At 34.0% G+C, this 52,118-nt stretch overlaps 7 protein-coding genes across 11 annotated transcripts; all 7 read right to left on the bottom strand.

Moving 5' to 3' along the window:
* Positions 1 to 9,739: 9,739 nt before the first annotated feature.
* Positions 9,740 to 11,256, bottom strand: LOC102620560 (ethylene-responsive transcription factor ERF038). Of its 2 annotated transcripts, none has more exons than XM_006477085.4 (2): positions 10,408 to 11,256; positions 9,740 to 10,165 (listed from the first exon to the last, which is right to left on the bottom strand). In XM_006477085.4, the coding sequence occupies exons 1-2, from the start codon at positions 11,118 to 11,120 to the stop codon at positions 10,018 to 10,020; spliced, it is 861 nt and encodes a 286-aa protein (XP_006477148.2). In that variant the 5' UTR covers positions 11,121 to 11,256; the 3' UTR covers positions 9,740 to 10,017. The 2 variants fall into 2 exon arrangements, with proteins under 2 accessions (XP_006477148.2, XP_015385178.2); XM_015529692.3 differs by having other exon boundaries at positions 9,740 to 10,162; positions 10,408 to 11,255.
* Positions 11,257 to 16,944: 5,688 nt separating this feature from the next.
* LOC102620272 (uncharacterized) lies at positions 16,945 to 18,644 on the bottom strand. The gene is made up of 2 exons (XM_006477084.4): positions 17,516 to 18,644; positions 16,945 to 17,418 (listed from the first exon to the last, which is right to left on the bottom strand). The coding sequence occupies exons 1-2, from the start codon at positions 18,106 to 18,108 to the stop codon at positions 17,199 to 17,201; spliced, it is 813 nt and encodes a 270-aa protein (XP_006477147.2). The 5' UTR covers positions 18,109 to 18,644; the 3' UTR covers positions 16,945 to 17,198.
* A 172-nt stretch (positions 18,645 to 18,816) lies between these two features.
* Positions 18,817 to 25,040, bottom strand: LOC102619982 (peroxisomal acyl-coenzyme A oxidase 1). Its single transcript, XM_006477083.4, has 14 exons — positions 24,708 to 25,040; positions 24,218 to 24,326; positions 24,047 to 24,108; positions 23,650 to 23,859; positions 23,262 to 23,349; positions 23,019 to 23,181; positions 22,480 to 22,678; positions 21,787 to 21,984; positions 20,755 to 20,886; positions 20,462 to 20,582; positions 20,051 to 20,161; positions 19,898 to 19,967; positions 19,415 to 19,598; positions 18,817 to 19,311 (listed from the first exon to the last, which is right to left on the bottom strand). The coding sequence occupies exons 1-14, from the start codon at positions 24,843 to 24,845 to the stop codon at positions 19,102 to 19,104; spliced, it is 1,995 nt and encodes a 664-aa protein (XP_006477146.2). The 5' UTR covers positions 24,846 to 25,040; the 3' UTR covers positions 18,817 to 19,101.
* A 2,926-nt stretch (positions 25,041 to 27,966) lies between these two features.
* Positions 27,967 to 30,580, bottom strand: LOC102619700 (O-fucosyltransferase 30). Its single transcript, XM_006477082.4, has 2 exons — positions 29,575 to 30,580; positions 27,967 to 29,459 (listed from the first exon to the last, which is right to left on the bottom strand). Exons 1-2 carry the CDS (start codon positions 30,021 to 30,023, stop codon positions 28,418 to 28,420), a joined length of 1,491 nt encoding a protein of 496 aa, XP_006477145.2. The 5' UTR covers positions 30,024 to 30,580; the 3' UTR covers positions 27,967 to 28,417.
* Positions 30,581 to 30,947: 367 nt separating this feature from the next.
* LOC102619396 (transcription factor KUA1) lies at positions 30,948 to 33,686 on the bottom strand. Its single transcript, XM_006477081.4, has 3 exons — positions 32,991 to 33,686; positions 32,075 to 32,283; positions 30,948 to 31,725 (listed from the first exon to the last, which is right to left on the bottom strand). The coding sequence occupies exons 1-3, from the start codon at positions 33,271 to 33,273 to the stop codon at positions 31,216 to 31,218; spliced, it is 1,002 nt and encodes a 333-aa protein (XP_006477144.2). The 5' UTR covers positions 33,274 to 33,686; the 3' UTR covers positions 30,948 to 31,215.
* Positions 33,687 to 37,667: 3,981 nt separating this feature from the next.
* LOC102618800 (2-oxoglutarate-Fe(II) type oxidoreductase hxnY) lies at positions 37,668 to 42,424 on the bottom strand. 4 transcript variants are annotated; one of them, XR_370513.4, is made up of 12 exons: positions 42,210 to 42,424; positions 41,946 to 42,138; positions 41,767 to 41,841; positions 41,553 to 41,604; positions 41,046 to 41,167; positions 40,277 to 40,377; positions 40,140 to 40,198; positions 39,762 to 39,818; positions 39,552 to 39,597; positions 38,813 to 38,892; positions 38,429 to 38,555; positions 37,668 to 38,253 (listed from the first exon to the last, which is right to left on the bottom strand). XR_370513.4 is itself a non-coding variant. In XM_006477080.4 (11 exons), exons 1-10 carry the CDS (start codon positions 42,285 to 42,287, stop codon positions 38,803 to 38,805), a joined length of 873 nt encoding a protein of 290 aa, XP_006477143.2. In that variant the 5' UTR covers positions 42,288 to 42,424; the 3' UTR covers positions 38,272 to 38,555; positions 38,758 to 38,802. The 4 variants fall into 4 exon arrangements, 3 of the variants coding, with proteins under 3 accessions (XP_006477143.2, XP_006477142.2, XP_052293032.1); XM_006477080.4 differs by lacking the exon at positions 37,668 to 38,253 and having other exon boundaries at positions 38,272 to 38,555; positions 38,758 to 38,892; XM_006477079.4 differs by lacking the exon at positions 37,668 to 38,253 and having other exon boundaries at positions 38,272 to 38,555.
* A 177-nt stretch (positions 42,425 to 42,601) lies between these two features.
* LOC102618523 (E3 ubiquitin-protein ligase HOS1) lies at positions 42,602 to 48,659 on the bottom strand. Its single transcript, XM_006477078.4, has 10 exons — positions 48,362 to 48,659; positions 47,739 to 48,129; positions 47,267 to 47,401; positions 46,971 to 47,146; positions 46,393 to 46,800; positions 46,128 to 46,286; positions 45,359 to 45,856; positions 44,622 to 44,759; positions 43,357 to 44,084; positions 42,602 to 43,225 (listed from the first exon to the last, which is right to left on the bottom strand). The coding sequence occupies exons 1-10, from the start codon at positions 48,467 to 48,469 to the stop codon at positions 43,045 to 43,047; spliced, it is 2,922 nt and encodes a 973-aa protein (XP_006477141.2). The 5' UTR covers positions 48,470 to 48,659; the 3' UTR covers positions 42,602 to 43,044.
* Positions 48,660 to 52,118: the final 3,459 nt, after the last annotated feature.

The raw sequence follows: 52,118 nt of genomic DNA, 5'->3' as shown, positions 1-52,118 counted from the left end.
GATCTTGCCACGTAAATTTGAATACAAAATGTGTGGCTCTCAAAACGTGTATTATATATATTATTAGATTATTATAATTATGTGGCAAGATGAACGAATTACGTAGTTAAAATTTATCCTATGTTGATGGTCACATTGTTTATGTGAATGAAACAACTGAAGACTTTTGAAATTCTGATACGTTCAAAAAAATTTTTTTTTTTCAAGGAATGATGGATACAATTTGAAAATTATAGGTTGGTGTTACTTTCATGGGATAGGATTTTAAATTAACCTCTAGAATTAACATAAACGACATCTTTAAAAAAAAAAAGGGGTACCACGACTGCAATTAAACAAAATAAATAAACAAGTAAATGCCAAAACCTATTCTACAAAAAAAGATTTCTACTTTGAAGGACAAAACATCATAGAAAAATGACACAATTATATATATATATATATATATTTAAATTGCATTACAAATTTGACTAACATTTATAATTAAAAAATGTTAAAACTTGCTAAAATCAACTTTGGTATAATATAGTGTAATTATTTAGACTCGTTTTATATTTTCTATAAAATATTGGTGCCTCCATTAATCGGTAATTGGAATTGAATGAATCGTAATGGAGATTAGAAATCAAAATAAATTATTTACTTTGTCTTTAGAATCACAATAGATTATTGCAAGTTACTAAAATGATCTTAATTGATTATTGTCATTATTTATTATAGTAATTGTGATTATATTTATTATTATTATTCAAAATAATTAATTGTTGTTGTTGTTCCTGCTGCTGTTGTTAAATACCGAAGGACCTATTTGTAAATATTCTAAAATTTTTGGGGACTAAAATATAAAAGTGACAAAACTTATTGAGAGCAATTTGAAAATTATGAAAATTTTACGAGGTAAAATGGAGAGTTCAAGGAATGAGAATTTGATTTCCAACTCCTCCATAGGAATTAAGTTTCCATTCTTTAATCTCAAAAATATGTAGGCTCCATATATATTATTCTCATTTCTCTTTCTACTTTAACAAGTAAACATTATCAACCATTTTCATTCCGGATTCTGATTCCCTAATCCTACAAGTAAACACACCCCAAAAGTACTTGGAAGAAAATTTTCTCTATTGCCATAATTTGAACTTGAGAAAATGAACAATAAAATATTCGGTTTTTTTTTATAGTCAATATTTTATTTAAAGTTATCTTAATCATTACAGGAGTAATGATATCCCACATTTTATCCCAAATGATGCATAATTTATTGAGTAGTTAGTAATTCTTTACAAAATCTAAGTGAAATTAATCGTATCATCTCACCAATCAACCGATGAGTGCCACATCATCTGAGATTATTTTTTAGATAAAAAATTAGAATGTATAACATTACTCTTAAAGGAAGTGTTATAAGAAACATATATTATTTTTTTAAGTATTTTAATGGGATATAAAAGAAAAGGAGTCATAAGAGGTTCTTAGAAAGATGCCGAGATAACATCACTCCAGTTTCAGCCCGACATATTTCAAATCCAAACTGGTTCCAGATGGTTCTTAAGGCCCACAAAATTGAGCCAGTTTGTTGACGGATTGGTAAACGTTGGGCCAGTCTCATTCAGCTTACATGATCCACGCCAATGAAATTTTGAACTTCAAAAAAAAAAAAAGGCAAAGCAAATTGGAGGAAGAAAGACAAAAAATATTTTAATTTTTGTCTCGTGTTACGCCACAAGGCTGCTGAAAAAGAGATACCCTTCAAAAGAAGAAGAGAATCCTCAATGTCTTATTCGACTGTCGCCCCCCAAATTTGATGAAACGTGAAAGGCAATGTGCTACTGCAACTTCACTTAAAAGTCATGCATAATAATAAGAAGATGCCAAGATTGTGCCAATTCATGCGCAGTTGATGCCCCCACTGAGCCTGTACCGTCTGTCACTTGTTTCCAACGTCACAGGACCGCAACGTCAACAAATTAAACACCACGCCCGATTTATTTTTATTTTCACTCATGAGTCATGCCATGCACGCTCAAATTATCTCTCCCGTATACTTTTGTGCGGTCCAAAGTAGAGTAGTAGTCGATTGTAAGAAAAAAATGGTCCTATTTTTCTTCTCCAATTGTTTAGTAGCGTAGTAGTAGTCGATTATAAGAAAAATGTGGTCCCATTTTTTCTCCAATTGTTGATCTCTTACTAATTTAATTGAGAGTGACCGTACAGCTCGATGAATTTGATGTGATACTCTTATTATTTGTTTTCATAGAGAAAGATGTTGCAACTATAAAGACGGAGATATAAATTTTATTTAAAGGGGATGATAACTTTGAACAATGATAGATACAAATTTCTTCAAATAATAATAATAATAATAATAATTTTAGGGTGGAGAGTTTTGACCCTTGAAAAAAAAAAGGCTGGAAACCATAGGATCTATTTTATAACTTTTCAAAGGAGGCATAAGGCAAAGGCTTTGACCGGACAGGAAAGAAGCTTTTTTTAATTTATAGGGACATTAGCCCCCGCTTGTCCGTCCCGGCAACACTGAAATGTTCCTTTCGACTTGTAGATTGAATGTAATTGGCGACTATTCAGGACACTAACTAGGGGGCAGAAGAATTAATCAGGGTCTGAATGTTGTTTGCTTTGAACTTTCACTTGTTAGTGATCCTCATGAGGAGATGTTTCCAAAATCTAAAATGCACGTTTGGTCTTACACAATGCTAAATAACTGCTAATCAAACGACACTGTATACGTAAATTAGGTGCTAGTCAACCGGGTATAATCGAACATGTATTAATATAGAATTAATACGTTTGAAGTTGCTTGTTCGAGTAAATATTTGTTTATTCCCTATATTTTAGCCTAAGTGTCCGTTTAATCCCGGTATTTTAAAAAATATCTCAAAAAACTCTTGTTGTTAGTATGTAACACTTGTGTCCTTACTTTTTCTTTGCTTTTATAGTAATACCCTTACAACAATATTCTTGAAAATATTAATCAATTTATCTACAGAATAATTAGTTAACAAATTAACCTTAAAAGTAAAGTAAAAATAAATGTAATTTTTTTGGTTATTTTACTTATAGGATTATTTTTTTTATAAATAATTATTAGCAAGATTATAATTGCAAGGTATTAAACATTGCCAGAATTATTTTATTTTAAACAATTAAAAGATTGTCGTAAGGGTATAAAAAGCACTAGTTCATTCATACCAATAATTATTGATTAATTTGCTAATAAATAATTATGGTTGATTTATTAATTAACTTTTACCATGGATTAGATAATTAATATTTCTAAAATTGTAAAAAAGGTATAATTGTAAAAGACAAGAAAAATAAGGGCAATAGTGTCACATAATTCAATAACAAGAGTATTTTGAGATATTTTTCAAAGGGTAAGGCTATTTGAACCACCAAAATACTCACAAAACCTACCTTTTAATGATTTTTTTATTACTAAAATATCTCAAAAGCAAATTACAAATATAGACAAGATAATATGTTTATTTTATTTTTTTTAAAAAGGCTCTTTCCATCTTCATCTCCTTTGCATTGTTCTCTCTCTTTGTTCAATGGGGTATTGATTGGATCATATTCAATGGTATTGAATTAATTGGAATCGTAGAGGATAATTGCTTAAGAGATATTCTTTGTCAATGAAAGAAGGAAAGTGCAGGAGGAATGAAAGTTAGTTGCTTGCTTGATCTGGCCTTACTCCAAAGTTTAAAGATGATAGAATTTGAATTTTGTTTCTCACATGCTACGGAAATAAAGATTAAAGGAAGTTGGATTTAGGTAATAAGTTCTTTCTAACGCAATTTCTTATTACTCGGGTGTGTTTTTAGTCAAGATTTCTATATTTGTGTGCGAGAATATAGTGCAAATAAATAGTGGAGAAATTTTTTTTTTTTTTTGGTGTGATTTATGATTTTGTTATTTGGTGTAATAACGAAAATACATTCAAAGGTTAATGGGACAAAAAACAATGGATGGAAAAATGAATATGAGAGTAAAACCTTAACATTTAATGGTGGAGAAAAATCTATAAATACTTGTAGAGATAGAGAAAGGACAGAGAAGCTGTGAAAATTTTTTTGCACAAATTATAATAGTTTTGTTCAGTAAAGATATAATTGGTATTGAGATGGATTTGGAAAGTAAAACATAAAATTTTAAATTATGATGATGGGTTTGTTAAGTAGTTGGGTTTAATAAGTATTTTAATAGGTTCAAATAATCCTATAATTTTTCAAAATATAAAAACTAAACAGATATTTAACCTATAATATAGGGACATTCATACTTGTTTAATAATAATTAGTCATGTGGAGTTCAAATAATAATAATAAAAAAGTATTCATGTCATTATTATTATTTTTTAGTTATCAGATTTGTGTGCCTTTTGACTTTCGCATCTTGTGAAACCCACCGTAATAGCCAAAAGTAAGAACTATCTCTTATTCGGATGAACAATCGAATGATGTTGTTTTAGACTTCTCTCTTTTAGTGGCTTTTGTTCACTGAAATATTTATAGTTTAAATTGTATTAAATATAAAAAAATTTAGTATTGTTTAGCAAGAAAAGATTTTGTTTGAGAGAGAAAAAAGAATTAGAAACATACTAGCTATTTGAATAGGATGATTTTTTTTTCATAAACTTTTGCAAATAAATGCTAAAACAAGTTCTGAATAAAATTTTAGGATCTTGCTACGTTACGTTAATCGTAACGTACATCCACAAACAACAATAATTTTTATAGCAAAACCTACAAATATTATTGTACGCACGTTACGATTAACGTAACGTAGCACCAGCCAAAATTTTAATTCATTAAGGGAAAGTGTAAAAGGTTAGGATAATCTTGACAGAACTTCGGTCAATCGAGAAAAAATTGCATTTTAACAGAAAATGGGACACATGTAATGATGTGACTTTTTGCCATTTTTGAGAGGAAGGGACACATGTAACTTAGTTAGAGGAGAGGAGCTAACACTTGCAAGCTGGACGTGCCTGAAATTATAAGCACATTAATTTCATTGAAAACGACGATCTGTCTGGTAATTTCCTGAAAATGGAATGTAGTGTGTAGTGATAGCATATTCTATCTTGTCTTGCAAGTTTAGGGTTTGTGCTTTCGTTGGGCCATCATCTTCTTTCTCTCTGATTCGTCACTCTTTACTCCTTTATCTCCTCATTAATTATTTCACTTTTTCTTTTTCTTTTTCTTTGTAAAAGAAAATATTGAATTACTATAAAGTATAGTGCGTGTGATGTTTTGTCGTGCGAGTACGTTTCGTGCTCTTTCTCAGGTTCCCATGTAAATACATTTTCGGTCTATTCGTAGTGGCGCACGGTGAATTCCTTGTCGGTAATATTATATTATCAAATTTAATTTTACTATACATGATTTTATTTGTCAAGAAAAAAAAAACATTTGAGATTAATTAAGTTAAGGTTCTATTTCTCTAGAATGCATGATGTCACTCAATGGTACTATGGTAGCATCATTTAATATATATCTACGAGTTCTTAGGAGTTATATTATATATATGGGTTCAGCTTTTCCGTTATTAGCTGGATTTAATGATTGAGTGCAACTGTGGTACCAATCATTTGTTTTCATAATAATTAATTATAATATTTAAAAATAATTATAATATAATATCACAGTTACACCATAATTAAATTCATATATTAATGAGCCCATGTGTTAGAATTTTAATAATTCATCAATTAGTTTAAAGTACAAAAAAAGGGCGTATCTGCGGTACGCATAAAATCCCAATAATTGATTAGATAGTGATCCCAGCTGGACGATGCGTCAAATTCTCTTAATTGTCTATCAATAATTACATCCTAATGTTTGCGATAAGTAAATGATCCAAGTGGACATGACAGAAGAATTTAGATTGGGACATGTAACAAAATAAAGGCACTTAGCCCACTCCAAAATAAAGATCTTATGCGGTGGCATGCTCCGTTCAATCCGTACGCGGCCTGGACTGTGGTCATTCCACGCACGCACAGGCCAGCGCGGTTTGTCGACATGCCATCAGATTCATAATGACCGGCGAGTGACTTCCTAACTTCTCAGCGCATGTTCGTATTGTTTTTAAATTAGTTTTTTTTTAATAAAAATAAAAATAATATTTTATAATTATTATATTTTAAATTTAAATATGTGTTTAATATTATTTTTTATATCTTATATTTTAAAAATGAAAATAGTAATATATATTTAGTAGATATAATTTAGAAGGATAAAAATAATAAATATGTGCTTGATAGTACTATTTTTAAAAATAATTTTTACTAAATAATTAAATGATATTTACAATCAAATAATTATTGAACTAATACATACACAAACATATCATAAATAATTTAGTATTAACATTAATATAAAAAAGTTTTATATTGTTATTATTTTTACACTATAATTAATATATATATTATAACACATAATTTAAACAAAATAATTGTTTTTCAGGCTCATTTCTTAGAACAATCAACTTGGTCCCATCATTCAGAGCTAACAACCTAACAACCTGTGTGACATCATTGATATGAAATGAAATGCTCACAAGCATCTATACAATTTAGATCCGGCAACTGCTTCAAGGAAACCAAATTGGTTCGTATTAGTAGGCACACATGCAATGAAAATGTCAGCAGTGTATTGAGAATATGACATTATCAACTAGAGCTGGCGAAGTTATGTTCGTATCATGTCAGTTTCATGTCATGTTAAATTTAAGTCGACTCAAACACGACCCATTTAATAATCGTGTTAAAATATTAAGACTCAAACCTGACACGAAAAATAAACCGATTATCTAATAATCCGTTTAATATCTATATATTTAACAAATGTCACACGCCCCCTCAAACTATTACACATTTACACTATTTAAAGTTTAAATTGTATATATGTAAATAATACTATATGTCGATATCATAAAATATATATGTGTATCAATATTTTACATATTTACACTATTAAAGTTTTAAATTTATATAAAATTTTATAAATAAAACATTGTGTATATGTCCGTCTTCCAAATAAAATTAAAAAGAGATAATTATGTCCAATATTTGAGTTTTGATAACAAGAACCTCAAAATTAATTTAAAATAGAAAATATAATCGTGATATTATTCAGATAAATGAGTCAAGAACTTTAATTATAACCTGACACAAAAAAAAAAAAAATCATGTCAACATGATCCAACCCATATAATAATCGTGTCAATTTTAACTATTTATACCTATTTATTTATGTCGTGTTCGTGTCGCCTAATCGACTCATGTTAAATTTTAACAACTCTATCATCTACCCTTCACAACAAAGTTAATTAATCTACTTTTATTGAGTTAAAACAAATTCAAATTTCCTACTGTTGACCGATCTTGACCAGGTGCCCATGGTTTCAAAGCCCGCCGGTGGTGGTGCTTTGCCACCATCGGCACCACCCCCACACACCGACAACCTTCCTTCAGACCAGCAGCTACCATCACAGCCCGTTCACGGCCAAAACGGAAGCGAAACCTGCGACCAAGATCTCAAATCCCGCCCATCACCGCCGCCACACTTGCCACCGTCGATGATGACCCCCTTCTGTCATCGATCATCTCTTCAACCCATCCCCATGTTGCCTCGTTGTCTTTAACCTCTCAACAGATTGCAAAGAAGGACATAGATTCGTGTCGCATGTTTTTAATTTCTTTAAAGGGATTTTTATAATTTGTTTTACAAAATGCGGAGAGCGCCTAAAAGTTGTTTCCTGTTACATGGCTAATTTGTGCCACTTGTATTTTGCATTTTTCGAGTGTGCTTTCATAATACAATTGCCGAACTCGTACTTCACTCAAATTTTTGAAACAAAAATGAAAATGGACTCCATAAAACGCTACTGAACAGGCCCTTAGATTTTATGAAGCACTAAAAATAAGGTAATGTTCCGACCCTTTTGCTCAAATCACGGTAGAGCCTCCTCACTCTATATATTGAGTGATATTTGCATATTTTACAATAAGAAATCCATTAAATTTTATTTAGATTAAAGACTGGCTTCAAGTAAAGCTCATGAAGAAGAAGCAAAGTAGCCAAACTTATACCAAATGGCAATTTTTTGTAGGTTTTTTTGTTGTTGGGGGGGGGGGGGGGGGATGGGGGGCAATTAATTAGAATGGTTAGAAGTTTCAAGTCTTAAAACTGTAGTCATAACACAAAATCAAGAGAGAATTGACTCGAAGTCTCTTTTTAAATTTAAAAAAATGCTAAGTAGAGAGAAAGTTGAAAAAGCATTGAGAGAAAATATGAAGAAAATAATAGAGAGAGAGAAAACTAATTTCTCTCAGCTTTCTCACCACCTAGCACTGATGTTAAAGGATGCTCGTCGACATGTCTTGGGATAAAGATAAATCATACCCACGGTTACCCTTACAGTAACTTACAAGCTGCATTTTTGTCAAATTAAGAATCTCTCTCATGCATCAAAAGTATAAAAAGGATACTATTAATCATTTGAGTAAAAAGCCTTTTCCGACGCAAAAGAAAGAAAAAGAGAGCTAGGACCTTCCATAGCCACTTATCTTCTATTTATTGGGTAACTCTCTTTTCATTCTTTATGCGGGCCATTTTGTTGTCCCTCACATAGACATCAATAAGGATAATATTCCAATTCAATACTGAAAATAAAAAAATAGAAAAATAAATCAGACCACTGAAAATAACCTATATATTTTACGCTAATTATTTCATTAAGGTCTTAATTAGAGGTATTATCTTCTTCTTCACCTCCAGGACAAAAATATCCTTATCAAGTGGTTTAATTCGTGCAATAACTTACACGTTTTAATACGCTTTTGCAGCATTGGATGCTTGAGTCACACTCCGAGCTGGTCATTTTCTCTTGAACATTTCGTGTTTTAACTTTAATAATTAGCGTAATTAGAAACTCTTTAATTGAAGGCGTTCTTTTTTTTATTTTTTATAAAATGTATGTAAATTAAAAGTCGGGACTATAATAAATGTCTCTGCACCAGATTCATCTTATTAAAAATAATTTTATATTTATTTGATTGAGATACTTAAATTTATATTTCAATTACTATAACAAATTAGATCAAATTATGTGATATTATTTAACTCACCCAAGTGGTAATTAGTTATTATACCAATCGATTTACGTTCATAATTTAAAACAGCGACATTCACATCGAAGGCTCGCTTCCTTTAATAATTGCCCATAAGAAGACAATCAATATTACAAATCGGTCTATGGAATTGAAGATTGGAGACTTTAAATCGAAAGATGTATCCGCTGTATACAGACAGCCTTACAGCCTGGAATTAATGATTCTTTTTGTGCTGTGATTTTTCTAATTCGTCCTCAACATTTTTATTCGGTCAAAAATTCAAAATCGACGTTAAAATTTATTGTGAGCATTTTCATTTTCTCGTCCAGTCAACAACATGTGGTCCACCAACTTTGATATCTAGCGAAGGCAAAAATTTACTACGCTAATGGATCTTAATCCCTTCGCTTTCACTCAACAAATGGAAAATGAAAATGAAATTTTGAAAAAGAGTGAGTAAGATATTTTCTTCTCCTTAGCTTGTGAGCCAGACTGGGAGCTTTCTTTTTCTTTTTTCTTTTTTTTTTCTTTTTTAATAAATCATACGCTGCCGTGTGTAACTAAATATATATTTTAAAATGTGCGGACATCGATCGGGAGTGAAGGAAACTTTTTCTTTATTATAATTTTCAAAAGATGTAACCGTGGCACCACTAAATTTATGATCAGATTCCTATTGCAATGTCGTCTTAGATCAATTTATATGTTGACATAGTCCAAATGTTTACAGTACGAATTAAGCAATCAAATCAAATCTAGTCCAATATTTGGATAAGAATTAAAGCGCATCACTCAAAATATTAACGACTTTAATGAGTTGAATGCAGTGACATTAATTCTTGATTCTACCCAGATGCTTCCTCACACGAAACGGTACTTTAATTTGTTCTGCAATCCGAAATATTCTTGCAAGTGTAATAATGAGATAATGAAACCCAGAAGAGAATTGTCATGCTGTCATCATCACAACCTGATGAGTGATATGGTAGCATTTCCTTGCAAGTATATAGCACGCAGGAATTACTGCTGAATTTAACAAACTGAGTATTAAATTAATGCTCGAAAAGATAAACAGAAACAGCATAAAGTTTAAAGGCCATGAGATCTTATCAGAAGCATGAAATTAAACTTTCACATTTGTTCTCTTATATACAATGACTTGCACTTGATGGGTTGTTATTTATGATGTAATTAATTAATTTATAACTTGACGGGTTGTTATTTACGATATAATTCATGAATTATAGTGACAAGGCTCCTGATCATACCAGAATCCAAAACCAACAGGCTCTGAGACAGGTTCAGTCAGCTGCTGCCATGAAAATGAGTCCCATAACTCATCCATTTGGTGCCTACCATCGAGTAAAAGATCAGGCAGGTCAAAAAATGCATCGTCGTCGTCGTTGTTTAATAATGGCGAGCTCGCAGATTCTTGAGTGTCATGAGAAGTCACAGTGCTAGCCGGAGAGGGAGGATTTGTCAGTTCTTGGCCTTTCGGGAGGCTTACTATGGCGGCTGCCTTGGCGGCGGCGGCTTGAATGTCCTTAGGGGACGAGGTGGCCGGCCGGGGAAGTTCGTGGGCAAGCTCAGGGAAGTTGAGGTAAGCAGAGTGGCCTTTGATGGCAAGAGCAGCAACGTCGTGGGCTCGAGCTGCCATTTCAGGAGTAGCAAAAGTGCCGAGCCAGATTCTTGATTTTTTCCTTGGCTCTCTTATTTCCGATACCCATTTCCCCCATTGGCGCATTCTTACTCCTCTATAAGTTGGATGCTTCAGATCACTCACCTTTCTCGTCTTGCTTTCATGGTGATCGTTATCGCTAGCAGTTTTAGTTTTTTCTTCTTGAATAATAATTCTTTTAAAGCTCTTTACAGTCTTTGTCGGTGAAGAAGATGATGATGAAGTTGATTCTCTGGCAGAACATGGATGAGAGGAACTTGTGGTGGCTTGAGCTTCATTCTCTGTATTGAGTGATACTTCCATTTGGGCAATTAAGGGCTTTGTGGTTGTGGAGCAGGACAAAATGTGGGAAGCATAGCTTTTGATGCGGGTACATGAGCTTCTTATAAAGGGAGAAGTGTTCAATTTCCCTGGAAATTGGGGCCTAAACCGAAAAGAAAACAAAGTTTGTTTGTTCTTTTATTTTTGGCAACTATTATATCAAAATTCACTCTAATATTGGAGCTGTAAATCTCTCTCTCTGGATTTGATTACACTCATCTTAACTCCTCTAGAGTAGTACTGCACACAATTTGAATTTATCATGTGAAAAATGAGATAATAAGATAAATAACCACTTAATATTTTATATTTTGTGATAATATCTTGTCGGATATCACATTTGTATTTCAGCTTTGCAAGATTATTATTACTATTTTACCTCAAATCGGTTTTGAACAATGAATGAACTGCGAAGTGATTATCTAATTACATGGTAGATTGTCATTTTATTTCTTGGCCTCTTCTTGTGATTGAATCAGTTAGCGTTTCTCCGATTAATCAATTGAAGCATTTTCAATATCTCATGTGCACGGTTGATGATAAGTCATAAAAGTACCAAAAGTTTTGTGCTATGTTTTAAAATTGTAGGCCAACAAACAATAGACATTATTCAAATTGCTAGTTCAAACCAATGCCGACGTGTCCTAATTCAAGCCATATTATAATAATGAAAGCTGTCTTTGGATCCTTCTTTTTTAATGTCCATGTGGTCAATTTCCTGTCATTATTTTTTAATTAATATGATTAATTATTGGATTGATTTCTAACGATATGGTGTTTAATTAGATGTGCCCTTATTACTCTAGTTTTTCTTTGAGTGTTAAAAATATCAACATCTTCCAATAAAAAAGAACCCAGCCTCGACTGAGAAATCCCAAAGACTTCTTTTAATATCCTTATTTTTTAATAATATACATGATTGGAATATTTCATAAAACCTTGTTTGTTAAGCAAACATCTATGGAAGGAATTTGACAATAAATTAATGTTATGATTAATTTCTCGTTCCCATGGTTACAAAACTTTACCGGCGCGTTGTCATCAAGATTTGTTAACCATCAAATCATAATTGGCATAATTATATTTCTTGACAAAATTTAGATGAGGAAAGGATAAATGTTCCATCTACTAGATCAAGTTGCACCTCAAAACCTTCTATTGATCCATGGTTTATGATCTATCAGCTTTATATATACTGTATTTGAATAAAATATGACAAATTGACCAAATGCAATATTCAATATTTAGTATACGACGTACAACTAACTTTTGTCTGCATAAATTATACACACTCATTGTTCATTACACACACACACACACATATATATATACACCAAAATTTAAACGTGCCATGAAACTTCCTTTGGGTCATAGTCATCAACGACAAAACTTTTTCTTTTTTCTTTTTCTTTTTTGGATAAAAATATTAAATGAGTGTAGGTCGTGCATGATACTTAGTGTAAAATGCAAGATCATGTAAAGAAAAAGTTTATGCACATAATGTGTTTCTCTTTGTTCGTGGAAATTTCTTCTCATTTCACGTTCATTAATTAAATAACATTTTTTTTTTCTATTATATGTAGATTCTCATGGCACACATTTTTGGATATTTTATGGTCAAATACATTAAGACTTCATCATTTCAAATTAATGTATATTCATTCAACGAAGAAAAGCTTGACTTTGCACCACAAACTAGAAGAGGAGAAAACATACATGAATCTTATGAAAATGGTTTTCTAAGAATTTCTACTCATCAATGATCACTCTTTTTGAAAAAAAAAAATAACAGTTAAAAAACTAGAGTCATCTCTTCCATAATTGTTCACATTTTCTTAAAATTTTAGCAACAATTTTTTTTTTTTTTGGACCTAGAATTGTTAAAAATAATAAAAAAATTTCTTAGTGATTTGTAAGTAATTTTCTTTATTTGGTCACTTGAGTTTGAATATTGAAAAAATAGGAACTAAAAAAAAATGATTTTATTTTATCCACCCTTACCTTAAAATAATAATAATTAAATAGAGTTCGTTATTTTTTCTCCATTACGTACCAATATAGATAGAGAATTCTACACTAGTTATTGGTTATGCTTTCTCTCTCATTGGAGAAAATTTTCAAGCAATTCTCATATCCACCCATGGCAAATCAACAATGATCCCCCGTAAAAATAAGACAACCAGTCTTTTTCGAAAATGATTAGTAAAAAATCATATTTAGGTTCTAAGCAGCCACAATTTAGAGGAAGCCTTCGATGAAATATATTAAATTAATTCTTTGAGTGAGAATGTTCGAACCTCATACTTCCCCAACGCCGCCGACCAACTCCTGGTTACAACAACCGAAAGATCTTTACTGAATTTGTTTACATTAATTAATAACCAGGGTTTCCATAATCACTTTTTGTGTGCACGTGTAGAAGCAACTCCTCTTAAATGCATTACTTACACGCATGTTTGGTTGGAAAAAACATAGGATGAGAGTAGATGAATGATAAAAAGAGAGCGAAAAACGAAATGAGCAAAAAGAAAAATCAATTTCAATTTCATTACTTAGTTTGGTATGGAACCATCTCTGACGATGCCTACGTATTATATATATTTATAATTTTAAGATAATATATTTTTTATTTGCATAATAATAGGTTAGTGAAGAAACACTTTAATTTGTCCCAACAACCTCATTGATTGTAAAATATTTTTATACGAAATATTTTTTTAAAAATGTTTTTTAACATTATACTTTCTTGAGATTCGATTCCGGATGCGCAATTAAATAAAATTACTTGAAAGCTATTCGACTACGTACTTGAGAACACCTTGGAAACCTCTTAAATAAGGACTTGCCTGTGGCATTAATTCAATTAAAGTTGCAAATCTTCATCTGAAATTAATTCATGTGGCCACCTTATTGTCCTTTTTGTTCTTGGACAAGATCACTTTTGACAAATCCGAAATGTCTCTTGGCATTGCTGAAATTGTACTATACGGTTGTAGCATGTAACACCCACTCATCTTGAGGGCCCACCGTTTGTTTGTGTAGGAAAAAAGTTGAATCAGAAGCGACTACCTCTTCTACCTCTGCGGGTGATATCACGTGGTGGTGACCAGTGATTAGTGAATGAGTGTTGTGGAATCTTCTTTATAAGTGGTGAGACAAGGACTGATTGATAATTTGATATATTCATATTTTTCATGAACACATGAACCATGCATGGAGTTTTAATGTCCACACGCTACATAGCAAAGAATATTTGGTAATTGGTAGGGTAACCATTTAGTTGATAAAATATTAAATGCAACATTTCTTATTAATATCAATATTACGTACGTCGACCACTTTTTTTTTTTTTTTGTCATGAGTAACGCAGTCTCATCAAATTCAAACTCCTTCCGGACGTCCGCATGAAAGTAAGTCCGGATTCGGCGTTTCATAGTATTGTAAAATTATTTTTGCCATCATAAAAAAATATATTAAATTCACATTTTATTTTGTGCAAATCTTGGGAGAAAGCATGCGTGTGTATGTCTCTCTGTTTGTGTATATATATGGGAAAATTTTTCAATACAGAATTTTAAAGTGTGAAAAAGTTTAAAAAACTTTAAACCGAATTTTCCCACCCTTTAAAATTTCGAACTAGAGAACTAATATACACAGAGAGAGAGAGAGAGAGAGAGAGAGAGAGAGAGAGAGATATATATATATATATATATATATATATATATATATATATATATATATATTCTATTCCAGGATTCTAATTATTTTGTTAAAGTTCAGAAAACCTATTAAACTTGTGGTTTACTAGAGTAATAACCGTGAAAGCTATTAAACTACATGGTTTAATAGCCCTTAGACTTTAATAAAATTTAGAATTTAGTAGAGATCATGTCAAAAGGAATACGACTACTATGTAGATTAGAAGACAAAAGTTATGGTAACCTTAGACTTCTGACAAAACCGCTAAACAAGAATTTAGTAGAGATAATGTCAAAGGGGATGGGACTACTATGTAGATCAGAACACAAAAGTTATGGTAACCCTACCTATGTGATTGAAGATCCCATGAAATATATTCGTAAGGGTACATAATAGGTTACTTGTTGTCTTATAGCATTATCACTATTTTGTAATCTTCATTTTATTTAATAGAGATTTTCTTTATTTATGAGTCCTCCCTATGACGAGGTAGTGATTATTGCAATGATTTAGGTTGAAAAATTAAACTCTTAATGAACTCTATAGCCTATATTTTTTTGCATGGTGGTATGCTGAAATTGCATGACACACTTCATGGAGGTTCACTTATGTAAGTGTGGAATTGGGTCAGTTCCTAGGAGAGTTAAACAGGCTTCTTTAGAGTACTCATAAATCCAGAGACACAGGGCCATTAAAATGTCAAATCGTAGAACAACAAAACATTGTGAGAGTTTAATGTAAGCTTGTAGTCCTCTGCCTTACACAGAAAGAATATTAGTTCATAAAAACTATAAGTTTCACCAAGTTCATATAAGACAGAGTTAGTTGTTTAGTGGCTGGTTCATAGCCCAAAAGTCACTGCTTCATATGCATTAAAACTCTATAGACAAGTTGAAGATAAATGAAATTGGGTATTTTGAAATACGTAGGGGGATTGTTAGAGATTGAGTTGGTATTTCAAAATACTAATATCCCACCTTACTTAGATAAGAGAGAATAACTTGGTTTATATATAAAAACCAAATATGATGTAATAATAAGCCCATAAAGAGAAGGCCCACACGCAAGAAAGCAAGCCCAAGAGAGGAGCTTGGTTGAGGAATATATTAATTGGGTGCTCGCGCCCAATAACCCACGCATAGGGGGAACCCCCTTCTTTCCCCACGGGAATGTCGTGTATGTGCACGGGCTAGACCAGCTTTTATGTTTTTGCCCTTTGTTTTAATTTTATTTATTTTTAGTTCGAATTATATTGATAATTCGATTCCTAATCGAATTAGAATTTATTTTAAATCATTGTATAATTATAATTCAAAGTTACAGAGGAAAACGAGCTAGGACATATCTATTTAAAGAGCCAATCATATCACACTATGATTATATAGAAAATGCTCTCTGTTCTACCTTGATTTCTTTGCCTTTATCATTACACTTTTGTTGTTCTAAACTATCGCGTTAAAGTGTAACATTGCGATAATGCTCATTGTATCTTTGAGATCAAACCGCCTTTTAGTCATTTTTGCACCACGATATTATATCTTGAGACGCGGAATTTGGTCTTAAGGACAGTGTTGTTGCACGCCTTGACTTTTTTTTTGGGTTTTAGTCTGGTTTTCCCACCAAACTTCCCCTATTTTTTGTCTTAATTTTCCAACAATAAGCACTATGTATTGAGTGAGTTTTTAATCAAGAGTCTCTAACTTTATTAAAGCAAGAGATAAGTTAAAAGATTAAAAAATATATAAATTTCAAAATAGTATAGGACAAGATAGAGTGCATTGGAGTTTTTTTTTTTTTTTTTTTCCTTTCAATTTACCTCTAACTTTAATATAGTGTGATCATACACACACACACACATATATATATATATAGAGCCGGCCCGTACAATATATATATATATATTGAGAGCTGGCCCGTACAATATGATGGATATTTTAACATTGTTGCCCCCATTTAACTCCAAATTAAACACTCAGATATTTGTTAATTTTTTTATCTCAAGCTTAACTCGTAAAACCTCTTGGAATGATTGAAGAGGTTTAAGGTTGGAATCCACTTAGTAGTGAAGACAAACTTAGATTGCCATCATATTATCATTAAAAAATATATATAAAACGCGTTGGGGGAAGCAAGTATATTTGATTATGTATTATCGAGTGTCCGCGTCCCAGCACCAGGGGCTGTAATTAGAAGGCCAGAAAATACCAATATGTTTGATCGAATTGGTCAAAAAATGACAGAGGAAAATGACACTGTAGTATCTACAGAATATGGCATACATCGACCATTTATGTAGTTACGTTTGCGATATATATGCCTCACTCAAACATTACTGTTGCTAGCCGGCTAGCTACTTGCAACTCAAAACTTCATTGATTGACTCTTTCTCTTTTCTCCATGGCGGTTCATGTATATACGAGCCCACAAATGCTTACGATTAACCAAGAACTTTGCTCTGGATTGACCATTTAGAACCCGAGGTATCACGGTTGATGTAGTAAAAACAATACGTCCGAACTGAGGATCTTGCCCCGGACGAGTGCGCTCAATGAAAACATCTTGCACCACGTCGCCCCATTTGCTGCAAAACAATACAATGCAACAATCGCCGGCGCAAAAGCAGGCAACAAAATCCAAGTGAGAGAATAAATTGAGCAAATTAAAGCAGTTTTTCTTACGAGATGAAGAAGTTGATAATTTCTTCGCGGGTTAGAGGATGGCCTCTCGAAAACGTCAAGAACATGGTCCTGACATCTTCGGGATAAAATTTGGAAGCTTCAGGATTTAAATTTGATTCTCTTGCTGCTTCAGGTATGTGTGCATAACAACCCTTGCCAAAGGGTCTATCTCTACTAAGCACAGGCCTGGTCCCTGACTCATCAACTTCAATAGCCCCGCTTTCACCAAATATTTTGTCACAGACAGTTTCCATAATGTGCATGTATCGCTTGCACATGAAGTCCCGGCTGTAGTTCTTTGTCTCTTCAAAAACAGGGGTGTGATGCAACACTGCTGGTTCTGTTTTGTCGGGCTGAATGTATTCCAGGCAAAGCAATGCCTCGTTAAAGAGGGCTTCGATGGTTTTGTTATTTTGGTAATTTATCGTTCGTATCAAGTCGTGGTAACCAATCTCCTCTAGCAAGAGCCAAAGTGCTATTGTCGTCTTCACTTGTTGGGGATTTTTGCCCAATGTGCCGACCATTCTGTTGAAGAGTGCTCTCTCTACTGTGTAGAATAGCAACAGGTCTACGAGGCTTCCTATTTCGGCCATGCTTCAGCAACTAATTTGAACTAGATCACAAGTGCACTGATGCATGATGATAAAGGTTTTTTACTTTTTAGGGGTTTGAATTTTGTTTTATTTTTTCAATTGCTATAAATAAGCAAACGAAGGGTTACAAAAAAGCGACTCTTTGGGACACGGGCTTGGTTTTATGACTCTTTGGGAAAGAAAAATGCATGTTCGTCTTCTACAGAGAGTAATGCTGTTGTGTTTAAATGTGACCTTCCCATACCCCTATTAATGGAAATTTGTCTATGTTATATATTGACGTAAAGAAAATGGTTGCTAATTGATTAAGAGAGCGTCCCTGCCTACTTTTTTCAGCACATAGGATATTAGGAAATGGAGTTAAGACTTTATTATATAGAATGTAACATACAATAAATTTATGAATTGTCAGCCATGACAATTAAATTATTTCACATGCTGTAATTTTTAATTTTAGGTGATAAACTCAGGAATTAGTATACGTTACATATAATATAACATAACATATGATCTGGGGAAACGAACATGACTGTGGATCTTCGTCCCCCCCCCCCCCCCCCCCCCCCACTATGCTCTTTTTCGAGACGATTCTTATTAACATTCAACTTGAGGAATTGTTGTTCCCCCGCAAATCAAAATTGACGGGCAGTGGAAGAGGATAACACAGCATCATTGGTTAATTTGAGCTTCATCAATGAAGAATAAAAATATTGCGAAAAATAGTGCACATAAATAAGAAAATCGTAAGCAAATCGTATTACAAACATTTTATCCATCTACAAATGAAGAATCTTCTTCCATAACGTGAAGTCTAACAAATAACCCCGAATTCGTCAACGATCTGATGGATCAACTTGATAGTATCCACAGACCCATATTATTCTATTGTGGGTGGTCAATATGTTAATTTTATTGGCAAAAATTATTGATAGGATAAAAAGTGTATACGATTTGAATTACTTGGGTATGCACCACACCCTTTCATCATATTCTTTAGAGTCTTGCATTTCGAAGCTGTTGTTTCAGAAGAGGCCTGATGTATTCATGGTAGCCATCAGGCACAACTGAGTCATTTAGAGGATCCTTCCATGCTTCCTCGTAGAGTTTCGGGTACACATTTCCATCATACCGTCCAAGGACCGAGCCAAGATAGTGGTCGGTGTAATTAAACGCATCGACGAGTGCAATAGCATTAGGTCGGACCTAATATCATGATCAATTGAAAATTGTAATTTTATCTAGTAACAATCATTTATAACCAGGCAAGCAAGCAAATATAATTGAATTATTTGACACGAGTAAATACCTGGGAATATAAAGATCTTAGCTGTTCATTAGCTAGGGAAGCTTGCTTGGCAGTAATGCAGCCAGTGGAGACGAAATCACCTAGATGTTTGTGAACAAGATGCAAAGCATAGATGTTGCATAAGATCTCCAAAATTGGTTTCACCCCCTTTCCTGGTATGTCCTGCTGCAATTTCTCAATAAACCTGAAAACAGAAGTGTGCACTTTTTAAGACAAAGTTCACAAATTAAAAGGAGGTATAGAAGTCACAAGAGATTATTTGGCATTCAACTTCATTTATGAGCAGCATCAACATATAGAATCATTGCAGATGTTGCCAATTCACTTATAAGTGCAAGGCATTGAACATAAAATCGATGTTGGGATTTAACTCATTTAGTGTCCAGTCAACAACAAATAACTTTGCAGCATATCACCGTCATGTCCAGAAAAAAGCCCTTCAAGTTTTTAAGGATTTTTCAATTGGATAAAGAGGGAACTCACTTGGAAACAACAATTAGCTGGCAATGAGCAACAGCTGCCTCAACTAAATCAGCTGCCAGTTCCGCAAAACCTGAATATAGAAAGAACATTTACTTCATGAGACCCTGAGCCTAAAAAGTTTTAAAGAACCTATATCAAGGATGAAAAGATTACCCTCTTCTTGATTTGTAAACTTGCTCAGGTTTTGAGCACAGGCCACAGACATCCTAATAGCCCTTGCTTCAAAGGCCTCCAGTATGGCAGAAGGATTTAACCAATCCTCAGCTGCAAGACATCAAATAAACACGGTTAAAAAAGCAAGTATTAGCATGTGTAGGAGTCAGGGATGAGTACCTGTCCGAGTGTTAAGACACCAGAAATTGGATAATTAATCCTAAGTTAATCTAAAAGCTGATGGTGCGATGGTTTTATATTTTTAGTGATAAAGGTGAGTTCTCATGTTCAAATGGTGTCATGTTGTGCCAACTCAGGTACAAAGGGATGATGAAACATAAACGATAGACTGAAAAAAGGCAACAATAGTGCTTTGGAAGGGCTGAGAGGAGAGGGAGAGAGAAATATTACCTTTTTGGACGCCACAATGACATTGCATCAATTGTTCTGCCCGTCCCATATAAGTTGTTGTCCCAACAGGCATATTTCCGGATCCCAGCTGAGATACGGTCTTCATGAGAAACCTTGCAACCTAAGAGAAGAATTTTGTTGATATTAGTAGCAGTTTAAAAGAACAAGATCCCAGCACTAAGATAGTTCGGGTCAAAGAGTAGACCAAACCAAGCATCAATATGTTATGACAGCATAGACATGATATATCTTAATTTAAAAAGGGAAAGATATTAAAACAATAATTCCGATACCTGTAAGAGCAGCACAATATTGTCTCCTTCATATGTACAGGCAGGCACATAAACTGCAAATAACTCTGGCAAGCCGCTACTACATAAGTAACCGTGGCCACCACATAATTTTCGACATTCTTCAATCCCATCCTGCAACCAAAGAAATTCCAAAGAATCAAAAGCATCCCAAAGAAATTCCAAAGACTCAAAAGCATCCCAAAAAGTTTGATATCTAAAAATAAGTGCTGGTGAACAGATATCTCGAAAATATAAAATGCTATGGCCATAAAAACAAAGCCAGCCAACTGACAGTCATCTAGCCAACAACTAATGGAAACATTATTGCACAAATACTAGATTCAGCAGTGCAGATAGGATCAAAAGCCCTGAATCGAGTGGTGTATATCAGTAATGAATGAACCTAAACTCAAAAAATTCTCCCAAAATAAGCCACACCAGGAACATCCCAACTTCATCCATAATCGTGCTTTAAAAAAATTGGGAGCAGATTATGTAACTGTCTCAAATCTTCAGTGTACATGAAACGATCTGCCCACTTGTAACATATTGTCCGCTTTGGGTTTCACAAATATGTCCTTCACTCTCATGGTTTTGTCCTCAGTATGGCCCATGTCCACCCAGAAGGCCTCTTTCCAGGTTAGTGGGGGCGGCCGTTTTTAAGCTCATTACTCACATCATTCCCAAGAGATGTAGGATGTCACGGTACTACTACATAATCTAGTTCAGCACTCTTATTCAACATTCATAATGAGTAGTTTAAGGAAGCCATATGGATCCTTCAGTATGTTGTTATTAACAAATACAGTGAAACCAGTAGACATTAAGAAACTTGACAATTACACTCAACTGTGTTTGGCTTAGTATACATGTAAGTGTAAATTCAACGTAAGCTGAAACCTATTGTAAGAACATACAAAGAGCAAGTGAGAGAAAACCAAATCATAGAAACTAATAATAATAAATTCAATTAAAAAATTACTAAAAGATTTAAGATTTAAAAGGGGGTCAAGATCAGTTTCAGTAACATACAGCAGTGGCAGTAGTAGTCAGAGACTTCAATCCTGCAGTACATGCATGAGCCTCAGGCAACGTCGAGAAATCATTGGCTTGCAATCTTTGGGTCACATCCGTATAAAGCCATTTCAACCACTCACCAACAAACCTGAAAGCATAGGCGGACGCCAGCAATGGGAAGAGTCTATTTTGCTGAGTTTTGTAATCAATCACCTAGAACATGGAAGCAGAAATATTAATAAAAGTACTTTGTAACAAATTGGAAAAACAGAGAAAAGGTCACCGACAGCAAGGTGAAAACAGTTGAAAGCAGTTTTCTCTGTGTTGTATGCTACATTCGTAAACAAGAAGACTTTCACTATGAAGGCCATCTAAAGAAATATTTCAACATATTACTGCAATGCCACATATCGAAGTTGAAGAAAAAGGAATTGGATGCTCCCAAAGCTGTGAATTTTTCTTTTGGGATTTTCCTCCTATTAGTATTATCTAAAAGTTTAATACTAAGACGAATTAGAGTCACTAGGATCTTCTTCATAGACATCTTCTGGCTTAGAATTCCTATAGTATTGGGAAACAAAATATAAACTAAATCACACATGCCCAATCACCAGAAATTTTTTTTATCGCAAGCATATAAAAGGTTGCTGCCCAAACATTAAAATATTTCTCAATAATATTAAAAAGGAATGGGTTCTGTAGCAATACCTGGGTCTCGGGGCCACCATTCTTTGAACCAAATTGTCTACGGACAGCACTATACCTTGTAGCAATGCAAACAGCCCGTGATAAGGCACAGGAAGCATCAGCTACTATTGTTTGTCGTACATACACCATTGTGCCATAAAGCAACTGCCTCGGTACATTAGATTGCACATACTTCCCTTCCCTTGTTACCTGTGAAACCCTGAGATGATTGAAACAAACTTCAAATTGCTATTTCTAAATAAAAATTATGATGACAATCAGAATAGACTTTCTATGCCATGGAGAAATAAACTCAACTTATGGACTTTCATACTATTATTTGTGTGTATGCTTGGAAGCAGGGTACTAACACAACTCTTGTTCTCTGGCAGTCAATATATCAAGGTTTTTTGCAACAATGAAGATGAAGATGCTGATGATGCTCATTGGACAAATTAGCACAGATAATGACAATTTTTTTAAAGCAATTTGCTCGTTCTGCAGTCTATGCAGATTAATAGCTTCTAAACATAGGGAAGGAGAGGAGACAGAGAACCAACCGCATCAACATTTGATTCCTAGGGATGCGCACATGTTCAAATCTCAAAACACCATTGTCCATGGTGTTATACGCTCCATTTCCAAACTTCATTCCAATATCACCAATGGTTATGCCGGGAAGAGGTGAGTGATCTTCCAAGCTTCGGAGCTGTACAATGAAACCTGAAAATCATAACCTTAGCACAATTAATATGAAAATAGGCCATTTTCCATGTAATTCAGAACAATGATGTTGTACTTACCATTTACTCCATGGTCCTGACCATCAGTAATAAGACGTGCATAAACAACAGCATGCGTAGAAACTTTACCCAATCCACCGGGCCACCACTAATAACAACAACGAAGTAAAGTGAGAATGATAAGAACCTTATCAGAGAATGATCAATCAATGGAAGACAAAAACGTACCAGCATAAAAATTGATGCAGTTGTTAAGAAGTCAAATTACTTTTCTTAACCAATTTCATATAGTATTTGCACGTACAAGGAGAAGTCAAAACGAAAACAGAAAACTTTTTTTTTTAAAAGTAAAAGAGCTACTGAAGTAGCAGAAGATAATAGTGTAAGTATCATATAAATAGAATCAATCTCTCACCAACCGTATGGTAAATGCTATACATTTACTCACCTTGCTCGAAGTAAGCGTAGGACTATGAACGACAAATTCATCTGTCTGGGGATCAAAAGTTGCAGTGGTTTCAAGCCCCTGAACATTGGAGCCGTGACCAAGCTCAGTTTGCGCATAGCAGCCAATTATTTCCATCTTATATGCTAATGGTAACCACTTCTGATGCTGCTCATCGGTGCCCTGTCCTTTAATAGCTGGTACAAACATTCCCTGTCAAGAAAATGGGAATATCGGAGACAAATAGGAATTAAACCTTGAAGGATTAACAATTAAAATTGCAATGAAGGCAACAAAAGAAACTCAGAATTTTATCATCCAACAAATATGTTAATGTTACTTAGCCCCGTGTACATGACTGCGTGTAATTACAATGCCACAATAAGAAGGATTAATATACCCAATGGAGATCCGTAAAAGCAGGTTCATCCACAGAAGACCTTAACATAGATGCTTCTTCTTCTGTAATAATAAAGTATTTGAAGTTAATTTACACTATTATCCATCACAGGCCAATATTAACATACAATTGAAAGGAACAGCACTAATGTGTGAAGTTCATTAAACCCACCACTAAGACGAAGCTCAATGATCCGTTTCCATGCATAAGCTGCCTTTCTCAGTGTGTTTTTAAACAACTCCTTCCTACTTAGCATAGCCCTGTTATCCTTGCGAAAGGCCTAACAACAACAAAAGCACAACAAGCACAACAACAAACATCAGAAACCACAAAAAGGAATGCATCCTCAGCATGAAATTTCTCAAGCAGCATGAAAAAGCATTAAAATTTCAGATTTTTTAACAATATGAGCAGCCTACCATCAATGATTAATTTCTTAACGGTGAACATTCCAAAATAAATTACAAATATGACACTAAACAAAAGAAAATTAAAAATTAAAAGCTAGATTCAATTCAATTCAACTGAGCGGATCTCAATGCCATAATTTCCAAGGCAGTAACGATAACAGAAAATTAATATCATTAACAGAAACTAAAAGGGTATATAGAAGAAACTAGAATAGAGTTTTTATTTTTATATTTTTTATAGAAATATATACAGGATCGGAGGCGACGAGGCGAGCAATCCGATCGGAGACTTGGAAGGCGTGGCGGGAGCCGGCCCACACGATCTTCATCTCGTCGACATCGAACTGTGCCTTCTTCCTCTCAGGAGCAAGCTGATCAACCCCGTCCATGATCGATCGATTTGATTCAGATAAAAAATAAATATATATAATTATTGATCGATTACAACTTGCAAAAGGAAAGCTCCTCTTCTGTTATAGCTTATTTGTTCCGAATGGCGTTTAACTAACCACCCAGAGCTTATTTATAGGAAAGGGACCACCAGTTAATTATGAATTGATAAGGTTGCTGACTTGCTGCCGTTGCTCATACACGTTTTCATTTCCTTTTCCCCTTTTTCGATGCGATATTCACATTTCACAGCACGTGCTTATTTGGGCTTCTTTTGACATTGAATGTTTATTTTTCTGTGTCTTTTTGTCCTTGTTCCGTGGTCGGAAAAGTTATATATGTGTAATGTACGGCTATGGGCTAGATACTACTGGATGGCCGATGCCATGTAGACGTAGTACTGTGAGGGAAGGGGGACAAGAACCTTCATCGGAGAGTGAAATAAAACATGAAACCGTAAACTCACAATCAGTGTGAGAAATCGGAGCTCTAACTGTGTGCCTATTCAAGAATGTGCCGATGACTCATAGGCAGTGACTTGGTTAAAGGAACCATCTCAGCCGTAGCAAAAGTTAGTCTATACATACATATATTAATCTTTCGGCGAGGACATGTTTGTTTTAATAAAATAAAAATATTACTGACAGATTAAAAAATGTAAATTTTAATATATTAACAGATAAAAAGAATATAGTATTTAATATATTAAAATCTATAATATATATATATATATATAGTCTATATATACATATATTAATCTTTCCGGAGAGGACATTTTTTATTTTAATAAAGTAAAAATACTACTAACAAATAAAAAATATAATATTTAATATATTAAAATCTATGATATTTTCGTATTTTTATATACACCATCATTTTATTAAAGTGAAGATACCTCTATATATGTATATATATATATATATATATATGGGTAAGGGTTTATATGTAAATTTATAAAATTAAAATTTAGAAGGGAGTTAAGTATAACAATGATTCAGACAAAAATTAAGTTAGGATAAGAATCATTATTATTATTTTTTTTATTCAGAAAGCTTTTAAATTATGGAAATTATAATTTTCCTTTCCTTTCCTTTTTTTTTTTTTTTAAGTATAATTTTCCTTTCCTAATAAGATACATCTGTTATCGCTATTGCTCTTGCTTTGTTTTGTCGGTAAACCCGAATTTTGACTTCCAAAATAATTAAGGAAATTTGGCTCGGGCCTTGTCTTGATGAAATCGCATGCTTGCGTCGGCTCCAATTCCCTCTGATCAATCGCTCTGTTCGTTGGCAATCTCCATAATGTATGCTAGGGCTCAATTAAAGCAATTATTTACGGATTTTTTTATTTTTTATTTCCTTTGTGTTTGAGAAAAGAACGTGACTTGAATGCTTTTATTTTATATTATAAAAAATTTGAATGTAAATCTATCTATATAAATGCTCGAGCAATGATGTGTCCCCATACCCGTATGAGCGGACCACGCTCCTCGCTCTATTCCGGAATCCGGATATGCTGTCGTGGATCAACAACTTCTCTTAAATAGAATGGCAAATTGAAATTCTCATGCATTTATCCTGTATCCATAAAATACTAAATGAATGAATTCGACTTCTCTTTAATTCTAAAGCAAACGAACAACCATGGTTTGTTTTTGGTGGACCTCGAACACTTGTTTTCTCCCAGCATGTCAGCAAGATCTTAATGATTTATCAAATTGTCTATGGTAATAGATTGAATAATTACTATAGATTGATCTCATTACTATTATTTCTTTTCTTTTCTTGTCAATTGTTAGCCTACAGCTGAGTCGACAAAATTTGACACGACCAATTTACTTAACATAAACATAATATGAATAAATAAATATAAATCGTGAAAATTAACAAAATTATTAAATAAATAGTGTCTAAATCAACACATAAATTTTCTCATGCTGAATTAGAGTTTAATTTTTTGACCTATGAGTCTATGATGTGATTAAATAGTTTACCAAAACTAATTCATATTTCTATTAAAATATGCTTAAATTAATTTAAAATTAGCACGATTCAATCACCCGTTTTGCCAGTTGTAGCCTTAAGCATCCCAAAGGATGCAAGTTTGGACTGCTTTCAAATGTTTATTATCTATCGGGCAATATTTGGCTAGATCAAAACTTCTAAATTTAATTGTTTATTTTACTCTTTTGGATTCTACTTTCTACAACTGAAAATTTGAATAGGTTAAAAACTTTGAAATTTAACACATTCTAATCAAATGACAAATCAAATCAACAAGGAGCAAGGAAACACAAATGGAAAATGGTATTTCACCTATTTTACCAGATTGTTTAAAAATTTAAAAGGTAGAAAATGGGGGAGGGGGGAGGAATAGCCCAATTAGGGGTGGGCATATTTTAACCGAACCGATCCAAACCGACCATTTGGATCGGTTTCATTAGTAAAAAAACTGGTTTCGATTTATTGGATTGCAAACCGACATCACTCGATTTGGATTTCGGTTTGGAAGGATTCCAAACCGATTCAAACCGATCCAATCCAGAAATATTATATAATTACATTATATTCTAAGTTAAGCAATCTAACTAATTATATTTATCATTTTATGCAGATTTTGACAAATTAAAAATAATTGAGCCATAAGTTTTGACGGACAAGATGCACAATATTTTAATTGTCAAATATTGTTCAAGTTTATTTTTATTTTGTGAGTTTGTTTTGAATGAACAGGTTAAGAACTTGTTTATTATGATGTATTATGATGTAAACTTGTATGGATGTATCTTTAAATTATTATGTAGATATCAAAGTAGATATGAATAATATAAAAGAGGTATCAATTTGGATTACGGACACAAAAAAATAACAAATAATTTAGGTAAAATAATATAAAAGAAATGGGGTTTTAGCTAATAAGTTCAAACCGGATCCAAACCGGTTCGGTTTGAAAAAATTTTAGGTTGATATCGGTTTGAAAATAGTTCAAACCGATAAGTTTGGATCGGTTTGAGAATATGTCCCAAACCGATCCAAACCGAATTTGCCCACCCCTAAGCCCAATGGGATAGGGATCAACTTTGTTTTGTTTAAGACCGCAAACTGAAGTTAACACAGATCATTGTAAATCAGCAGTATAACTTGGTTTATATTGCAATTTAAAGAGTGTAATAGTGTATTAAAACAATTGGATTATATAACATTACAAATTTACAATCTACAGAGAATCAGAAGAGTGCTTTCTCACCAAGGTAAAACTTGAGCGCCAAGGAATCAAGCTGGCCCTTCACCGTTAGACCTAAACATGATATTTCCCTAAACAAGACACCAGCCAAAATATTTTCCTTCAATCTGGCAAGATCAGCTGGATCATTCAGAACCATGGAAAAAGGATGATCGAAGAAAATTGCAATGCCCAACTTGCTTCAAAGGCAGAGAAAATCAACCAAGGCACATATTTGTTCAATGCTTGCATGGTGGGAAGAAAATCCCATTCAGGAGTCCAATTTTGATCTCCTAAACACAATGCTTTCAAAGAACTAAAATCAACAAAGATCCCGAGCCAGGGGCAGTCAATTTTGAGTGGAACATACATCAAATTTTCTCATCAGTTCTATACTCTCTGCAAGAGTTGAGCCAGCAGTCCCAACAAAACCAACTGTAGCACAGCTGCAAACAGTTTGCTCTATGAACAAAAGAACATCAGAAAATCTCTGAGGGCAAGGCTTCTCCATCCCAGTTACTCCATACCTCAAGCCATGTCCTGCAGTTGCAAGTTTCTGAGCTGTTTGTGCAAGCAACTCATCTTCTTTTCTCAGAAAATACAACTTAAAAGAATCTGTATCCTTCGCTAAATCCCCCAGGTAATTTCCAGTCCAGTTAGTTACAGGAAGATCAGTCATCACAAAAATATTAATAGGTTGAGGACCCTTTTGCCTTAAGGAATCTAATTTTTCCTTCAAGCGCAAAAAAGTAGCTTTCCAGTGGTTCTTGAATTGCCCATCTAACAATCTGAGCTGTGCACAAAGAAAAGGAGCCTTAATGGTCTCGAAAGCATACTTCTTTCCGGCACTCAATATTTCTGGGACAAATGGAATAAATTCAATGTTTTCAATTAAAGATTGTATCCTTTGATCTCTTGGAGCCGCATTGATATCAATATAGAGCTGGGAGCCTTTGTATGGGGCCGTAAAAAGGGTTCCAAATGCCAGAATAGTGGCCGAGTCAGCTTTAGAACCTGATCCCAAAGCCTTGTATACATCTCGACGCCTCCTAACATAAGAAACTTTCTTCTTTTTCTTGAGTTGTTCATCAGGTTGGAATGGATCTAATACACCATCTTCATCACCACTTTGATATGTCCAAACGGTGGTTCTACAATCATCATCAACAGCAAAAAAACACCCATCTACATTGCCATTAAGCCCAGATAACATAGATACACATTGCCTAAGCCTATCCAACAAAGATGGTTGCGTGTTTAAGCTAATCAAGCAAGCCAAATCTACATCCAAACCACACCATAAAGATGCAAAACGCCGAAAATCTAGGACTTTAACCATGGAAGAAGATACCAAAGACGAAATATCAATAATGTCAGCCATGGAGACATACCTGAACAAAAGCAAAAGATATGGCTAAATATTTTACTAGAGCTTAAGAATCAACAATCATTTAAATAGCCTATACAAATTCACGACTGCACACAAAGCGACAAAAAAGAAGTTACCTTCCACTTCGAAGAAGCTCGATCGCGTGATGCCAGACTGAGATTCGCATCTGATTAGGACTCTGTACCCTAAACTTAGGGCAACTACCGAGAGCAACGGCATGGTGATCAAGAACCGGAGGGACAATCAAGGTCCGGTTCAGAATTCCCGCCATTAGGATCGCATTCTTAAATTCTCCAAGTTGGTTGCTGAATCCACTGTGTGGGGCATACAAGAAGAATTTTTTATCTGGGCTTATGGCTTTGGTGGTATGGCATTGTGAGAATTTGGGATCTAGGGTTTTGGATGAGAGTGAAAGGAGAGATTCGGGGATGTGATTGTAGGCAATGAAGAGGAGGAGAAATGTGAAGATTGTGATTGAGAGGAATAAGAATGGGGATCGGTGTTGGGATTTTCTCCTGCCGCCCCACGGTTTTGGGGGCTTTGAGAGAGTGAAAATGTTCTTCATGTTTCTGCTTTCAGTTTCTGGGATTTGCTCCCCCTTACGGCGTAGGTGTACTGGGCTTCTTACTCAGTCATCTAGGCCCGGGTTGATGTATATAATAAATGGCTGAAAGAAAGAGCAGCCCAAAAAGAGATTTCGCTTTTTTTTTTTTTTTTCATTTTTAATTATTCATAATAATATATAGCAGGGCTTCATTCGTAACCATAGTTAAAACTTAAAAAGGTACATAAAAAATTCAAACAAAGGGAAAAAAAAAAAAAAATTCAGCTGGGAAAGTATCCAGCCACACAACCGAGCCTGAATAACTATAAAAGCTAACTTGGCTAGAACACAAGCGGCAAGATTTAACACCATGCAAATCATGCCTAGAAGTGAAGATTCAAAAAGGAATTATTTCATTCCATTATGTCTAGAAAGTGCTGGAAGGTTTCTTATCCTAATTTATAATATTTGATTTTTGCAAGTAATTTTATTTGGCCGGTTACTTGGGTTTGATTTTTAGAAAAGGTAAGAGATTACAAAATAAATTTAAATTTTATCCACCCCCTCGTAGAAAAAATATTTTAAAAAAATGAAGAGTAAACTTAAAAGACTTTGTAAATAAATTCATTATGTCTTGTCTTATTATTATTTCTTCTTTTTTTTTTTTTTTTTGTGATGGGTTATTGCTTATCCTTTAAAAGTCGGGTACATCGTGGCGGTGAAGTGACGCAGTAATGAAATTTATGCAAGGCATCCAATAATTTTTAATATCAATTTTATTCACCTTCCTCGATTATTTGGCCAAACAATCAGAGCTCTAATCTACCTGAAAAAGCCTTCTTTACTCATGGCAACCCAGTGGGCAGCGACCCACAACAGCTATTACCCGAACCCGATGCGTTGCTCATTGGTTACAGTGACTGCAAACAGGACGCTTGATCAACATAAGCCAAATGAATCGAATTAATATTTTAAGGCAAACACAAATTGTTAAAGCTTAAAATAATTTCTAGCGAGATGCTACAACCACCTACAAGCTAACAACTGAATTAAGTTAATGACACCAACAAACCACCTTATTAAGGTATTCCACATAGGTATATGACCCGACCCGAATCCCACATCACATTATTAGTCTTTGTATTAACAGTAAAATTGTTGAGCTCATCGGCATTGAGCTAACAAACACCATCACTCCAAGCAAAAGGCATCATTAGAGTGCATGAATAGGACTGCCGCTTGAATTCATTCCAGAGCTGCCAGAGGCTGGATTAGCATGGAAGGCTGACTGCCTAGACGACCCTTCATCAAGTTTCAATGAGAGAGAAGATGGACCATTCTGACCAATAGATTCTCCCAAACACAGTTTCGACATGCCAACCAGTTCATCAACATTTATAGGACTCTTTGAATGTACTGCTGTAGGCTTCAGCACTTCATGTGTTTCCTTCTGTGTTGGCTCTGTGTTGTACGCCGACCAATATGGATAAGTAAATGGAAAGAATGGTGAGACATAAGCAGCAGGATACACCATTGGGATACAGGACTGTGAGTTTTCCGGCTTCGGAGGGGCCGGCTCTCCATCATTGGAGTTGGTAGAATCCATTGATTCACATTCTTCATCCAAAGCAGGAGGAGCAGGCAGTGGGTTGTTGCTTTGTGTTTCACCCTGCGTATGGTTGGCAGAAAACAAGTCCTGTGATGCAGCTGGAGTGTCGAGTGGCTGCACATAAGTGATACACACCAAGAATAGTTAACAAACATTAGGGGAATGATTTTAAAAGCATAAACAATTGCAAAAATGAGCATGCATTAACAGTCAAGCCCAGGGGAAGAAACCAGCTTCTGCTTTGACGGGTCCAACAAATAACAAAATGCACATGGTGACAGATCCCCATAAATTAGCCAAAAGACAATTTCTCATCTGAAGTAAATTTACTATTAATATTGTCCAGAAATAGTGGAATTTTTTACCACCAGACTTTTAACTGTCAAAAAACATGCACATGCATTTGCAGAAGATTTGAGGTCGAAAAGCCAATCAAAAATAAGGTTTCAGAGAGAGTACTAACTTCATCTGCAACAATATCAAATAGGCTGGACCGTCTTTTTCTCCTAGACACATTGCTTTGCCTGATAAAATATTTTTGAGCATGGCTGGCAACTTGAGTAGGTGTTCTAGATACAACATAATTGCGTGCAATTCCACGCCAATCACCTTTCCCCAGCTTCTGCAAACCAAGTAAAAACATCCTATGCTCCTCTTCAGTCCATGGAACACCTGCAGAACAAAATTATAAGCTATTCAGAAGAAAAACAGGACATTCAAGGCAGATAACATACAATTGTATGATCCTAATGGGCTCCTGCAATACCTCTGGAATCTAAAGGTAATCCAGAGCATCATGCTCCCATCTTAAACATTTTTTGTACTGAACAATCAGTTTTCTAATTCCATTCCTCTATCTTAAACAGCATCTAAGTGATCAATAGATAATAAACCTAAATTGGCATAGCTGACAAAAAGATGCTCTCATCAGAATATCAGAATTTTGACATGGTAACACGAATCAATAGCATAAAATTCAATTAAAATCATATTCCTTTCTGGTTGGAACAAAGACGCTAGTCCTTAATTTTCTCCTAAACCGTCTCTAATTCCAGTTCAATAACAAATTCCATACTGTGTTATTATCCAAGAAATTAAACAGTAACAACACCCAAGCAGACATCAAACTACAAAACCACCATCACGCTAGTTGCTAGCTATCCAGAGATGAGCGTGAATGACCCTTGAAATCGAATTTTCAAGCTCCTCCAGGCCCGAACTCTATGACCTAATTTTATAATACTAGAATATTTTAACACCAAAATTACAGTGAAGACAACTGGAAAAACACCGAAATTAAGCTTAAAATTACACAGAGATTTCAAAGTAGTAGGTAAACAACCGAAAACTCAAACGAATGAATAAATAAATAATTCAACCTTTCTTGCGTTCGCGACTCGACGATGACCCGGGAACGAAATCTTCCGACGCATACCCGTCAGCATGATGATCCGGCGTCTCACCGGGCGAATCAGGAGTGTTTGACGCGTTATTGTTATTATGACCCGAAGTCGAACCGGCGTAGTGGCTGAGATTGCCCATACTAGCACTCTTCCGGATTGAGCCGTCGGTCAATCGGACCCCGAAGATCTTGACCCCGCGGTTGGGGCAGGTCCGAGAGTTGTGGCCGTTGTGGCTGCAATGCGAGCAGCGCCGCGTCATTTTCTGTTCGGAATCGGCGAGCCGGATTGGATTAGGTTCGGGGTTGCGCTCTGCCGTGAGAGTTAGTACAACACGGCAATTCGGATTGGGATCTGGAGGGTCCGAATCATTACAATACCCGAGCACGGGCCGTCCTTATAATCCCACGGATGGGAGATAGGGGGTAGTAAGAACTCGAAGAACGATACGTGCTTTTATAACGACGACTGTAGGCAGTGATATGTTAGGTTAGGGACTTGGCACTTTATTTAAGGATATGAGGGGAGGCGATGATTGCGTGCTTCGCAGCTCGAGTTGGGAGTTTGTGTTCTGGTCGTTCGATTTTCTTTTTAGTCAACATTTGTTTGGACTGGTGATTTCGCGTTTGATGATGCTTCCCTTCCCTTACAAACGATTGACCTCCTGCCACAACAATTCTGCATCAAATCCACGATATGCGTGACGGGCTAGAAAATTTTTTCTTTTCTAATAATCTAAAAATCTTTTAGATAAGACAATAATTGAAAAATGGGGGATTTGGGAATACGTGAAATTACTATTTTCTTTCCGAGATGACACGTAATCACTTAGGATTCAGATTATGTGTGCACTAATTAAATGATTTTCTCCCCAAAATTGTTGGGGGAGATAATATAGTCAATCCATTCTATTGATCTCTTACTTTCACTATCAGAGTTAACTCAATTAAATTATCTTTTTGTCCTTCAAAAAAAAAATTTAATTACTTTTTTGAACAAGAATAAAATTAGAATGCAAGAATTTTTTTTTTTTGAATACTGATTAAACATCAGATTACTGCATTACACATATATTTACAACAACTGCTATTATAACAGATATATTATACTGATAATTACAATCAGATATATATAATTGAGACTTATATTATTACATTAAATTATGTGAAGTACATGCTCAGATAAATAACCCCTCACAGAGGAGGGATATCCATACTCCACTCGCATTTCGCAAGAGAGAATGATTTTTACCTATTAAGAACATTTAGCCCCCACAATATTTAATGATGTATTTAATGATGCAATTCTGTGAATGCATCATTAAATATTTAATGATGTATAAAGTGACACATTCTATTTGTAGTGATTTAACTCATGCTAAAACTTAATAATAATATCGTATAACATTATCACTATTATGCATACATTTTAAAGTTAAATAAGTGATTGTCATTAAAAAAAAAAAATCAAATTGATGGTGATAATAGTGTATATTAAATGGTCTTTGATGAAGAAGAACGAGTATAAAGAGTACTTCAACAAATAATTTTAATATCGCATTTTAAGCAAATTAGATTAATATGAGATACATAGAAAAATATAAGCTTAAAGTTCGCAACCAGATTCCAAATTCAATAGGGGACAAAATTTTATTTTACTTTAAAGGATTTGATTTTTCTCAAATATTTTTCAAATAATTTTATATTTAATGTACTTATTTAAAGTGAATTTCACGACGAACATTTAATTTTGAGCATACATTTTTGTATATTACTCAAAATTGTCGGGGGATAAATCAAATGTCTTATTGGGGGCAAATAAAACTTTTGGTTGAGATTTAAAAGTTTTTAAAAGAAAAAACGAACGGGACACCTACCCCTATTGGCTTCACATTTCTTAGAAGGTAATTGTTTTAATAAGCTTCTCAAAATAGTTTTCAAATAGTTTTATTTACTTAACAATGCGAGCTCGAGTTCAAATTTTGAGAAAATAAGGATTACATATCTCACCTCTATTTGTTTAATATTATACAAAAATTATAATTTTGCTTCCGAGTGATCGAATGTTGTTAAGAAAATGCAAGTGATTTAAAATAATAAAGTATTATAATAAATGATTACCATATAACTACACTCATAAAGCATCTTAAATCCCTACTTGCAAATATAGGAGAGATTTACTCTCAAATACATGCAATTTAAGTTCAAGCTATTAAGATGAAGCATATGATCAATCATTAAAAATATAAAATATAGGCAAGTGCTAAGTTACATGTATTGTAACTCACACTACTCACACGAATACTGAGTGAGCCCCATACCACCCACTGTTTATGTGAGTGAGTGTAAGTTACATTACATATAACTTAGGGGCTCCCTAATATATATATATATATAATACTAAATGTAACTAAAGATCATCATCATACATGGTAACACCGCCTTTTGATGAATCCATTTTGTTATTGTAATTTGTTTTTGAAATGTCATTGTAATAAAATTTGATATCGAACACTAAGTTTTACTTGGGCATATATAATTTAATTTCACATTTGATTATTGTTTTAAGGATGGAGCGTTTTAAACCCATCAAATTACTCTCTGAACTCATTTTAAAAAATAAATTCACCATTAAAAAAAAAAAAACTCAAAAATACCATTCACGAATCTCTTTCTCTACCTTGCAATTGTGTATTCTCCATCTACTCTCTTATTTTGCAAGGTAAACACTCAATTTCACTTTTATTTAACCTTATTATTATTTGTCTTTCTTAATGTATCATGATCTATATTTTGTGGTTTTTATATATAAGATTTTTTTCTTTATTTTTACTAGCTCTTGTGTTTGGTAAAAATTAATTTTTATATTTATTAACTTTCATGACGGATAAAAGTATGTTGATGTTCATTTTTAAATAATAAAATTTATTCATATTCGTTGGTAATATCAATTATTTATAGTTAAAAAAAATATACGAGTGAATTAGTGAGAATTTATGAAAATGACAAGAGAAAGAGAAGAAAAAATTAATTAAGCAAATTTTTAAAAGTTATTTATATAATAAAATTTTTAATTTAAAAGAGTGCATAGAAAATAAATTAGTTGGTTTCATCGTAATCTCTTTAACTGCCATTCGTCCATACTCAAAATTTGCCCAAAAAATAAATAAATATTGTGTAGGGTGTGTTGTGAAATGCTTGTTGATAGTTGTGCCCCTTAATTAAGGGTCCACTGCGTTACATTTTAAAATTGGAGAGTCTATGTATATTATATATATGGGAAGAAGATAAACACACCCCAGTATTTAGGAAAAAGGACCAAAATCTCTTAATGTTTAAAAAAATATATTTATAACCTAATTTATTATAATTTTATCATTATACCCTTCTAACATATATAAAAAATTATTAGATTATCAAATTTGTCAATATATTGTTAATAAAATTATAAATATACCTCATTACCCCATCCCTCTATTTAAATTTTTATTAATAAGTAATTTTTAAAAAAGACATCTACACACTTAAAAAAATTGTAAATAAATTATAATTTTAAAAATAAAATTGGTTATTAATACCATAATAAATAACATAGAAAATTGGTTATAAATGTACAAGTTTAAATTATTGACATGTGGTTAGTTATTAATAACCAATTTTATTTAAACTTTAAACTTGTATATTTAACAACTCTCCACATGTCAATAATTTAAACTTGTACATTTATAACCAATTTTCTATGTTATTTATTATGGTATTAATAACTAATTTTATTTTTAAAATTATAATTTATTTACAATTTTTTTAGGTGTATAGATGTCTTTTTTAAAAATTAGTTATTGATAAAAATTTAAATAGAGGAATTGAGCAATGAGGGTATATTTACAATTTTTTTATAATATCCAATTGTCTATTTATAATTTTATTAATAATATATAGATAAATTGGATAATCTAATATATATTTTTTTTATATATTAGAAGTGTATAATGGTAAAATTATAATAAATTAAGGTGTAAATATTTTTTTTTAAATATTAAGGAGATTTTTATTTTTTTTTTACCTAAACATTAGGGTGTGTTTGTCTTTTTTCCTTATATATATATATATATATACATATTATTCAAGCCGTGGAGGGAGAAAATAAAATAATCAGAGACACAGAAGGGTGAGCAGCGAGATTCAGCAGGACACGTGGACGGTGAGGGGGCGTTGTTGGGGAGCATAAAGCAAATCTTGGTCTAAAATTAAATCTAAGGCGATTCCTAAGTCTAAATCCAAAGGTAATAGACGCGGGGACCACTGACTAACAGGGTGGGAACGGCATATTGTAGATTTGTAGCGTATGATGGCATCTAGGATATCATATCGTACGACCGAGGATTATAAAAGCTTATCCACCTTATCCAAATCACACATTTTTTTTGCCTGTCTGACTATTTATACTGGTGGGACCCAACTATGGGTTGAAGAGTAGACTATCCCTTATGTTATTGGTGTGGTCCTATTGATCTAGAGATTAGTCACATCCAAGTCATATGATATGAGGCATGTGATCCATTGGAGAAGAGGGAGGTCGGAGGCTGCAGCCCCATGTGCAGTTGTGCACTATTAGCGGCTTTTTTTTTTTTTTTTTAAATAATACAAAATTAAAGAATTAAACAAATTATCGAACTGATATTAAAAGATTTAAAGAAGAAAACTTAGCGGGCTTCAATGCAATGTGGGGCATACGTAAAAAGAAGAAAAAGACCATGATGATAACAGGAAAAAAAAAAAAAAAAAAAAAAAAAAAGGGAGGTGACCGCGTGATGAGGAGAAGACACTTACGCGGTCAAGAATAAATCACAACAGCAACCTAACAAGAGGTTGTCCTTTTGTGGGTGACCATTACAGACGCCTTGGTTGACGTGCAGTCTTCACACGTTTCAGCCCTACACGTTAATGGATCCTGTGATAAACATTTTTACAGAGCCACCGTATGAAAGAGCGTTCTCATTAACGTTGTCACCACGTGTCAACGATCCACACGTCCTAAAGGTTTGGAAATTGTCCCGTGGAAACAATGTGCTTGGATTTGGTCAATTAGCGGCAGGCGAATTCGTGGTCCTCTTAAAGACTGGCGTTTGTTTTGGAACACATTTCGTATCCCAATTTTCACGTAAAAAGATCTTAAAGATCACATGCCGACCCACAAATTCAACTCAGTTGTTCACAATTCAATCCTACTTGACCGGCGATCCCTGCAGCAAGCATCAAGCTTCAAAATTAAAATGTTATATATGACGTAAGCTTTGTTTTCATTTTTATAGCAATTTTACTATTACAAGAAAGTTCCAAATAAATGTTAAAATGGATGAAATTCAATGTATAATGCACAGTAATGTGGGTTGATGCATTTGTATCACTAGCTCCTACTTGAAACTATAATCTTCAACTGCTGCTGCCTCCACACAATCACTCTGGTCTCTGGTACTCGACCTATGAGCCATAGGTAAGCCTGATTCGCTCTTTGATGTAGTCTCCGCTGCGGATTGGGGCAAATCTGCACAAACACAGCTATCAATGTTATTCCAATCTCGCTTTATGTCTTATCAGGCATTTCATCAAAACAAAATCCTACAAAAGAATCAACTTCCGAATTGAATTTGTATTTCAGCTTTCTTAACAGATTCTAGACTATTTTTCAATTCAACAAAATTCAGAGAACCCTATAGGCAGAAATCTCAACGAGATAACGGCCTTACGAAGTCATCAACATGGCCAGTTGTAACAAAATAAGGTTGGTAGAACTATATGTACTTTGGAGGATTCGATTCACTGCAACAACTTTCCAAGCATTCCACTACACAGTCACCGTTGGGATCCAAGAAGAATGCTGCCTGCAATGGTGGAATTCCAGAAAACACTGATTGGAACAACTATATAAGTATGTAATGGAACTTCCTTAAAGAAAGAAAGACGAATCACATCCCAAAGGCACTTTTAGATATTCAATGAAAATGAGATTGTTTCAATGTGTTTGCACAGGCTGTGAGAAAGCACTTGAAATCACTTTCCACAGCTTTTGGAACAATTTCATATTGTTGCATGTTTAGACACATTATTTCTAGTTTTTTATCATGCTCTGTACCAACAGACACATTTTTGGCAGCTGGAGCATTCAACAGAATGGATTTCATCCGGTGATAAAAGGAAACTGCTAGCTTTCTTTTCTTTCTTTTTTTTTTTTGGGTATGAAATACAACTTAATTAAAAAAAAAATCCAACAACCAATTATCTTTTTGTCAATGTGAAATTTTTAAATTTGCATGATCATCTAACCCTCCAAAACCTCAGACAGCTAACTTGGCTATTGCTACATTCAATGTTCTCCTACATCAATCTAATGAAATAGGAACAGGACTCATATAGATCCTAGAACCTTGATTTATCAAGTGCATGCGACTTATAGTGCTTCAAAACCTATGATTCCAAACTACTTACAACCAAAGGCATTGGAATGAGGAAAACATAAATGGGAAAGAAAGCAAATGATTACAGAGTAGCGTTCTTGTCCTGAAGACATCACTCTGTGGAGGGTTGACCTACAAATAGAGGATGCAAATTAGGATAAAAAGCCCATAATCAAAATAGAAACAATTAAGTATTAGCCTCAAAATGAACTCATTATAACATTTGATCCTAATTAAGATTAATAACTCTGAGGTGAAACATAAATGTTTTTCAAGGTAGCAGAATAACAAATTACCGAAACAAACAATTAGTCCACCTCTCCATCATGTCCCCAATATTCACAATGAGGGCCCTGTAAATTAGACAATCAGCTAAAGTTGGAATGACAAAGCAAAATACCATCAAATCATGATCATGATAACATAAATATATGTCAAAGCAATGACAAATCATGGAGAAATAACTATCAGTGTCACAATATGGAAACAACAAGCTAAGCAAAGCAAATACCATCAAATCATGATCATAATAACATAAATATATGTCAAAGCAATGACAAATCATGGACAAATCAAGCTAAGCAAATGCTCCAATTACTACATAGCATGCTCCATCAGTCCTAGCTAACGGGACTTAATCTCTTTACACCAGAAATATTCCATCCTGGACTCACCCCTTGATATTTGGCACATCCTCCCATAATCGTGGTTGATTGAATTTCTCCCTGCAAACCTGTAAGAACTGGTAATTTAGAGGGGCAAAACCTTTGCTAATAAAAGATATGATGCTGACAGTTTAAGACAAGCATGCCTGCAGTCCTGGAACACCATCAGTTGCAAGGAGAGTGATCATTCCATAATCTGAATGAGCAGAAGCACCACATACTTCTTGGTTCGAAGAAACTAATTCACCTAAAATTATAAATAGGGGGCATATTGTCAGTAACACACAAGGATCTCCTAGGAAAACTGCTAGAGAAAGTCTTAGCCTTATTCTCAACAAATCTACTCCACTACTTGGGTCTCGTTCTTTTTGGCCCAACGATCAAAGAAATAGATCTGGTCAGTTTAGATCCCAAAAAAACAAGCTTTTTTTTTTTGGGCGGAAGACTGTCCTAAACAAGCAGAGTTTAAAGCAAGTTAAAATTGGTCATATTCTTACTCAAATGTTACTGCAGGAACATGATAGAATTCACTAACGCTCTGTGCTTCATTCAATATGAAATATGGCCCAGAAAAGAGACTGGAGACGTTCAACAGATCCTTCTATTTTACCAATAAATATTTTACCAATGCCACTTATTTCAGAATGTACATGAATGAAACTTTCATACACAAAAATGAAGAGATTATGTTTTGAAGAGCTTTGAACATCTCAGACAATATAAAGATTATTGAATTAGCATGGAACAATTATTGCTCAAGCACCAGAAGAACACAAAATTTGTCTTTTTTCTTATGTGGACTTACAAATTTAAAAAAAAAGAAAAAGAAAAAGAAAAAAGAAAATACCTTAAGATGATCAACCGCAAACTGTATAAGTGACCAAAAAACAAAGAATCCAAATTGACTCTTCATACCTGGATAGTGTAACAGGCGAAGAAAAGCCATGGGTGCATCCAAAGCTCCAACTTTCTGAAAGAAATCTCCATTCAAGTTCAAAGCTAAAGCTATTAAATGGATCAATCTTCTACCAGCAGACCTGAGACAGCACATATAAGACCATGTAAGAGTGTCCTTGTCCTAGAAAGGTACCATTAACCAACATAGAATCAAGGCATGAGTTGACAATTTTGAACTTTCTCCTTAGGACATATGCAGTCACAGGAACATATTCCTTGTAAATGACAGTGAAACTATATAGAAGCACTTTGTCAACAGTAAACACTGCAATCTGACTAAAAGTTTTAATAGACATCTCAAATTATTTATATTGGTTAACCAAAAAAAAAAAGAAAAAAGAAAAAGAGAAACATCTATAAATAACTTAAAAAACCATGTTATCAAATTTAATTACAAGTCCAGTGTAAACATTACAAACGCTTAGCGACCATGCAAGTCCAGGGTAAGTTGAAATCAAAACTCACAGGACTTTTTGGTGGTAATACTCCATTGTGGATCTCCAAGTTGGCAGAATTTCTGAGATTTCCTAGGCAAAATAACAGCCCACCCATGCTTAATAATTTTATTGTTAATTTAATCTCCCAATAAATCACATGCGGAAGATAATAATTAAGTAGAAGTTGAAGGACTAACTAAAGAAATTTTTTGAGAAATATTTGGTAAATATAAGAAAAACACCTAGTGAGGGCCACTGATTCATGCTACTAAGAGTTCCCTCTAAAGGACCAATGTAGAAACTCTCTTTTGGATCACCTGTTCCCCAATCAATCAAATTAAAAAAAAAAAAAAATTCAGACATCATGTTCCATCATATGTACTTGAAACGACTACAGCATGATAATGATAAGATAAGGAACCTTCAGAAGTTGAAGAAGGGTCAAGGATCTCGTCGCACAGTGCAGTGTAACCTCTATGTTCTTTGCGTGCTAATTTCATCTTGTCTTCCAATTGAAGTGAGAAAAATTTCTTACTCTCGTTAAACATTTGATAAATTAACTCTTCCTCCACGCCATGATTCACTAGATAAAAGAAACCGTAATCTATACATGCCTGAAAATATTAAATAAGACACTGTCAAGCCTTTGAAGAGTAATGAGGAAAAAATGAAAAATAATAATAACCTGACGGATCGATTTAGCAGTGGAAAGACGGTCCGGCGAGGAGAGATCTATAACAGGAAGTTGCAGTGCTTCCGTCATTAGCTTCGCTTGCTTCCCGCTACTAGTCTGCACTCTGCTGACTGCTCTAGTAAAGCTGCCCCATAATTCACACCGTTTTTTTTTTTTTAACGGGCGAAGATCTGCTGTGGTCTTTATTTGATGGGCTATTCACTATTGAGCTTCTGTCACGTGCACACCACGGGGCCTTATGAGTCTGCCCGGATATTCTTGTGATTTTAGGCTTACGTGAAGCAATTTTTATTTTTTTTATTTGAATGATTTATTTCTACTTCTTCATTTTAAAAATAAAATTTAATTCCTCCACTCGAAAGGAAAATAGCCTGCAAAGCTCACTTTTTATGCAAAATTTTTATATTCGTTTTTCATTTGTAAAACTGCTTTATATCATTGTTGCTATTTTCAGTCTGAATACAAAGATGTTCAGCTACATAGCGGATACACCAACTTGGCTTGCCTCAAGCTTTCGCTTCCTAAAAACCAAAAAAGAATTACAAAAAAATATATGGCCAACACCATCTCATGATTCAATTAATATGGATTACCAAGGGGAAGAGAGAGAGAGAGAGGGAAAAAAAAAATCCCATGTTAGTTCATTTCGATGGCAGGAAGGCTGACCTATCATATCAGAACTGAATGATAGATATACTTGCAATGCTTGGTTTCCAAACAACCGCATGGTAAACTCTGGTTAAACTCTCGCCCCTTTTTGAGGAATTTCTGTGCTTCAAGCTCTTACAACTTTTCCCTCTTCTGAACTGTGGATATATTTCAATCTTCATCTTCTAGCAAATCTGCTTCTTCTAATTCCTCTTCTGGGAGTTGTATAAGAAGCTACTCCCATGGCACTCTCTGGACTCTGCTTCTCTTCCTCATCACTAGTTTCATCAGACCTCCATCTTAAGCCACCACCAGCAATTGCTTGCCTGTCTTCTACAGCAAATCCCTTCTTCCCATTGCTGAAAATGGATAACGTGATATTCTAAGTAAACATTTGAGAATGAGACTACCTAACTGCTTAAGCAAGATCCCCCACAAAAAGATTAAGATTAGGTGCAAGGTTTAGAGAACAAAGAACTGAGATTCTTACCTCAAAGAGACATCCATTGGATCTTCTGAAGAGATCATATACCGCAGCCCATCTTCCCTATCTGAATGAACTCTCTTACTAGACAAATTTGAGTGCAGGTCGCCTGCAAGATCATTATGCAAGCCACGGTTGCTGACAGGTGTAGAAGCTGGATTGGTTGTCATCCTATGAGAATAGTGATGAATTGTATTTAGATGTTGGCTTAAGAACCCATTTTGTTCAGGTACAGGTGAGATTTTATCAGAAACTTTGTCTCGCCGGTGGCTATTTGAAAGAGTTCTTGACGAGAAATTTCTGCCTTTCAGTGGTGTTTGATTCATGGGGCTAGATTGACAGACCCCAGGAGTTGAGAAACCATCAACTTTAAACTCTTTGCTGACACCAAAATCATATGTTGACCCTTCTTTGTTCATAAATAACCTTTCGTGAAGAATTGATGGACCGTAATGACCAACTTCAAAGTGAGGGCTCTTGATAGACCTACCAGGTCCTGTAGGAGATTCAAAAACAGATGAATTTGCAGGAGTCAAATTGCTCGTCGGCAGAAGAAGCGAAGAATCAGCAGTTGTAGGGATCAACAAAGTGATGGATTTCAGTTCTTGTGACCCATGAAGATCAGATTTTTCTGGAATTTCAACTTCTTCACTAGAGTTAAGAGCATTCAGAGGCAATTTCCCATTCTTTAAAAGTTGCCGTTGGACTTCTGGCAGCAACTCTATGGATGTATCCTGTTTAAAAAAGCATGTAAATTCAGTATATTGAAAAAGGAAAATTCAGATCTGACAAGTGTCCAACTCAATTCTTTCCTCATCAGTTTTAAGTAACAAAAGTGCATGTGCTTTCCATGTACCTAATTAAGCTGCACTGAGTCATAAAATTGGAAAAACCAAAAAAGCTTTTTCCATAAAGAGGACTTCTTTCCTTGCCTGATCAATTATTCTATATCCCAAACTACCTTGCTTCAGGGAGATTAGGGAGGGTTGCATCTAGTGAGTGCTCAGGAAACGGTTCATCAAATTTTGACTTAAGATACACACTTTGGACCACTGCTTTAGGTTCAAATTGGAAGACTACAGCAATTAAGAATAAAGCAAACAAATATCAATCAATATACCTCCCACTGCTAGCCATACAGGAACTGCTTTTAACTCAACTGCTTCCCAAAGCTTTAGATTTTTACTTATAGTTTATCTCTGTTTTTATTTTAATATTTGTTATGAGGAATGGGAAGCCATTGTTTGGACTAAAAAGTTTAAACCACTTACAATAAATTTGGTTCTCCAATGAATTTGTGATTGCATCCTGGATAGAACTTCTTCACTGACAGGATTCTTTGAAATGAAATCCTGCTCCACACTTTGAAGTTTAAGATTAACTTGGTATGCCTCAGCATATCGGTAACGCTGAAATGAAAAAGCAACACAAGTTGTTAAAAAAAAAAAAAAAATGAGTTCATAAGCCAAGTACAAATATTACTTCCAACAAAAATTATTCAGAATAAATGTCATTCTAACATATTCAGACATGACCGACTGAATAACTCATTGGTAAATGGACGCATGACAGGTTGTGCCAAAAGGACAAGAGAAACAGACACAAACACACACACAGAGACAGAAGTCGGGTGTTGCTACCACTTTCCAATGTCTGAAACAAGCCCACAAGAGACAAGAGTTCCAACTCACCTACCATTAGTCAGAGATCTACTAAGTGCTAATATAGTGCTGCATAAATTTGGAGTATTATAATGCCTGATTGTCATTGGCAGTAGAATCCCCTTATAAAGATGTTATTCATCAAAGTCAAAATGTGTCGAACAGACTCCAGACATCACCTTGTAGCATGTGTACATGTGAGATGGATGACAAGTGTCTATGTCTACCAGACTCATAATGGTGGACAACCTCCTAGTATCGGACATGTCAGAAATTCGGAAAACTAACCCCACCCAAAAACTGTAGTTCATTACATATAAATAGTCTATAGAATAAAAGGAAGTTACCTGAATATAGAATACGACAAGAAGACTGCCAACAGTTGTCGAAGGGTCGTCAGTAGCCGAATCTAAGAGACATTTATGGAGATATTTCTCCTCATCAGTGTTCCAAGGTAGCTCTATCATCCGATCCACTAAGTTTCTCCGGATGCAAAGACAACAAATTTCAGTAACCAATACTTCTAACCATTGTTCCCAAGTCTTGAATCCACCCTTTAGATCATCAAAAGTTTCCCCAATTGTTCCAAACTTCAACTTCTTCTCCCTCACTTTAGTGCAGAGCATCCTCTGATATGTAAAAGCTTCAGTCAAAAGTGCACACTCTACCCTTATCCGAACAGCAGTCACAGCTTCACTAAGAGAAACCAACGGTGACCCACCATCACGACCAGACCAACGTAAAACCATAAGAGCTGCCTCAGGATTTTCCCTTTCTAACAGAACTTGTGCAATCTTAGGATGAGTTGTCGGGCCAGAGATCTCAGGAAGAAGGTGACAAGCTTCCTAAGTAACATTAATTCACTCAATGATGATTAGCATATAAAACAATTTCCAAAGCACAAAGATATTCAATGCATAATTAATAATCCTCATTATCATCCCAAAACATGACAAAAGATACTTCTTAAGATTCAATCTACTACAGCACAAACAAGCACTCCCCCGGAAAAAAAAAAAAAGAAAAAAAGGAGGTAAGATTAATATGCCTTCTGCCTTGATGGAAAGCAAAATCTGCATTTAACTTTGGGTGGATATTTTGATCTATTAAAATTACCTGCAGAGCCTCATCTGCTTGGTCATCCAGAAGATAGAAGGTAAGAGATTCCAGTAATGAATGCCTGGTTATACTAAAGGTGGCTGCAAAGTCATCCACAATATGCCTCCAATTTTCATCAGGCATGGTCCAATGCTGGTCAAACAGGTAATAGAGAAACTGTTCCTCATTAAGAAAACAAAGGATATGTGAAAAAGGAAATGCCCTAACAAAGCCAAGAATAATATCTAATATCCAAAATCTAAGTCAAATAGAGAAAGGATACAATTGCCTGCTTTGCAAGCACCAAATCGGAACTACCATGCAAAAAGAGTATGTCAACAGCAGCTCGAAGATTTTCAAATGGGTAGCATCCTGATACTCCCTCTATCTTGGACCTAACAAAGGACGAGCCTTCATCATCCTTGTGCAAAGATGTAATATCTAATTCCTCTCCCCTACCTTGAGTAAATTCCTGCTCTATCTCAAGATTAGCTAGTGCATCTTCAATGAACAGGGAACCATCCTGTTTGGTGGACTCCGCACAGTTTTTTACTGGATCATACCATGCACGCTCAGTTGCAGCTGATTTCCTTTGACGGACTAGAGAATGCCATGATGTGAAACTAGCATGACGAGACCTCACATTCTCCAGAAATTGGTGCTTTGCACACCACATCATAATCTCCAAGTGCTGGAATAAGAAACCAATACTTAGAGAAAATATGCCAATTCCTATGAAGGCCAACTGTTCAACAAAATTCATAAATCGAACAACCAATATTGGAGAAAACGTCTAAAACAATACAAAGTAGATATACGACATGTACATCATTAAAATTAGGTATCTAAGTAAGTATAAACCTGCTTAGTCTTCAATATGCTCTCCTGAAAGTGGTGCAAGTCATGAACCTGTGCTGAAAGATCATCCTTAAATGACGAGGCGAGGACTTCAATCACACTAGATATGTCGCGCAGCTTCATTTGAAACTTCAGAAGTAAACTGAGCCTAGTTTTCATCACCTCCACTTCCAGATTATCTAATGAAAAAAGTTAGGAAGCAAGCAATACGAAGTGTGTAAAACTGCAGAGACGCACGAGCACAAGATAAGAAATCAATAAGCTTTAATTCCAAATGTTAACAAGACTGGTATGGATACATATCAGCTTGAGTTCCGCTATGATGTTCTTGAATGCCCGCTTGCACCAATCCTTGACAACCACTTCATCCAACAGGAAAGCAACGACAGGATCACTAGACACAGCAGCTTCATCCATGCAAACATCTCTAACATCTATTCAATTTCTATTAAGGAAAAAATGCATTTGCAGCAAAAAAAGAACTTTCACCAGAAATAACACTCATATCATGAGCATGCCACACAGTATTAATATCAAACTGTCTAACTTCAAGATATCCCTGAGGTGTCTGTTTCAGAGCTATGTGATGATTCCTCACAGAAATTAGGGCTGAAAAATATTCCATGCTTAGAGAATTATTACCTATTAAATTACAATAAGCTGGTATCTATAAGAAGTTCAAAAAAGGGAAAAAAAAGCACCAGCTTTCTTTTCCTGCAGTAAAAACACGCGCTCTCAGAGAAAGACATACATACGCAATGAATAGGATACAATGGCAAATCAAAGAAATCAAGTTATTCTCCAAAGCAGTGTCAAACAAGGAATAAAGGCGTTGAACATCAGCAGTTATCTGATTCTCCGCATCTTCAAAGTCATGGTATCCTTCCTCACATCTTTTCGAGATAAGACCAGCCTCTACACACTCGTCATAAAGTCGAAGTCTAATACTATTCCTCTTCTTTGGGACTGGGATTCTACAAATCGGGCAAAAATCACACCGCTGACGACACTCTGCACATAATGAGGCATGTCCACAAGAGTTCAAGACATACTGCACATAACGCCCGCAACTTCTCAAGTCTCTAGTTGCCCTACAATGCTCCACTTTCGCTTCGTAACGCAACTCGCAGAGATCAATAGAAGCCAAGTGTTCTAAAGCTTCCTGAAATTAAATTTAAAATGAAAACGTTATTCCTATATAAAACCAATGATATGAACAGAAATAGAAATAAACTTTAGACAATAGAATTTCAAAAAGATTTCTGTAATTCTATAAACTCTACATGGTTTAATATAAACCTAAAACCCTAAAGTAACAGCTAGGGTTTAACTTACACATGAACACTAACACGTTATATATATTTAATGCATTTGCAGATAAATGCGCCGCGTACCTGAACGGCGCGACTATTGTAGTTAGGCGGTGGAGGCGATCTAGCGCTGGCGTCGGTATCGGGGGAAATTGTGGACGAATTTGGACCGTTGATTTCACTTCTATCCATCTGTGCAGTTTCTTGAAGAGTCGTTTCAAGTGGAACAATGGCTGTGTAATAAATGGTGACGTCAGAGTGACTGGAGTGTGTGTTTCATCCGAAACTTGAAATTAGGGCTCGAACGCAAACGAATTTTTTTAAGATTGCGATGGTGAGAATTCAAATTGGAATTTCGGAAATAATGATTTGGTCCGATAATTAGTGGATCGGATCCGGTGGGTAGTTTTAGACCGAGTTAAATGTTACGAAGAAGCGGGTGCCCAGACCCGGCCCCATCACCTTGCTTTTTTTTTTTTTTATAAACTCTTTTTTAAAACACGCAAACTTGTTGTATAAACTATAAAATGCAAAAAAAACAAAATTCAGTTCAAATCCTGTGAAATTATAAAATAGTAATGATATAGTCATAAACTCTTGTACAAACTTATGTGGCATGATAAAATTAATTAAATTGAATATCTCTTGATCCACATGATTTATTTTCACTATTTAATATTTTCATTCAACTAATGAATTGATGCTACATCAGTTTGTACAAAATAAATTTATACAAAAATTTGTGGTTGTATCATTATTCATTATAAAAATAAAAGAAAAAAACTATATAATTCGTTCATATAAATATAATAAATTTATAAATAATACATAAATACTAATAAAATAAAATAAAAATGTGTGGTGGGTTTTGTTTCTGAATACCTCCTCCTAATGTTAGGTTTAAAACTTTAAAGATAGTTTGTTTACCAAATTTAAAGTACTTGGAACTTTCTTTGCTATTAGGAAGGAAATGTGGTCTTCTTAACATATTAAATCTTATATCTTTTTTGATAATATCACGTGGCATGATAAAAATAAAGGTCTAAGCGTTGCATTTCTTATTGAGTTGTGATATCAGTTTTTTGTCCGAAGTTTTGAACCAAAATTATAAAAATATATGAAAACGAAATGCAAGTTGTTTAGATAAATGAAAAAGAAATAGAGGAAGGCTTTATTGACACAGACGATGATAAATATTTATCTTAAGATTAATAAACGGTTAACATAATATTTACATGTTATATGTTTTCAGTCAACACATCTCAATTCTTCATTAGTATTGAGCTATTAATTAGCCAAATTTAATGAATAGCAATTTTATTTTTTTTTGGGGGGAGAAAAAACTCTCATAATATTTTTATAGTCTTATTAGAGTATATTTTACCAAAAAAAAAAAGTAAATAAATAAATCTCTCAGCGTTGATCACTCAAGATTTTGTGCATCATGCCAAAATTTGGTATCGCTGTCACTCTTTAAATAAAAGCCACCTCCAATGAATGAGTATCCTTTTCGTTTCTTTTTCTTGCAAGAGTTGTTAACGCGGCCTGTGACTGCGTGGACTCTGCCCCGGAAAACAATTTTAAAAATAAAAATAAAACGAAAATAACAAAAAGAAAAGAAAAGAAAAGAAAACCACCATAACAAAATAACTTATTTAAATAGATTTGCAATGGCTTTGTGGAAATTTCATATTCCCTACGGCAAGAAAGTTCTCCAGGTAATTTTATTTCATTGCCTCATCAAATTATCACTAAGGATCGTGGAAGCAGATAAGAATCAACGATCCAATTTCGTTTGAAGACCTTAATGTATATTACTTAATATCATAATTGACAACTGTGAACTATCACAAGTGCTATTCATCGGCTCGTCATTTAATAAAAACATAATTAAAAAAAACCTTTTGGCACATTTGGCATCTAAAGGATAACAAAAATAAAGAGAGGTAAATTTAATAGTTTTTGGGTTTTAATTCCTCTTTTTACAATTTAATAAATGGAAGTGAGAGTTGTTATTTTAGCATTACTTATTTTCTTTTTATTCATTGTCACGTACATACTTTAATCAATTATAATAATAAATATACACAAATACTAAATGAATAAAGAGTAGTGTTACTAGAGCACAAGAGATTTTCTCCATTTAGTGAGGGTTTTTTTTTTTAATACTATTATACAGGACTTACTGATATTATATCAGGTATTACAATTAATATTTACAAACAGATTCTACAATTGAGACCTTTTTCGTGGCATGTACTCCTCTGAAGTGCTGCTCAGATTCTTTAAACCATCTCAAATATTCGAGAATTGTCCATTTCATTCATATTTCGTGAGGAATAGACTGGCTCCACTCAATTATTTGATAATTAAAGAAAGATTGTAAATAACCCCCATAAATATTTTTATAGAGGTTCGAACCCTTACACTCAATATTGTAAGTGTAAGTGTTCTCTCCCACTGGACCAGAGACTCATTGATCCATTTAGTGAGGGTTTAGTGCATGGTTGTGAGACTTTAAGTGCCAGATACATGCCACGTATCTATGGCAGTTGTTGCCATCATAATATAAAAAGTAATGGATAGTAAATAAAATATGGTACATCTCTCCCATGATGGTCGCATCTACCAACCGTCGCATTTCACGTCGAGTAGGACTGTCCATGTTTATGTACTCCACAGTAATACCTCAAATCACAGAAGCAATATATATTACAACAACTACTTCATAAATTATGAACCTCCATGACATACTAAAAATCAACAATTGAAAAACATAGGTAGAACAAATTAATATATTGGAATCGAAAAAAATAAAAAAATCGAAAAAGTGAATATTAATTCACCAAAATTTTGTTTTAACACATTGACCTAAAATTGAGAGTGATAAAATATTATTTAATTAACATTTTACTATGTATTTGGGAGAGATTATTTTACTAAATTTGTTGACTTAAAACTTACCACAAAATTTTATGGGTTGATGATCTCCATATAACAGAATGCTATATATTAAAAAAATATTTAATTTAAAATTATTATTATTATTATTTTGAATAAAAACGCGCAATTCATATTATTAGTTTTAAATAGTTAACAACAGTTTTTTTTTATCCAAAAGAACTAATATATGTATTAAATACTATCCATATTTGTTAAAAGGATAATTTTTTTCAAATTTTTATTTCCACCGTAGTAAAACTTAAGTTTTCTATAGTTTCCATCTTGTAAATGAAATTATCATGGGTTCACATTTTTAAATGAAAATAATTGTTATACTTTTTTAACTAAGCCCTTTGTACTATACTATATTCGTTTGTATAATCATATAAAACTATCTACGGCTCTATCCGTAAACAAAATGAGGAAATTACTAACTATCACGTGCATATTTTTATTTTTTAATTTTACAAAAATGTTTAAAAACTAAGTTTTTTTTTAATACTGATTAATCATCAAATTACTGTATTAGACAAATATTTACAACAACTGCTTGTTGTAGCAGAGATATTACACTAATTTTTATAATCAGATATACATAATTGGGACTTACATTATTACAATAAATTTTATAAAGTACATGCCCAGATAAATAACCCCTCACAAAAAAAAAATATCCATACTCTATTTACATTTTATATAAAAAAAAAATTTAAATATAAAGAATATTTAGCTCCCACAATATTTTTATTGGGGCTAGAACCGCTGTAGAAGCCCACCACTTCGGCCGTGGCCGAAGTGGCGTTTAAAAACTAAGTTGAGACTTGAGACAGGCGTTCTTTTATTATTGCAATTAAATTAGTACAGGAAAAACCTTCGCACATTGATGTAAAAGGGTCAT

Source organism: Citrus sinensis, chromosome 3, assembly GCF_022201045.2.
Source record: "Citrus sinensis cultivar Valencia sweet orange chromosome 3, DVS_A1.0, whole genome shotgun sequence".
Classification (NCBI taxonomy): domain Eukaryota; kingdom Viridiplantae; phylum Streptophyta; class Magnoliopsida; order Sapindales; family Rutaceae; genus Citrus; species Citrus sinensis.
The sequence above is the reverse complement of the archived record's forward strand: the minus strand, read 5'-3'. Positions and strand labels throughout refer to the sequence as shown.

What these genes read in the sequence shown, in the direction of transcription:
- LOC102618800 (XM_006477079.4), bottom strand. Translation starts at nt 42,287, where the DNA reads ATGACGGAAGCACTGCAACTTCCTGTTATAGATCTCTCCTCGCCGGAC. An exon ending in ATGGTGTTCCAGGACTGCAG is followed by an intron (nt 40,199 to 40,276) that starts GCATGCTTGTCT and finishes CAGTTCTTACAG; the next exon opens with GTTTGCAGGGAGAAATTCAA. An exon ending in TGGACTAATTGTTTGTTTCG is followed by an intron (nt 39,598 to 39,761) that starts GTAATTTGTTAT and finishes CTCTATTTGTAG; the next exon opens with GTCAACCCTCCACAGAGTGA.
- LOC102619700 (XM_006477082.4), bottom strand. Translation starts at nt 30,023, where the DNA reads ATGAAGAACATTTTCACTCTCTCAAAGCCCCCAAAACCGTGGGGCGGC. An exon ending in GAGCTTCTTCGAAGTGGAAG is followed by an intron (nt 29,460 to 29,574) that starts GTAACTTCTTTT and finishes GCTTTTGTTCAG; the next exon opens with GTATGTCTCCATGGCTGACA.
- LOC102620272 (XM_006477084.4), bottom strand. Translation starts at nt 18,108, where the DNA reads ATGGCCGAAATAGGAAGCCTCGTAGACCTGTTGCTATTCTACACAGTA. An exon ending in ATTATCAACTTCTTCATCTC is followed by an intron (nt 17,419 to 17,515) that starts GTAAGAAAAACT and finishes ATTGTTTTGCAG; the next exon opens with CAAATGGGGCGACGTGGTGC.
- LOC102619396 (XM_006477081.4), bottom strand. Translation starts at nt 33,273, where the DNA reads ATGACGCGGCGCTGCTCGCATTGCAGCCACAACGGCCACAACTCTCGG. An exon ending in GAGTCGCGAACGCAAGAAAG is followed by an intron (nt 32,284 to 32,990) that starts GTTGAATTATTT and finishes TTTGTTCTGCAG; the next exon opens with GTGTTCCATGGACTGAAGAG. An exon ending in TTGATATTGTTGCAGATGAA is followed by an intron (nt 31,726 to 32,074) that starts GTTAGTACTCTC and finishes ACTTATGTGCAG; the next exon opens with CCACTCGACACTCCAGCTGC.
- LOC102620560 (XM_006477085.4), bottom strand. Translation starts at nt 11,120, where the DNA reads ATGGAAGTATCACTCAATACAGAGAATGAAGCTCAAGCCACCACAAGT. An exon ending in CCTGTTGGTTTTGGATTCTG is followed by an intron (nt 10,166 to 10,407) that starts GTATGATCAGGA and finishes TGTTAAATTCAG; the next exon opens with CAGTAATTCCTGCGTGCTAT.
- LOC102618523 (XM_006477078.4), bottom strand. Translation starts at nt 48,469, where the DNA reads ATGGATAGAAGTGAAATCAACGGTCCAAATTCGTCCACAATTTCCCCC. An exon ending in GATTTCTTTGATTTGCCATT is followed by an intron (nt 47,402 to 47,738) that starts GTATCCTATTCA and finishes GAAATTGAATAG; the next exon opens with ATGTTAGAGATGTTTGCATG. An exon ending in TGCTTGCAAAGCAGGCAATT is followed by an intron (nt 46,287 to 46,392) that starts GTATCCTTTCTC and finishes AATGAGGAACAG; the next exon opens with TTTCTCTATTACCTGTTTGA.
- LOC102619982 (XM_006477083.4), bottom strand. Translation starts at nt 24,845, where the DNA reads ATGGACGGGGTTGATCAGCTTGCTCCTGAGAGGAAGAAGGCACAGTTC. An exon ending in CATTGAGCTTCGTCTTAGTG is followed by an intron (nt 24,109 to 24,217) that starts GTGGGTTTAATG and finishes TTATTATTACAG; the next exon opens with AAGAAGAAGCATCTATGTTA. An exon ending in CAGCTAATTGTTGTTTCCAA is followed by an intron (nt 19,599 to 19,897) that starts GTGAGTTCCCTC and finishes TTCTGTTTTCAG; the next exon opens with GTTTATTGAGAAATTGCAGC.